At 49.7% G+C, this 63643-nt stretch overlaps 3 protein-coding genes across 8 annotated transcripts; 1 reads left to right on the plus strand and 2 right to left on the minus strand.

Moving 5' to 3' along the window:
* Positions 1-6555: 6555 nt before the first annotated feature.
* On the minus strand, positions 6556-8988 carry LOC123164431 (glucan endo-1,3-beta-glucosidase 11). Of its 2 annotated transcripts, XM_044581914.1 has the most exons (3): positions 7675-8988; positions 7491-7497; positions 6556-7022 (listed from the first exon to the last, which is right to left on the minus strand). In XM_044581914.1, the coding sequence occupies exons 1-3, from the start codon at positions 8842-8844 to the stop codon at positions 6868-6870; spliced, it is 1332 nt and encodes a 443-aa protein (XP_044437849.1). In that variant the 5' UTR covers positions 8845-8988; the 3' UTR covers positions 6556-6867. The 2 variants fall into 2 exon arrangements, with proteins under 2 accessions (XP_044437849.1, XP_044437843.1); XM_044581908.1 differs by lacking the exon at positions 7491-7497 and having other exon boundaries at positions 6577-7022; positions 7675-8985.
* Positions 8989-12482: 3494 nt separating this feature from the next.
* Positions 12483-19113, plus strand: LOC123157519 (protein Rf1, mitochondrial). Its single transcript, XM_044575813.1, has 4 exons — positions 12483-13334; positions 15720-15730; positions 16567-18416; positions 18568-19113. The coding sequence occupies exons 1-4, from the start codon at positions 12732-12734 to the stop codon at positions 18933-18935; spliced, it is 2832 nt and encodes a 943-aa protein (XP_044431748.1). The 5' UTR covers positions 12483-12731; the 3' UTR covers positions 18936-19113.
* Positions 19114-28029: 8916 nt separating this feature from the next.
* LOC123164437 (putative protein ABIL2) lies at positions 28030-30225 on the minus strand. Of its 5 annotated transcripts, none has more exons than XM_044581962.1 (9): positions 29924-30225; positions 29735-29817; positions 29465-29615; positions 29286-29385; positions 29064-29156; positions 28922-28976; positions 28728-28837; positions 28466-28569; positions 28030-28376 (listed from the first exon to the last, which is right to left on the minus strand). In XM_044581962.1, the coding sequence occupies exons 1-9, from the start codon at positions 30014-30016 to the stop codon at positions 28206-28208; spliced, it is 960 nt and encodes a 319-aa protein (XP_044437897.1). In that variant the 5' UTR covers positions 30017-30225; the 3' UTR covers positions 28030-28205. The 5 variants fall into 5 exon arrangements, with proteins under 5 accessions (XP_044437897.1, XP_044437879.1, XP_044437860.1 ...); XM_044581944.1 differs by having other exon boundaries at positions 28030-28382; positions 28922-28973; positions 29924-30224; XM_044581925.1 differs by having other exon boundaries at positions 28030-28382; positions 29924-30222.
* Between the last annotated feature and the right edge of the window lie 33418 nt (positions 30226-63643).

Genomic DNA, 63643 nt, shown 5'->3' on the forward strand with positions numbered 1-63643 from the left:
ACATGGTGGCATCCACGTCCAGCCTCCCAAACCTAGCTTCCCGATATGAAGCTTTGCTCCACCTGCCTTGTGCTGAAGTGGCGTGACATGCGTCGTATCCCAGTGTCATCCGGCCTTCCCGCATAACTATGTGATGTTTCATGTCCGACAACAAGCTAGGGGTTGCAAAATAGGTGAGCAACCGTGCAATGGATTGACGATGTGCTCAGGAATAGAAGGGAAAGAAAAAACAGAAAAAGAAAACAATGAGCTAGTGACTTATGGGTACCATGTGTCGATGCAAAGGCAAAGAGAAATATGGCTATAAATAGGGTCCATTGATAAAGTTGGAAACACTGTTTTAGGCTAAAAAAATAGGGCGCTCGTATGTCTCGCTTATAGCGAAACCTAGGGAATCCTCACGTAAAGGGGAGCCCCAGATGGGCGGCCCAGGCCACGCGGGGCCACAGCCTCGTTTTATTTTTCATGTTTTCTGTTTTCATTTTTGCTTTAGTTTTTTACGTTCACCTCGCCATCGCCCTCTTCAACCGCGTGTGTCGAGAGCAATCCGGCCCGCGGGTGGTGCCTCTCACAGTCCACACGTACAACATCCTCATGGACTGCTGCTGCCGCGCGTCTCGCCCGGACCTAGGTCTTGCCTTCTTCGCTCGCCTCCTCAGGACAGGCCTGAAGACAAACGAGATCACCGCCAACACCTTCCTCAAGTGCCTCTGCTACGCAAGACGGACGGATGAGGCTCTGAACGTGCTGCTTCATAGGATGTCCGAGCTCGGCTGTGTGCCTGATGCCATCTCATACAACATTGTTCTGAAGAGCTTATGTGAAGATAGCATGAGTCAGCGGGCGCTCGACCTCCTCCAGATGATGGCGAAAGAAGGAGGTGGCTGCTCCCCCAACGTGGTGGCGTATAGCACGGTCATCCATGGCTTTTTTAAGGAAGGTGAAACAGGCAAGGCATGCAATCTGTTCCATGAAATGATGCACCAAGGTGTTGAACCCAGTGTGTGGACATATAGCTCAATCATTGATGCACTGTGCAAGGCCAGAGCAATGGACAAGGCAGAGCTAGTGCTTCAGCAGATGGTTAACAAAGGTGTTCTACCCAATAATGTGACATATAATTGCATGATCCATGGATATTCCACATCTGGGCAGTGGAAAGAGGCTGCTAAATTGCTTAGAGAAATGAAAAGCCAGGACCTTATACCAGATATTGTCACTCGCAACTCGTTCCTGGCCTCCCTTTGCAAGCATGGGAGAAGCAAGGAAGCTGCAGAATTTCTTGATTCCATGACTGCCAAGGGCCACAAACCAGATATCGTATCATACCGTATTTTGTTTCATGGGTATGCCAGTGAAGGATGCTTCGCTGATATGATTGATCTCTTTAATTCAATGGAAAGCAACGGTATTGCAGCTGACTGCCATGTTTTCAACATATTAATTAGTGGATATGCAAAACGTGGAATGACAGAAGAAGCTATGCTGATATTTACTGAAATGCGGGGACAAGGAGTGAGTCCAGATGTAGTCACCTATTCCATTGTAATAGCCGCACTTTCCAGAATGGGTAGGCTGACCGATGCTATTGAGAAATTCGATGAGATGACTGCCTTGGAAGTACATCCGGACACAACTGTTTATCACTCACTGATTCAGGGTTGTTGCATAGACGGTGATTTGGTTAAAGCTAAGGAGCTGATGCTTGAAATGATGAACGGTGGTATTCTTCGGCCTACCATTGTGTTCTTCAATTCAGTAATAAACAGTCTGTGCAAAGAAGGAAGGGTTATGGATGCACATGATGTCTTAGACTTGGTTATAGGCATAGGTGAGAGGCCTGATACCATTACATTTAGTTCACTGATTGACGGATATTGCTTAGTCGGGAAGACGGATAAAGCATTCAAAATACTTGATGCCATGGAATCAGTTGGTGTTGAGCCTGATATTGTTACTTACAATACACTGCTTGATGGCTATTTTAAAAACAGAAGGATTGATGATGCTTTGACTTTGTTTAGAGAAATGCCGCGTAAGAGAATTAAACCTGGCACTGTTACATATGGCATCATGTTGGATGGGTTGTTTCGTGCTGGGAGAACTGTTGCCGCAAAGAAAATGTTCCATGAGATGAACGAGAGTGGAACAACGGTGGACATTTCCACATACGCTATAATACTTGGAGGTTTTTGTAGAAATAATTGTGCAGACGAAGCTATCACCCTGTTCCACAAATTAGGTGCAATGAATGTGAAGTTCAATATTGCAATAGTCAATACCATGATCAATGCAATGTACAAGGTTGGGAGAAGAGAAGAAGCTAAGGAACTATTTGCTGGAATATTAGCCCGTGGGTTGGTGCCTAATGAATCTACTTACGGAGTAATGATAAAAAATCTTCTAAAAGATGGAGCAGTGGAAGATGCTAACAATGTGTTTTCATCAATGGACAAGAGTGGTATAGTCCCCAGCTCCCGTCTCATCAATGACATCATCAAATTGTTGTTGGAAAAAGGCAACGAAAAAAATAGCGCGCTACAAAATATAGCGAGGCCCTTCTCCAAATGCTACACAAGTTATAGCGCGCTAATAGCATGCTATATTTCGAAATAGGGTTTGCAAAAAAAAATCAAATATATCTAGAAATAAAGTATTTAAGTAACTAAATTTTTCCTAGGAGCAAGCAATATATGCATAAGGGCCAAATCTAGGACATAAAAATTGTAAGTCTCAAACAGTTTCAAGATAAAAAGAGTGAGAAAGGTAGTGGTCGTGGGTTGGTTTTGGCCTGCTGGGCCGGCTGGGCTGTGGTTGTTTTAGTTTTGCATGGCCTGCACGTTAAAACGTATAACGCTACAACGTTATAGCGTGTGTAGCGCGCTAATTATGTGATTAGCGCCGTAGCGGCCGATTTTGCCAAAACGTAACGTCTCCCTTCCGAATATGCTATAACCGCGTTATAATGGCGAAATAGGGTGCTATTTTTTTCGTTGGAAAAAGGTGAGATCGCCAAGGCCGGATATTATTTGTCTAAAGTTGATGGGAAGAGCATATCACTTGAAGCTTCAACTACTTCATTGATGTTTTCTCTCTTCTCAAGGAAAGGCAAATATAAGGAGAACATGAAATTGCTCCCTGCCAAGTATCAATTTTTCGATGTGTTGGTTGACTAGTTGATACATTGCATATGAGACTAATTTCTCAGAAAGCACAGTTTTATTGCTTGTGTAAAGCCCTCCTGCCTGCTTAAGATATCCAATCTTATGCATGACGCTGCACTCTCTATAGGGAAAAGGTATGTGCTGTAGGAACCAAATCAGATTGACTTCGAAATACCTGTCGAAGCTAAGTCTTCTGGAAACAATTTCAGTGATTCTGAAAACCAACAACTATTTTGAAACAAGCAAATAATTTTATGAGATAGTTATATGGAAATTCCATTGCAGCATTTGTCAAAGTACACCTCTTTGCGAGCATTACAGTTCCGTAAGTGGAGCAGCTCATTCCCATTGAAATCAAAGCATTTGCATCACCTGAGGGACAACCTTTCTAACATGGATGGTTGTGCCGCTTTTCGGCTGTGGAAAACGACAATGGTTGTTGACCCACCTGTGACTTTGTAATCTATGTAAAACAGTCCCATTCCTTTATTTGAATGCATTTTTAGCAATGCCACCCTCAGTGGTCTGGTATGTATGGAATGCTGGATTTACTTTTAGTTCTCAGTGCTCATGCCGAAGTCTCCTATATTCTATGCTGCTTCAGTTGTACTGGTGGAGCTTGTTGCGTAATGATGAGAAAAGTTTTTCCAGTATGATTTCTTTCTACTTTACTTCATTTAAGATTCAACTATTTTTCCTCATGATTTAAGTAAAGTTATGGCCAAGAATTTACTGGTGTGAACTTTCACTTTAGTCAACGATTCCCAACTTTCTGTTCTTTATTTTCCTTCACGTGAGTAGTTGCTCTTTATTTTCCCTCCGCATGATTCTATTCTACGAAAATTACTAATTTAATTTGGCAAAGAGGAACTGTAGGAGCAAAACAAGTTATCCTAACATACCGACAAATGTATAAGCTATTTCATGATCACCATGAAACTGGATAACCAACACTCATCATTAATCCAGCATATAATATAGGTTCATTTATGTTTTTCATACTATTGTATTTATAGTTTAGAATTAACTATTCTTGGGGACCTCTCTTAGTTTCCTTTTCACTTGAGTCCTCATTTTCACTTTCACATCCCCCCTGCACTTTCTATTCATTTCTTTGTTTCTTTTCTTCATCAAAATTCAGAATATACTGTATATATTTCTTGCGTGCATTTTCTGGTCAGTTCAGTAAACTTTGCTGAAGCCTGCAAAACACTTAAAAAAACATGTGGCCGTCAACACCCAATATTGCAAAAAAAAAAACTGAATAATGTAGATGTAAGTAAAGTGAAACTATGGCTACTCACTCTTGAATTTAGATAATTCAGCGAACTTGTGAGTATCCTTCCCCCAACACTTTGTCCAGTTAGTATTTTTGCCTCAGCAGGGAAAGATTCAACCCACACAGTCTCCGACCCCCTTTTATAAGGTCCAGTTAGTATTTTTGCCTCCACATAGTGGAGCTCTTCAAAGCACTGTGCGAACGAAGTTACATTGTTATGCATATATAAAATATTGCACAACCTGTGACTTATCTATCCCTTTGCATCTGTACTTAGTTGGCATGGACAGGAGTGCCTTGCACACCGGACTTCTCTCCATTTCATTGTCCTCCATTTTCCCATTTTTGCTCTGATTTCCCATCAGGTTTTGTCATGCAGTACTTATACCTATAGGTTTCTTTGTTATTTCTTTGTTGTTGGAGGTGCCAGCTTTGCAGAGTGAGAGCTTGCCTGCCTGTTGATGTTGATGTTAATCTTGTCAGTAATCTGAAACGTTTTTCGCTGATGTTGATGTGAATGTTTCTGCTAATCTGAAATATTTTCCTCTCATCTTGCATTATGATGCTTATTTCCGCTAATCTGAAATATTTTACTCTGATCTTGCATAAGATGTTCGAGGTCAGGCTGTCGTAAGGATATGAGTGGGTCCATGGAGGGTCCTTTTTGTGGGCAGATATGCTAAGGTATCATCTGAATAATGCTTTCCTGTCTATTTCTTCTTAATCTGTGTAGCTATTTGAAATTGTAGTCATAGTCGTGTTCGATTCCTGCTAAGTGGCTTTTCGAAGTAATGTTGAGTGTAGACACAAAGAGACAATATAAGTCATTGGATTATTATGTCCTCTATTTCCTTACTCTGCTGCTCTGTAAGATGAGCAGACTGAGGTTCATAAAGTAGCATGCTTGGGAGTATCCCGACCCACTATTTCTACACCCTAAAACGTCTTATATTAGTTTACAGTGGTAGTATTTGGCAGTCTTTCCTTTCATTGAAGCATCAAAACTAAACCAACTTTGCCATACTAGAGCCATATCCGCCAAATTAGTTCTAGGTCGTCTTGTGTATCATACAGATACAGTTATGCTTTTCTCTACCCACTAGGCCTACAGGTGTTCTAGGTCGTCTTGTGGCATGATCACGTGTGGTTTTGAGCACCTGTAGTATTCGATTATGCTAAATCCTTGCGTTGATTTCTTGCAAAGAAAAAGTAATACCCTTTGGAGATATAAGGTTTTTTAGCCCAACTGTGGTACGAGTCTATAGCACACAATGCACACGTGCTCATCGATATGGGACTAAAACACACATGATCCAGAGACAGCGCTGGTGATCAGACATCTCATCCCAAAGGTTCACCGGGAACCATTCCTCTTTCCGCTGCAATTTACACCCGGCTGGATTATTCTTGCAGCAGATGACCGTTGCCTGGACCAAAGGCCCCAAAGACACAAAGGCTCCTATTTACAGAGTAAAGCGCACACACCATTGCAATGAGCCTTTTCCCTTGCAGGGGAGAAAGTTCTGCCTTGATGGACGAAACAAGCAGAGCATATATTCCTCCGGTCCACTTCAGTCCATCTCTATGCTTTCCATATAATAAGATCATTTTGGATGCAGTACCTATGCTCTGTGTGGTGTGTGCCCAATCTTTCATTACTTAATAAACGGATGTTAATTAGATTTGTTATGTGGGACTATATAAATGCATCTGTCACTGGAATTTTCAGTACTACCAGGTGTACCTTAACGCGGAGTATTGTTGCGGAAGTGTGGAATATATAAGACCACCTATGTAGTGGATATGTACTACTCTTTAGTTAGGTATCATACATATACAAAAAAGTAAATTATGTACTCATTTATATGTGCAAATACAAACCCATATTTGAAAATTGAGATATATGCTACCACATATTAGTGTACGAGGCATGAATGTATCTACACCCCGGTTGTACGATGTAGTTTTACTTTGTCACTAAAATTTATTTTTTATCTTTATATTTACAAAGTAGATTTGTTTACATAGAACTGGGAAAAGGAGCATATTGTCAAAACAGATCTTTCAACGAACATATGTACTACCTTTGTACCAAAATATAAGACGTTTTTAGGCTAAACTAGACTACAAAAACGTCTTGTATTTTGATACGGAGGGAGTATTTTACTAGGTTTGTCTCAACTATTGCTTCTAAAATTTGAAGTGCTCTCTGTATTGGAGCCAGCGAGTAACTTGACAATCAATATATGCAACTGACCTTGCATTGCATGATTACTAGGAACCAAAAAGAAGTGTCTGGTTTAATGACACTGACTAACCCATTAGCTCACCACCAATTACAAGACCACATCAACCGAACAACATGGCAGATTGGAGAGAAAGGAGTATACACCTAAGGACAAAATAGTTTTTCCAAGGCAGGCTTCAAGAAACCAGGGGCACCCCCTGACTCCATTTGAGACACCAGAGGCTTCCTTCTTTCCATCCACACATATCCTTCCATGTAAGCACCACTTGGAAGTTGCTCAGAATTAGAATGCTATCATCATCAACAGGACAGCCGCACATGTCCACCAACCCTACCAAGCACAAGAACAAGCACAAACACAAGGAGACACATCAGCAGGTGACCAAAATGGTGCAAAGCCAACATGAAGACAGGTCACTGAGAATTTGTTCTTCTTCGTTTATGATTACAGGTCACTTGACACTGTTCTCCTCCTTTACGGTTTCATAGTTTTGTATTGTATGGCTACCAGAACAAGCAAGTTGTGTGTATCGACGGTCTACGTGTCGGTCCAGTGGCATGTTCTTATAATGTATCATCTCTGTTTCGAATTATGAGAAGTTTTAGATATTTCAATGTGAACTACATACGAACTGAAATGAGTGAACACACTAAAACGCGTCTATGTACATCCGATTCAGAAAAAGTTAGAACATCTTATATACTTTCAAATTACCATGGTTATGATGACTTACTACATCACATAAACAGAGTTTTGGATCAAGCAATGGCATGCTCCTTTATGCCATGATATTATTACCTTGGGGCTATCAAAAGACATCAGCAAGCATGCATGATGCAACCTTTTCAACTTGCCTACACTTTTACCATGAAAACTTTGCAAAGTAGTTCAAAATGGAGCTTTTTCAGTTCAGAAAGGAATAGATGCAAAGCGCGGACAAAGCTTATACTACTGCTAAAAGAGCAAAAAGCGGAGCTCTCACCACGTTTGCCTTTGCGGATGATGCCGAGATGCTGTAGTAGCCGTTGTTCTGCGGCCCGCCGCCGCTGCCGGCAATGCTTCCCGTGCCGCCGGCGCCAGACGAGGTGGTGGCGTTGTCCTTGGGCAGGCGGTAGGAGAGCTCGTACACCGGCGTGCCGTCGGGCTTGAAGAGGCCGTAGTTGCGCTCCGACAAGGGGCCGGGCTTCATGTTCTCGTTGAAGAGCGCGAACATGTAGACGCGCAGCGCCCCGTCCGGCCGCAGCGGCGTGCCCTTGCCCTCGCCCACCAGCCGCATCACGTTGCCGTTGTACCTCGCGGCGTTCCGCGGCGTCGCTCCGGTCTCGTTGCCGTCGCCGGCCGACGGCCACCCGGTCTCCGACACGCGCACCTCCACCGCGCGCGCCGCCGCGCGGTTGGCCGCCGCGATCGCGTGGTACACGGCGTCCACCTGGGCCACCAGCATGTTGGGGTAGCGCAGCCCGGACGACGGGTCGGGGACGCCGCCGTGGCCGGGCTCGAGCAGGGCGTACTCGAGCTCCACACCGGCGGGGTCCTCGGCGTAGGCGAAGTAGGGGTAGGCGTTGACGAGGAACGGCGAGCCGGTGCGGGCGTGGAAGTTGAGGATCGGGCAGAGCACCGGGAGGAGGTCCTTGCGGAAGTAGGCCGACGAGGGCGGGTAGGAGGTGGCGAGCACGCCGAGGTTGTGCGCGGTGGTGACCGCGACCTGCTTGTCGAGGCCGAGCTGCACGAGCGCGTCGTGGATGCACTGCATGGCCGGGAGCAGCGAGGGCGTGAGCGCGGAGCTGTTGGCGCCCGTGAGCACCTCGTTGCCGACGGTGAGGACGGCGATCTTGGTGGCCGGGAGCGCCGGCTGGATGACGGAGCGGACCCAGGAGGAGGCGCCGGAGGGGGTGGAGACGGCGGCGAGGCACTCGTCGGGGACGCCGACGACGAGCTCCACGCCCGTGTTGGCGAAGGAGCGGAGGGTGGCCGGGTCGGCGTCGTAGAGGCGGACGCGGCCGACGCCCAGGCCGGCGAGGAGCTGCAGGGCCGAGGTCGTCGGCGGGAGGTTGTTCCCCACCCGGCCGTAGTTGATGCCAAGCAGCGCCGACGGGGTCGCCTCGGGCGCGGCCGGCAGAAGGAGCGCGAGCAGGAGGAGCAGGAGCGGCATTGTCTTGTCACGGCAATGTGTGCTGCGCGCGAGACGTGGATAAACGATACAGTAGAGCTGGAGTGAGTGAGATTGTGTGCAGTGGCTGTGATGAGTGACTGCTACCGGAGTGAGCTGGAGTCAGGGGTTTTCTCTTGGCTTGGAGTGGGCTCGCCTGGTGAGTGCTCTGTTCGTACCGTTGTACAAAGGCGGCTGCTAGAAATCAAACCGGATGATTTCTCGTGTCTAGCCAGCCGTCTGATCTGGCGCTGGTGGCCATTCGATCGCAGCAAATTGTTGTCTATTTTTTTCTCAGGCCTTTCATCCACCACGCGCACCATCGACCATCTACATCGTGGCATCTGCACGCAACAATATTTTTAATTTGTCACTCCAGTGGTCCACGTGTTTGACAAAGAGCACTTGAGAGAGCGAAATGTCGTGGGCATAACCAAGCTTTTGCCACTTGAAGAAGTAAGAGGGCTTCTCAATATGCTTGATCCCATCGATTGCATGCACTAGGAATTGCAAAACTGTTGGTAGGTTTGCAAGGGCAATACTAAGATCATACAGGAGAGCCAACAATCATGCTAGAAGCAGTGCCATCACATGACCTATGAATTTGACACTCTTTCTTTGGCATTCCCAGGGTCTCACAATGATATTTACGTGCTTCACCGATCTCCATTATTTGCAAAACTTTGTCATGTGTAGCCTTCAAAGTGCAACTATACCGTCAATGGACACAACTACCGATACTGTCTATCCTCATTGGCCGATCACTGACTATCTCCGAGCCAAAAGGTAACATAAATAGTCTCTTTGTCCAAATACAAGAAGATTCTAGGAAGGCTGCGGAGAGGGCATTTGGAGTGGTCAAATCTCGTCGGGCTATTGTTCGTGGACCCGCAAATATGTGGGATCCCGATACATTTGTGGGAGGTGATAACTTGTTGTGTGATCATGAAAAATATAATTGTGAAGGATGAGGGTGGTGGTGTCCGTAATGCTGATTTGGAAAACCATGGCCCACATGTCCACCTCCTAGAACAAGAGGCAAACCAGGGTGCGCATTTTCTTGAGATGCATCGGCGACTTCCAGAGTGAGAAGTGCATCAACAACACCTAAATGATCTTGTGGAGCATTTGTGGATACAACATGGAAACCAATAGATTGGTTGTATCCTTTGATTTTTTTTCTTATGTTTGAACTATGTCCCGTAAATAGTATTTAGTAGAAGTGTTGAGCGTGCTTTGATACGCCGTTGGTGTTGTTGAGATTCTTAAAAAAAGTACTCGTTTTGTTTTAAAATATAAGGTGTATTATTTTTCTTGAAAAGTCCAACCTCTTTAAGTTTGATCAAATTTATGAAGAAATATATCAAAATTTATAGTATCAAATTGGTGTTATTAGACTCATCATGAAATGAATTTTCATATTTTTTGGCTTAATATTGTGGATGTCGATTTTTTTTGGCTCTAAACTTGATCAAAGTTAAAGAAATTTGACTTTTCAAAGAACTAATACCCCTTGTATTTTGGAACCGATGGAATATTTAGTTTGGCGGATGGGGAAGATGATGGAGTGTGTTTTATATTTATTTATAATGTGATTATTTGGTGGGCCTTTCATGGTGTGATTTTGTGTTATGCGCTAATCAACTCATCCTTTTGTGGGTAAATTTCTGCGGCGGTGGCTACATGTACTATATAGGTGTTATAATATCATCACATGGTGGTGCTTCTTTTTTTTCAGGTGATAACAGGGTGCACGGGGGTGATATGTTTTTTCTAGCCGGTTGGTGTTAATTGATTTGAAAAATCCTTGGCTCGATCAAAATCGTAAACCAAATTCAAAATTGAATATCTTAATCGAATATAAGAGCTTCAAAATTAAGTTTTTATGATGAATTAAAATAAGTAAATGGGAGAGCTCCTTGAGAAATTATTGACCCGATCAAAATCAGTGACCAAGTGTAAACTGAAAACCTCAATTAATTGTGAGGACTTAAAAATTAGGAAGCATAGTGTATAGTATAAAAGAATAGAATCAGAGCTTTGAGAAATTGTTGACTTGGTCAAAATTGGGTGATCCAATTCCAATTGGACACCTCAATTGATTGTGAGGCCTTTTACCCCTAGGGAGCTTAGTGATATAGTAGATGTTTTAAGTATGTATGGCTTTCTAAATTTGTACCATGTATTTACATGTTTAAACTATGTCTTTCAAGTGTTCAAGTTTGGTTGAAGAAAAAAGGGCAAAAATGCAAACCAGGCAAATGGGGTAGGCTGAATAGGGGATGTCATTGGGCGTTGGTTTTTCACGGACATATGAGCCATGTTCGCGGACATGAAATATGGGAAGCTCATTTGATGTTTGGCCTTGGAGATGCCTTTACGTCTTAAACTCGTACCCCACCCATTCTAAAATACAATGTGTATTGTCTTTTATTCTTTCTTTCAGAAGTTAAACTTATTTAAATTTGACCAAGTTTACTAAGAAAAATATCGATCACATCTACAATATCAAATCTAGTATCATTAGATAAAATCATTAAATGGGATTTCAGATTTTATTGGTGTTATAGATGTTGATATATTTCTTAATAAACTGCGCAAATGGAGAAATATTTAACTTTAAAAAAGTTGATACACCTTATATTTAGTAAAAGAGGGGGGGGGGGGGGTACTAGGGCTTAGCTAGATGGTTTAAAATACACGGAATATCTAAATGGGCATGTTCCCTCATTAGTCTTTCCACTCCTTACCTTCAATTGTGATTTTTTCGCTGCTAAATCTAAAAAGTCAAGATAACTTATTTCTTAAAATTGATGAATCTTTGTTGTTTTTAGATAGCTTATCAGGAGGAGCTTGGTTAAAAATGGATGAATCAATCAATAATCCATCTATCTTTCTTTTTTGTGGTGTGATCAGTAATCCATCTTAACCATTAGGTTTTTAAGGGATCTTAACAATTAGTTTCATCTCTATGAGGGCTGCAAAATAAGACCCTTTTTATTGTGTCTCGGTGATTTTCTTTTTTTCATAGTCATCCTTTACTGTGTTGTAATATGACGACTCTCCAACGCATTATCCTTCCCGCTTTCCAGTTGGCTCCCCCCGCCCTCCCCCCTCTACTTTAGTCCTTTTTTTGTTTATTCAAAAAGTAAATAAAAATGAGATTTTAGAAACTTAAGGAAAGTCAAACTTAAAAATAATAATTGATGAATGATCTTTCGTATATATTACAAATGAAATTTCAAAAATCATGGACCAATTTCAGAAAATCCAGAGAGAAGCTTTAAGAAAAATAAGGAAACAACCTTTGGAGAAAGAAGTCCATTTTTCATCCTATTTGTTTTCTCAACAAAAGACGAAACTTTGTGAATCATTCGAATACCCGGTTTGCTGATTTTGTCACGTATTAGGAAAACCATGCCGCTCTGGTTTGGATTCGACCAGGTATAAATCTGGGTTTATTTTTTGCACCCGTGGGTTTTCGGATACGTGAGAAAATCAACCAAAAATGGATGTTTGGACGATTCACGAAGTATATATATTTTTTTGAGACAAATTCACGAAGCATATTTTGCAACACACCTTTTTTATGGGCCTATTCAGCGAACACAGTCAAGGACAGAAGCTTTTGATTGTGAAGAAGAGAGCATAGAAATTCACGCCGACTGAAAGAAACCAGCAAAACACAAGAGAGTACACCACTGCGTACCAACTCGACGGCCGCCGCTCCCCCTGCACCTCGTCGACGGTCCGCCGGTGTCCGGTCTCCGCTACCCCTCCTCCTTTACCTCGCCGATTTCCCGCCTCCGCCTCCGCCTCCGGTCCTCCTCCTCCTGCACTGCACCTAGCCGAAGTCTGCTCTCCGCCACCGCTCCTCCTTTACCTCGCCGATGTCACGCCGCTATACCATCACACTGATCTCCCGCCTCCGAGTCCCCCGCCGCTGCTCCTCCTCCACCTCCATCTCGCCGCCCTCACGCTCCTGGTCTCCCCGCGACGCCTTTGCCGCGGCCACAGAGCGCGTGCGCGCCGGCACGCTCAGCCCGGAAGATGCACACAACCTGTTCGATGAATTGCTGCGGCAGGGCACTCCGGTCCCCGAGCGCTCCCTGAACGGCTTCCTTGCCGCCCTCACCCGTGCTACGTCCTCCAATGCCTGCATCAAAGATGGCCCCGCCCTCGCCCTTGCTCTCTTCACCCGAGGGTGCAGAGAAGAAGCCGGCCCGCAGGTGGCGGTGCCCACCGTTTGGACCTACAACATCCTCATGGACTGCTGCTGCCGCGCGCGTCGCCCAGACCTAGGGCTCGCCTTATTCGGGTGTATCCTCAGGACGGGGTTGAAGATAGACCAAATCACCGCCAACACCCTCCTCAAGTGCCTCTGCTATGCGAAACGGACAGAAGAGGCTGTGTACGTGCTGCTTCATAGTATGTCCAAGCTCGGATGTGTGCCTGATGCCTTCGCATACAACATAGTTCTTAAGAGCTTATGTGTGTTAGGAAAACTTGTATTCCCATGGCCATAGGCTGATATATATACATGTACTGGTGTGGAACATATGAAGGAAACCCCTTATACAACGGGATAAATATAAAGGGGTACATGACTTATATTATAACTCTAACAACCTCCTCAAACTCATGGTGGATGAACAACACTGAGTTTGGAGAGATAAAAGCCATGTTGTGCTCTAGTCTGGGCCTTCGTCAGGAAATCCGCCAACTGTAACTCGGAAGGCACATACTGAAGAGCAATAACCTGATCCTGGACACCAGCGCGCACATAGAAAGCATCAACACCAATATGCTTGATGAGCTCATGCTTCACAGGATCGCGCGCAATGCTAATAGCACCTGTACTGTTAGATAAGAGCAGAGTCGGTGTAGTGACAGAAACACCAAAATCCTGAAGTAACCACCGTAACCAAGTCACCTCTGCCGTCAAAAGAGCCATGGCTCGTAACTCAGCCTCAGCACTCGAACGGGAAACTGCAATCTGTTTCTTCGTCTTCCAGGCAATGAGAGAACCGCCAAGAAAAACACAGTAAGCAGAAAGTGAACGGCGATTAGAAGGATCACTAGCCCACGTAGCATCCGAATAGGCCTGAAGCTGTAAAGAACTGGAGCTAGGAAAGAATAGACGGTGAGAGATCGTGCCCCGAAGATATCGGAGAACACGAAGGAGATGACTATAGTGAACCGAGGTGGGAGCAGAGACAAACTGACTCAGAATATGAACCGGATAAGAGATGTCCGGACGAGTGACTGCTAGATAGACAAGACTGCCAACGAGATGACGATAACGCGTCGGGTCAGGGAGAGGATCACCATCAGTAGCACGGAGGTGAACATTGAGCTCCATAGGAGTCTCAACAATGCGCTCGTCAGTAAGAGCAGCACGAGCAAGAAGATCCTGGATATACTTTTTCTGGGATATAAAAAAGCCATCAGAGGTAGAAGAGACTTCAATCCCAAGAAAGTAGCGAAGAGGTTCAAGATCAGACATAAGAAACTGCTCACTAAGACAGGCGTACCCTGCTCAGCAAGGACTCCACGCAACATCTTGGAGATATACTCTCCAGCAGAGTCAGCACGGAAAACACGAATAGGAGTAGAGAACTGAGTGTGAACCATGGCAGCAAAACGCTTATAGATAGATAACACCTCACTACGAGAAGACATAAAATATATCCAGGTGTATCGAGAGAAATCATCTATAAAAATAATATAGTAGTGATGGCCTCCTTTCGAGGCAAATGGAGCTGGACCCCAGACATCGGAGTGAACAAGGTCAAAAGGACGTTGAGACATAGTGTCGCTATGAGGATAAGGTAATTGGACCTGTTTACCAAGCCGACAACCTTGACAGTCTAAAGACACACCACCGGAGACAGATCCAAGAAGACCACGTCAAACTAAGGATGAGAGACGAGAGCCACACAAGTGACCAAGGAGATGATGCCACTGCTGAAAAGAGCTGGTAGACAAGGCAACAGAGGGGGAAAGACTGGCGGCGGTGGCAGCGGAGGGAAGGTGAAGCCAGTCAAGCTCCCAGAGACCCTGAGAGTCACGGTGTCGGGGGCCAGCACCAAGGAGAGCACCAGTGTGACGGTCCAGAACAGAACAAGAGTCAAAGTCTAGAATCACCCGACAACCGGAGTCAACAATCTGACCACCAGAAAGGAGCTGCATGGTAAGTCGAGGAACATGAGCAACATCAGGAACATGAAAAGATGAGGTGCTAAGAATGCCTCGACCATTAACCGGGAGGGAAGTACCATCAGCAGTAAGAACATGAATAGGAGAATCAAGAGCACGAATAGAAGACAAGGTGGATGAATCATGAGTCATATGAAAAGATGCTCCAGTATCAAGAATCCATGAAGATGTACCTGACTGTGTTGAAGGTGATCTCACAATGCCAGAGGAGTCAGTAGCAGAACCAGCAGAACCCGTTGGTGAAGAACCAGAGCATGCAGCGAGCAAGCACCGAAGGCGCGTAATCTCCTGCTCAGTCAGGAGCTCAACTGAAGAGGTCGACGTAGATGCACCCGGCAATGAAGAGCCGGAGGCGGTCAGCAGACCACGGAGTCCCACAATCTCCTGCTCAGTGAAGTACATAGCTGAAGTAGACGACGCAGTAGCACTAGGAGAGGAGCGGCCGCCAGGCCCACCACCACCTGTGGAAGCCGCCAGAGGAGGCGACATAGCATAACCAACATCATCCGTAGAGGCTGGTGAAGGAGACGAGGGCACATGCCGACAAGCCCCAAGCGCCAAAGGAAGACGCGGGTCAATAGAGTCATATGCATCAACGCATCCGATGGGGGCCGTGAGAGGAGCCGGTGTAGAACGATAATCACCGATGAAAGTCGCAGGAGGAGTCGATGTAGAGCGACAATCACCACGTACGAGAGTCGCCACAGGGGACGATAGTACAGACGGACGAGCACCAAGCACCGAGGAAAGGCACATGTGTGAGACGGGATCAGTGTAGGGAACACCGAGAACACCGTCAAAAATCTCCGGAGAGCAGGCAAGAGACACCATGGCAGATGATTTTTTTTAACAATCAGCCGAATCAGTGGAAACCTGAACACGGATCAGATTAGGCAACACAAAGGCTCCCGATGCAGCGGCAGCAACTAGCAACCGGAGAAAGAGTGGGCTACCGATGCAGACGGCAGCAGCCAACGCGCTGGGAACAAATCCAGCCGGAGGTGGCAGGATCCGGCGAGGGGCGGCCGGATCCAGCGAGGACCGGCGAAGACAGACGGCTGGCGCCCGGATCCAGCGAGAGGCAGCGAAAAAACCAGCGGCCGGCGGCGCGATGGGGCCGGTGGATGAGCAGGCGGCAACCTCCAGGGTTGGAACCAGCGGCGTTGACCAGGGCAGCCGCAACCAGCCGATCGATCTGGAGCGGGACACCTCACGAGCGGGAAGAGCTCCTGTGGCTGGGGAGATGAGGCGGGCAGGTGGATGAGAAGCAGCAACAGCGGCGGCGTTGCCAGAGATTGGATCGGTGAGAGCACGAATTGCACGTGCGAAAAAAAACCTAAAGCTCTAATACCATGTTAGGAAAGCAACTTGTATTTCCATGAGGCCATAGGCCGATATATATACATGTACAGGTGTGGAACATATGCAGGAAATCACTTATACAATAGGATAAATACAAAGGGGTACATGACTTATATTATAACTCTAACAATGTGAAGGTAGCAGGAGCCAGCAGGCACTCGACCTGCTCTGGACGATGGCAAAAGATAGAGGTGGCTGCTTCCCTGATGTGGTGGCATATAACACGGTCATCCATGGCTTTTTCAAGGAGGGTGAAACAGGCAAGGCATGCAATCTATTTCATGAAATGATCCATCAAGGGGTTGAGCCCGATGTGGTGACGTACAACTCGGTCGTTGATGCGTTGTGCAAGGCCAGGGCAATGGACAAAGCAGAGCTAGTCCTTCGTCAGATGGTTGCTGATGGTGCTCAACCCAATGCAGTGACATATAATTGCATGATTAATGGATATGCCACATCTGGGCGGTTGAAAGAGGCTGCTAAAATGTTCAGAGAAATGAAAAGCCGGGGCCTTATACCAGATATTTTTACTTGCAACTCCTTAATGACTTACCTTTGCAAGCATGGAAGAAGCAAAGAAGCTGCAGAATTTTTTTATTCGATGACAGCAAAGGGCCACAAACCGGATATCGTCTCATACTGTATTTTGCTTCATGGGTATGCTACTGAAGGATGCTTTCCTGATATGATTGATGTCTTTAATTCAATGGAAAACAATGGTATTGCAGCCGACTTCCATGTTTTCAACATATTAATTGATGCATATGCTAAACGTGGAATGATGGATGAAGCTATGCTGATATCAAGTAAAATGCAGGAACGCAGAGTGAATCCTGATATAGTCACCTATTCCAGCATAATAGCTGGACTTTCCAGATTGGGTAGGCTGACTGAGGCCATGGAAAAATTCAATCAGATGATTGCCTTGGGAGTACAACCGAACAAAGTTGTTTATCACGCGCTGATTCAGGGTTTTTGCATAGATGGTGATTTGGCTAAAGCTAAGCAGTTGGTTTCTGAAATGATGAACAGAGGTATTCCTCGTCCTAACATTTCGTTCTTTAGTTCACTAATAAAGAGTCTCTGCCAAGAAGGAAGGGTTATGGATGCCCATGATATCTTTGACTTGGTTATAGACATGGGTGAGAGGCCTGATGACATTTTATTTAATTCACTGATTGACGGATACTGCTTAGTCAGGAAGATGGATAAAGCATTAAAAGTACTTGATGTCATGGAATCAGTTGGTGTTGAGCCTGATGTTATTACATACAATACACTTGTTAATGGCTATTGTAGAAATGGAAGGATCGGTGATGGTTTGACTCTGTTCAGAGAGATGCCGCGTAAGAGAATTAAACCTGACACTAATTCATATTGCGTCATAATGGATGGGTTGTTTCGTTCTGGGAGAACTGTTTCTGGAAGGGAAATGTTCCATGAGATGATCGAAAGTGGAACAACAGTCAGCATTTCCACATACAACGTAATACTAGGAGGTCTTTGTGGAAATAATTGTGCAGACGAAGCGATTGCCCTGTTCCAGAAATTAGGTTCAATGAATGTGAAGTTCAGTATTGCAATAGTCAATACCATGATCGATGCAATGTACAGGGTTGGGAGAAGAGAAGAAGCTAAGGAACTTTTTGCTGGAATATCAGCCAGTGGGTTGGTGCCTAATGAATCTACTTATGGAGTAATGATTATGAATCTTCTAAAAGATGGAGCAGTGGAAGATGCTAACAATGTGTTTTCATCAATGGACAAGAGTGGTATAGTCCCCAGCTCTCGTCTGTTAAATGATATTATCAGAATGTTGTTGGAAAAAGGTGAGATCGCCAAGGCCGGAAATTATTTGTCTAAAGTTGATGGGAAGAGCATCTCCCTAGAAGCTTCAACAACTTCATTAATGTTGTCTCTCTTTTCAAGAGAAGGGAAATATCGGGAGGACATGAAATTGCTTCCTGCAAAGTACCAATTTTTCGATGGATTTTGTTGATTTTGCACAAGACTCTGCTCAGGAAGCTTGAGTTTTTGCTTGCATAAACCCTCCTGCCAGTATGACCGTATAAGAAATCCAAACTGCATGCTTGTAGCATTGGGGTCATTTAGCGGTGTGTCAAAAATCACAAGAGTGAAATGCAATATCAGCCAGTGGGTTGATGCCTGATGCTTATACTTACAACGTAATGATAAACAATCTTCTAAAAGAAGGATCAGTGGAAGAAGTTGACAATATGTTTTCATTGATGGAGAAGAGTGGTTGTGCTCCCAGCTCTCATCTTGTAAATGATATCATCAGAAGGTTGTTGGAAAAAGGTGAGATTGCCAAGGCTGGAAATTATTTGTCTAAAGTTGATGGGAAGATCATCTCACTTGAAGATTCAACCACTTCATTGTTGTCGTCTCTTTTTTCAAGCAAAGGGAAATATCGGGAGAACATCAAGTTACTTCCTGCAAATTATCACTTTTTAGATGGATTTAGTCGCATTGCACATGAGACTAACTCCTAAGAAAGCACGGTTCAACTCTTTTCTTGCCATAAGGCCCTCCTGCTAGTACAAGATATCTTAGTGGCCTGCTTTGTACCTTCAATATTTCATTGAGTTCATTTTGTGATGTGTCAAAGTCACAAGAATGTGTAATGTCTATGAATCTTTTGATCTTCGATGGGCAAGGAAAGGTAGACCAAGTAGTCTAATTCCATTGGTGGTATGAGGTAATGACTTCGTAAGAATTTTTGGGGTAATGACTTCTGATGCGATTTGGGAAGGTATACAATCTTTTCTACCAGACACCTGAGGTTTTATCCCTTTGAAACAGTCACTTTCCTTCGTAAGAATGCATTTTTAGTAATGTCATTCTCAGTGGTCTGCTGTGCATGCGAGGGTGGATTTACTCTTAATTTGAAAATTATATTTTCTATGTCAGGACAAACGGGTTCTTGAAGGATGTATGTCTGACATTGCTGATGCTATGTTGAGTTAGCAGATATACGAGCTCATGCCAGAGTCTCATGTATTCTATCCTGTCAGTTCCATTGGTGGAGCTTGTGTATTCTATCCAGGTAAAGGTATGGCCAAGAATTCACCGGTGTGTGCTTCTGATTCAATCTGCAGGATGCCAACACCACCTCAGGTCCTGCACTTTCATGGGGATGAGGTGCCACTGCCAGCCTTGCATTGATGCACTGCACTTACTTCCCCTTTTCAGGTACGCACTCACAGCAAGTTCTACCTCCAGTTCCTCCACCATACCCATCCTTCTTCAGGCCCCTCCTCTTCTTTGGATCTCAGTTTTTTTTTTACCTTGTGCTACCGGAAAATGGTTGGAGGCGAACCGTTCTTATGTTCTTGCCCAATCTTGGATGAACATCGTCACTTAGATGTAAACTGAGTTTGCATGGAATTGTGGTGGATTAGAGGGCCCTGGAAAAGGCTTCATTCTTGCATGTTACTCAAAGTTTGGTTGCACAGACAACTGGGTTCAGTCGCATAGTTGTATGCAGCCTATACAAGTTTGGATTCAGCCATTATGTAGCAGAATTTTAGTTTATCAATCATTTAGTTCTGCCCATGGTTATGCAAGAAACGTTTTTATGCTGTTATCTGTTGCTACCATTCATAGTGTTCAGCTTTAAGCTGCATTAAAACAGTAGTAATCCCACAATGCTCAGAAATAGCTGCTGAAGAAATACGATAACAGCCAGGTTTCTGTTGCTAACTAACTCGTATTTAGCAACTAATTGTACATCTGCCATGTTTGCCAGTTTTAGAGGTGTACATAGTAGTAATTCAAATTGTCGAGTGCAATGAGGTAGCTAACTGAATGCTTGGATTCACTTCATGGCGCCAATGGAGTGGGGAGAGAGGTGAGGGTGGAAGAAAAGGAGCAAGGTTGGCAAGGAAGACATTTTGAAATGGGTATATATTCGTTGAGAACATAAACCTCTCAGGGTATTTATATGAACTGTAATCAAAGATATTTTGCATGCACTTCAAGTTATTTCTTACACTTTCTGAGCTAAATACTAACTGTGGAATATTGCCAGCAGGAATTGCCAGGATGAGACCTTCCCTAGCCACCAGAACGTTTGTAGAAGACATGTTTTTAGCTGTAGTTGAACAGCAGCTGAATCACCAAAGCTTGGCGCATTAGAGATGTGAACGCGAGGAAGAGTGTTGCAGTGGGTGGCTAGACATATGGCTTTGTTGACCAGTCTGAAACTGTACAACCTTGAAGAGGGTACATGCAAACAGCCTCGTGTTGGAATGCGAGTGAAGTGGTGGACATCATGAATTCACGCTACCAGACTGGTATCGAGCTATATGGCCCAAGGTGGGCTATGTGCATGTTTTGCACAGCTTGTTTAACTGGATATCGTAAGATGAGATGCGCTCGTCCACTGGCCATAGAAAAGATTCCCCAAGCTTGGTATGGCTTTTTCCATGGACTTGTTTCTCTGCACTAAATTGCAAAACTTCTTTGTTTTCTCATTCTTAATAAGCTTGAACTTCAGAAATAGTTAGGCAACAATAGTATCTACCTTCTGTAGTATGAGATATCCGCGGTGTTGTATGCATAGCTAAATGAAAAAGATAGGCAAAGAACAGTATGCACCTTCAGGCCTCATTTGGCAGGCAAATATTGACGTGCTTTGCAGAGTATTTTGTCGCCAGGGCTCAGTTTCCCCAAAAATTCCGTGTAGGACCATTTGGTGTGCTGGTATTGAACCGAGCAAACTCCAGAATTACTCGCCAAACCCTCGTATCCCCGTGTAAACTGACATGCAAGCAGCCCTTCGTGTAATCTCTCTTCCCCTGTCTGAGAGGACGTCTGCCTCTGTGACGATGCCTGCCTCCTCCGCCCATTCAGCCTCCACCACATTGCCTTGTTTGTCGACGCTGTCCCAGCAGAGCCTAGCGACTGCCATTGACACCTTCCTGACATTACTAGACATTGCAATTGTCCTTTTTTCCAGTGTTGTCCTTTTTGTCAGATGATGATCCAATGCCAGACATATGAACTGTTAGTTGATGGGGCTGTTGTTTCTGAAGTGCAGTATATGGTAGAGATAACTAGTTGTTAGACCACTTGAACATAAAATGATTTGTTGTTGCTGAACTCAGACTTTCAGCTTACTGGTGAAGGTCCAATGTTGCGAGCGTATTCTTGCAAGCTATTAGATAGCCTAGGACATGCCTTTTGACTATATCATTTACTAGATTGATGTATTCAGTATGGCAATGGGTGGCGCAGATACATTAAATTCAGCGAGCCATGGATGGGAAAGGCAACTGTTTAAACAAAAACCAGGAACACAAGAATAATACCTAGCTGCAGGGGAGGGAAAATCAAAAGGCAGCGTAGGCCATAGTCCAGGCAACGGCATCGAGGGAAAAAACATAGGGATAGAGGATGATATGTACTGAATAAGTATATAGATGATAGGAGCTAGGGTTCTCCCCGGTCTCGGTTGTAGCCTGTAGGGGAAGGAGGGAGGAGGGCGTGGGCTGGAGCGCGGCGGCCGGCGACGAGGCGCCGTCCTTGCGATGGTTGCGGCGGCGGCGAAGGCAAGAGGCGGCTAGGGTTTAGGGTTTCCGGCTCCTCTGGGAGTCGGGCAATAGAATAGTCTTGTTGCTTAAATCTGAAAATAGTCTTACAACTTGTTTATATAACCATAACGTGAAATAAAACTAAGATAACTTGTGGGCTAAGCTTGCCCGGTGGGCCTCCTACGGCCGTAGGTCCGGCCGGTCATAACATCTCTCCCCGCCTGCGCAAACAGCTCGTCCTCGAGCTGGAAGTCTGGATAGTGTTGGCGGACCTCCTCGCGCTGCTCCCAAGTAGCGTCCTCCTCTGAAAGTCCAGCCCACTGAATCAACACGTACCAGGAGCCGCGACGCAGCTGAGCCTTCAATGCCGTTTCCGGTTCAGGAAGTAGACGCCCGTCGGTGATCGGTGGCAGTGCAGGAGGAACTGCGGGTGGCTCCCCACGGAAAGGCTTGAGCAGCCCCACATGGAAGACATCGTGGATGCGCGCCCCCGCCGGAAGCTGAAGGCGGTAAGCCACCTTCCCAATGCGCTCCAGGACAGCAAAGGGGCCGGCATAACGAGGTCCTAGCTTCCGCTTCGCGTGTGGGTCCAGTGACTGCGTAGAGCGATGAAGAAGACGCAGCCACACCCAATCACCCATCGCGAACTCCGCCTCGTGATGGTTGCCATCGTAGTAGTGTTTGGCCAACTGTTGGGCCTGAAGGAGACGTTGCCGGACCTCTGCCAGCATCTCGTCACGGTTCCGCAAAAGAGCACCGGCCGCCTTGGTCCTCGCCAGGGCCGGATCAACGGGAAGAATCGGTGGGGGCGGCCGGCCATAGACCACCTCAAAGGGCGTGGCACGGAGGGCGGAGTGGTAAGAGGTGTTGTAGCAGTACTCCGCCCACGAGAGCCAGTCCACCCATGTGCGAGGGCGATCACCTGTGACACAACGTAAATACATGGCAATCACCTTGTTAACGACCTCGGACTGGCCGTCCGTCTCAGGGTGGAAGGCCGTGCTCAGGCGGAGCTTAACGCCCGCCAGCCGGAAGAGGTCGCGCCACACGTGCCCCGTGAACATGGGGTCCCGATCACTGACGATCGAAGAGGGAAACCCGTGGAGACGGACAATACCGTCGAAGAAGGCCCGAGCGACGAACGCCGCTGTGTAGGGATGCCCGAGCGCGATGAAGTGAGCATACTTGGAGAAGCGATCGACCACCGTGAGAATGACGGACTTGCCGCCCACCTTGGGCAGACCCTCGATGAAGTCCATGGAAATGTCCGCCCAGACCTGAGACGGCACCTCCAAAGGTTGGAGCAAGCCAGCCGGCCTCAGAGTCTCCATCTTGTTGCGTTGGCACGTCACACAAGACCGCACCCAGTCACGGACCAGGGCACGATCACCTGGAATGTAGAAGTCGGCGCGGAGACGATGGAGCGTCTTCTGCACACCCTCATGGCCCGCCGAGTGGGCGAGCAGTAGCACCTGATGACGGAGATCGTCGTGCGCGGGAACAAAGACCCGGCGCCCATGGAGGAGCAAGCCGTCGGTGAGGCGCCACGGCTCATCCAACTCCCCCGCAGCCAGCTGCTGCTGAAGGAGGAGCGCGTCTGGCGCAGCCGCAGTCGCCCGACGGATGTCGGTGAAGAGGGCGAAGGAGGGCCCCGAGCAGATGTAGAATGCCGCCCCCTCAGAAGCACCGTCGATGGTGTCGGCGTCACGTCGAGACAGGGCGTCGGCGACGGTGTTAAGGCGGCCCGGACGATACTCGACTGTGAAGTCAAAACCGAAGAGCTTACTGATCCACTGGTGCTGCGGCACGGTCGAGAGCCTCCGATCCAACATGAACTTGAGGCTGTAGTGGTCCGTGCGGATCCGAAAAGACCGAACCCAAAGATAGGGCCGCCAGTGACGCACCGCCTGCACCAAGCCAATGAGCTCACGCTCATAGGCCGCCAGCTTAAGATGGCGTGCGGCAAAGGGTCTGCTGAAGAAGGCGAGGGGTCCATGGCCCTGATGCAGGACCGCACCGAACCCCGCACCGGAGGCGTCGCAGTCGACGGTGAAGGGGTGGTCGAAATCAGGCATCTGCAGGACAGGACCCATCGTGAGGGCCCCCTTGAGGGCCTCGAATGCTGTGGTTGCCTCCTCGTCCCAAGAAAAGGCGTCACGACGAAGCAGGCGCGTGAGCGGGGCCGCGATGAGGCCGAACTCCCGGATAAATTTCCGGTAGTACCCCGCAAGGCCCAGAAATCCACAAAGAGCCCGTGGAGACTGCGGGATCGGCCAGGCGGCGACGGCTGCCACCTTGTCGGCGTCCATGGCCACCCCCTCGGCCGAGATGACGTGGCCGAGGTAAGCGACGGAGGTCGTCCCGAACGAGCACTTCGAGCGCTTAAGATGAAGATGGTGCACCTGAAGCTCGTTGAAGACGATGGCGACGTGCTGGAGGTGCTCTGCCCATGGGGCGCTGTAGATAAGAATATCATCAAAGAAAACGAGCACAAACCGACGTAAGTAGGGTCGTAGGACGTCGTTCATCAGAGCCTGGAAGGTTGCCGAGGCGTTGGAGAGGCCAAAGGGCATCACCAAGAACTCGAAGTGGCCGTGATGGGTCCGAAACGCCGTCTTGGCGATGTCGTCCGGGTGCATGCGGACCTGGTGGTACCCCGACCGAAGATCGAGCTTGGTGAAGAAGCGCGCCCCATGTAATTCATCCAGGAGCTCATCGACCACCCGGATAGGAAACTTGTCCTTCAGTGTGAGAGCATTAAGGGCGTGGTAGTCGATGCAGAAACGCCACGTGTCGTCCGACTAGCGAACGAGGAGGACCGGCGCGGTGAATGGTGATGTGGAGATCCGGATGATGCCCGCGGCGAGCATGAGCGCGCACTGTCGCTCCAGCTCGTCCTTCTGCAGCTGAGGATACCGGTAGGGCCGAACTGCCACCGGTGGCGAGCCCGGCGGAAGGTGAATACGGTGGTCGTAGACTCGGGCCGGTGGAAGGCCCTGCGGCTCCTCGAAGAGGTCCCGGTGCTGCTGCAGGAGGTGGTCCAACAGAGGATGCGCGGCCTTGGTGGTGGCCGCGGCCAGCTGGAGCTGGGGCGGCACGGGGGTGCCTCCGATGCCCTCCCACCGGACGCGGTGGCCGAGATGCCAGAAGGTCATCGTCGGGGCGTCGAAGTCCCAAAGTATGGGGCCGAGAGTACGCAAGAAGTCGACGCCGAGGATGAAGTCGAAGCAGCCCCAAGTCGATGCCGGCGCACGTGATGGTGAAGTGCTCGTCGCCGATAGTGATGGGCACGTCCCGTGCGAGCCCATGGCAGCGGAGGCGGTCGCTGTTAGCCACGGTGGCCCGAAGGTGCTCCCCGCCTGTCGGCTGGAGCGCTAGGCGCCGCATGGTGGTCTCAGGCAGAAAGTTATGCGTGGAGCCTGTATCCAGGAGGGCCACCAGACGCTCGCCGTGGATCGTCATCGGTAAGAGCATCGTCCGCTCATCGCAGATGCCGGCCAGCGCATGGAGCGAGACGACGAGAGCCGTCGCCAGAGCGGGCGCGGGCTCCGCGGCGACGGGGTCGCCGAGTCCGTCATCGGGTGCGTCCTCCTTGGAAGCGTCGGCCGTCTCCAAGTAGAAGAGTCGCGGGCAGACATGGCCCAGTGCGTAGGGCGCGTCACAGTTAAAGCAAAGCCCCAAGCGCCGACGCTCGAGCTGCTCCGCCTGAGAGAGATGCCGAAAAGGCCGCGTCGCGGCCTGGGTGGCATCCGGTGGGGCGGCCGGAGGCGTAGGTGCTGACGAGGATGGTCGGGGGGGGGGGGGGGTTGTCGGCCCCCTCGAGTCGATGGCGTCGGCGGCAAAGCCTGGGCGCGACGCTCGAAGGCCCGAGCATAGTACATGGCCGTCTGGAGGTCCTGGGGCCCCCTCAGCTCGACGTCCATGTGGATGTGGTTCGGGAAGGCCGCCGACGAAGAGCTCGGCCCACTAGAGGGCCGTCACACCCAGCGCGTGGCACGCCAGGGCCTGGAAGCGGTCGGCGAAATCCTGCACCGTGGATGTGAAGGGTAGGCGGCCCAACTCGGCCAGGCGGCTCCCGCGGATCGGCGGCCCAAAACGAAGGAGGCAGAGCTCGCGAAAGCGCTCCCACGGGGGCATGCCGCCCTCGTCCTGCTCGAGGGCGTAGTACCATGTCTAGGCTGCACCGCGGAGGTGGTAGGATGCCAGCCAAGTGCGCTCCGACGCGAGCGTGCGTTGCCCAAGGAAAAACTGCTCGCACTGGTTGAGCTAGTTGAGCGGGTCCTCCGTGCTGTCATACGTGGCGAAGTCGAGCTTGGCAAATCGTGGTGGCGTCTGGGTCGGCGCCCCATGGCCGACCGGCTCGGCAGTGCGGAGCAGGGATGATGACGGCGCTCGGCCCGCGGAGCCGGACGGGTCCCTGGACTACAGCGTGGGTACTGGTGGGTCCCCGGCCTCCGTGTAAACTGGCGGTGGCGACGTCCCGGTGAGCCAGGGCGGGATCGGGGACGGTGACGGCGGAAACCGGACATGCTGGATCGGGAGGCCTCCCGGTGTGGGCTGGCCCAGTCCAGAGCTGGGCGACAGCGGTGGTATCTGGACCGGCGCGGTCGTCGCAGGTGGCGTGGCGGGGGCCGGCGCGGGCCAGTGCGGCCACTGCGGCGCTGGGGCGGGCGCGGAGGGCGCAGGTGGCGCCGCGAGAGCTGGCGCGGGCCACTGCGGCCAGGACGGCGCTGAGGCGGACGGCGGCTGGTGGAACGAGGGCTGGGCCCCGGCGATCGCCGCGGGTACTGAGTACCAGGGCAGGGCAGGCGGTCCGGAGGAGACGGCCGGCGGCGGCCCGTATGTACCGGCCAGGAACAGCCGGATGCCCTGGACAGCGACGACCAAATCGTTGAGGACGCCGGTCATCGCCTCCGGAGGGTAGACGATCGGCGCGGTGGAGGATGATGGCGGCGGACCCGTGGAGGGTGGCGGCGATTGGCCGGTAGATGCGCCGGCGGTGGGACCCAGCGGCGATGAGGGGAGGACCAGCAGCGCTGTGGAGAGGCTCGGCGATGGCGCGGCGACGGTGGTGGTGGCGGTGGGCAGCGGCGGGATTGGTGGTGGTGAAGACATGGTCAAAACCAGGCTAGATGATACCAAGGTGATAGGAGCTAGGGTTCTCCCCGGTCTCGGTCGTAGCATGTAGGGGAAGGAGGGAGGAGGGCGTGGGCTGGAGCGTGGCGGCCGGCGACGAGGCGCCGTCCTTGCGATGGTTGCGGCGGCGGCGAAGGCAAGAGGCGGCTAGGGTTTAGGGTTTCCGGCTCCTCTGGGAGCCGGGCAATAGAATAGTCTTATTGCTTAAATCTGAAAATAGTCTTACAACTTGTTTTTATAACCATAACATGAAATAAAACTAAGATAACTTGTGGGCTAAGCTTGCCCGGTGGGCCTCCTACGGCCGTAGGTCCGGCCGGTCATAACAATAGACATATAGCATTATCCAGAACAGAGAAAAAACCAGGTTTTCCGCATTTCAGGCGATCTATGATAGATGCATAAGCAACTGATTGTTGCATAATTTCTGGTGCATCCATACTTTCTGCACTTTGAAGGATGTTGTCAGACACCATGAGCCAGTTCATCATGAATTGGGTTATTCTCATTTTGCCCACTGTTATAGGTAGATTGTAGAGGTAAACTGTGATCCAAAATATTGCACCCGTTTCTAGAAAATACAAGCCATCCATCAAGTATCAAGTACTCCCTCCGTCCCAAAATAAGTGTCTCAAGCTTAGTACAACTTTGTACTAAAGTTAGTATAAAGTTGAGACACTTATTTTTGGAAGGAGGGAGTATTAGTTTAATAGCAATATGAGAGTCTTAAATCTGCGAATAGACAAACTGCACAGAACACAACAAGCCACAGTTTGCTTAACTTGATGAGTGTACATTGCCTAACTAATGTACTGCTGATGTAACATGAAAACGTGAGTTCTGTTAAAGAGACAGAAAAAGGTTAATGCCTTACCCGATACATGTATCCAACAACGTCATCCAGCACTCCTAGCTCTCGAGCAAAATAATAATAATTCAAGTCATTTCCAGGGCCAGGGCTCACCTTAAGCACCGTCTTTCAAATGATGAACAAACATAAACAATAATTACTATTGAGAGGAATCACACAAAGTTAACTGAGTACTGAGGATAGTAATGGACACTCCTATGAAAGTTTTCATCCTTTACAGCCTAAGGGACACTATCCTGCAGTGGTTCTTCTTTTCCAGACTTGCGCCTACTGAGCAGAGACTTGAGGAACTTCTTGCTCTTCTTCAGAGTCTGATCGCTTTCCTTGGAATCGTCATTGTACCTATCAGCGTATGACCGCAGCGGTACCAATCTCTTGGGATCTGAAGTTGTCTGCATCTTCAGCAACATGAAATATCGTGTCAGCATTGTAAGGCATATCATTCCTGGTAGTCTTGTGTTCACAAGCCAGCTTGATTTACCTGGACCCTGACACTTGATGTCTTGAGCAAGGATGACTTCTTTGAGAGTGACCCAGACCTTGTGAGTGGAGTTGTCGAATACATTGGTGAATCCGATCTTTTATCTGTTAAACAGAAACAATATTGATCACGGAACAGTATTATATTTAATTAATTGATAAATTTTAGCAGATTAGGTAACTCTGTAATCATCATTTCACTGAATTTGAAGTGTCGCGCACTCATATACCACCGTCGGCTATTGAACTTATTGCTACTATACCTCTTTTGGTGGGTATTGCAGTATCAGAAAGTGGCACGAAGCGCGGATGCTGTGCTGGAGAGGATGAACGTGCACTCTGAGAAGGTGCACGGGCAATCGACCGGAGCTTGCTGCAAATGATAATTTTCAGTTTGGCAGCTCAACTGCAAAGTAAGAAACCCAAGCTGATTTGTAGTTTGCAAACTGAAACTGACCGGAATGAAGCTTGCTTGTCTTTGTTTTTTGTTTGAGCTGCAGATGCTGCTGCTGCTGCCAACACGTAGGCATTCCAGGTCAAAATCAAGTTCAAGATATCCAATAAATGTCCGCCATTTTTCATGGATTGCAGATCCTTACCACGGAAGGCCTGATGCATCTGTGTAGTCCTGCTCTTGGCCTTATTCATCTCGCTGAAGTTGGGCACGGCATTGGGAACTGAACCATCTCCTGCTGAAATCACTCAAGCATGGCATCAAGATGTCTCACCCGAGTTGACACTTATCCACTTTTCTTGCTTCTTGAATGTGCCGAGAAAACAGAGTCACAGGAAAGGCACAAAGGTATCTCATGGCCACTTACCTGGTAAGATGTACCTCTTGTGATACTTTGGAGCGGTGATCACCAATGATTGCTGCGTCAGGCCTTCTCTGTTCACGCATGCTTGGATCGTTTGAGCTCTCTGAAACCAACAGCCTCGTTAATTCGAAGACACATTGCAAGGAGATTTACTGCTGAATTTAGGAGGCACCGACTAAAACCTGCTGGATGCAGGAGGCCCGCAGATTGGCTTCGGCCACCTCGTCGAGCTTTTGATCAACAAGGCTGGAGACTTTGAAGGATATGGATCCTAGGTGATCTACAGTGTTGATGAGGGCCTTCACAGCGTACTCCTTGAGGTTACTCATCACCCTGTGTGCATATGCATATACGTGAAAAGAAAATGAGCGAACCAAGAATAAGTTGCAAATGTGTGGAATATTTGCTATCTTGTGGAGCATGCAGGAGGAAGCAATGGGTATATGACATACGCCTGCTTTCCGCCTTCCTGTGTGTAGGCTAGTTCGAAATACTCTGCTGCAGAATACAGCTGCGGTCGCAGAGCCTTGAGGTCCTGCAGAGTGAGAGAGATTGTTATTGATGTGAAAATGCCCAAGCAGAGTCCTGAGATTGTAGGGGAAGATCGATAAGCACGGGCGTAATTTGAAGGGTAAACCGACCTTGATGGTTTGAGAGAAGATGAATGCCTCCTCCATCTGCACCTCCTCCATGGTGCCGCCCCTTCTCCGGAAAGGCCCCGCTGCTTCCACCATTCAAACTAACCCTCTGTTTCTCTCCTCTCTCAGGTCTTCTTTGATCAGGAAGCTCGATGATATTATATGGCGATGTTGGTGCAGAAGAGGAGAAGCACTCATGGTGATGAACCCAGCCAGCTGGGAGGAAGAAGGCCGCATGGGTTAAGGAGGAGGAGGAGGAGGAGGAGGCGTGTCATTAGCACGACAGGTATTTGACTGGTACTGGAAGCTTAGTTTATGGTGATGGCCTGGCAATGGCAGAAACAGCTATATATAATAATGCCATTCATGGCAACTTGGCAAGGCAAGGCAACAAACAGGAGACCCTTTTTTCTTTCTTATAGGCAATTAAGGCAACATGAGACCCCTTTTTTAGGTAATTAGGGTGACAACAACTCCTCTACTCACTCTGCTGGATGTTGACTGCATATGCAGCACATTGACAGCAGATGGTCCTGCGTACTTACCTAGTTATATTATCAACAAGTCTACATGTACCCATGAGGCTCTGATCCATTCCTCTACAGCAAGGAGCAGTCAACAATGGGTTGATAGGACAGGCACTGCAGTCTGCAGAGTGGAGTGAATTTGGCAGGGCTCGCCACTGATTTAATCACACCAGTGTCGAGGTGGTTAGGCCAACTCCACCGCGCGACCCATTCTGTCCGGCCCCGTCTGTTTGGGGTAAAACGAACAAACAGGTCGGCCCAGCGCGCGACGGCCCGCACCCATCTGGTCCGTTTTGTGCGTTTTGTGTCCAGGTCAACCCATTTCGAGCGCAAACTTGCGTCGGGTTTGGGTCGCCGCGGACACCGAACAGACGCGCCGCTCGTCCGCGTCTGGGCGCGTGACGGGGCGGCCACCTACCTCCCACCCGCCAACATCAATGCGCATGGGCGGCCGGCCCCACCTGTCATCGGCCCAGTGGAAGGTCACCGTCCTTCTTAAATGGGGAACCCGTGGACCGGTCGTCGTCCACACTGCCCCACTCCATCCCGCGGCCTCCTCGAAACCCGACAGCGCGAAACCCTAGCCCTTCCCCGTCCTCGAGCTCGCCGGCCAGCCACCTCGAAGCCATGGGCTTCTGGAACCCGGGCCGCAAGGGGAAGCACGACCGCGAGGCCGGCTCCTCGTCGGGGCGCCGCACCGGCTCCGTGAAGAAGGAGCCCGCGTCACCACCACGCCGGGCCCCCGCGTCGCCGCGTTCTCCATTGCCCCCACGTCCGCCGGCGAGCGCGACCGGCACTACATCCGCGCGGATGTGTGCCGCCGTTATTGGGAGACGAGGACGCCGCTCCCCTGGAGTGACGTCCACCTCCCCAACAACTGGCACTTGTCCGCCGACCGTGTGCCGATCCCGCCGGTCCCGGCGAGCGGCCGTGCGCGCCGTGAAGAGATCGAGCGCCGCCGCCGCCTCCTCCCCGACGACCTGTACTACGACGACAGGTACGCCCTGGACTCACTCCTCTGGGATACCTGGCTCAGGGACGAGCACGACGTGCGGCGCGCCTCCTTCGCCGGCACGACGTCTGGGCCGCGGCGGCCACGTCGGGAGCGCGCAGCGCCTGCTCCCCAGGAGCGCGGGCGTAGGCGGGTGCGCGGCCTCACGCCCACGTCGTCGCCTTCGCCATCTCCATCTCCACCACCACCTCCTCACATGACAGCGGAGGAGGAGGCCCGTCTCATGGCGCGTGTCATGGAGGACTCCATGTACACGCACGATGAGCGCCAATGGAAGGGCCTCGAGGAGATGATGGCCCGCTCCGCCGCCGGCGAGGTAGCCATCCCCGAGCTGGAGATGGTGGCCGCGGAGGAGGCGATGGAGGAGGAGCCGGTGGTCGCGTTCCACCCGGGCCTGGTGGGCCAGGGGTGGGCTGGTCATGCACTGCTCCGGAGATGGCCCACGCAGTTGGGCGTGAACTGGTGCGTCACTCTGCCGCGGTCACCGGAGCGGGAGGCGTCGCCACGGGAGGAGGTGGTGCAGGCACCTCCCGCCGTCCAGCCCGCCCCCGTCTACCACGCACCGCCGGCCCACCTCTGGACGCCGTCGGCCTACGTCGACCTCGTCAGCGACGACGACGACACCGGCGACCACTGAAGACGGCGATGGCGACGGCATCGACGGGCACGGGCAGGAGCGCGCGGGCAGCGGCCATTTTTATTTTCTTTTTTATGTTTAATTATGGCACTAAGTTGGACGTGAAACTGGGCCGTTTTGTGGCCATGACCGTAAACTTAAGTTTTAAGTTTTTTAACGGTGTTTATTTACTTTTTTAAGTCATTTTATTTAAGTTTTTATGTTTTTTAATCATGTCCAACACGGACAAGATTTGGGGTGCGGCCGCGCACTGGGCGCACCCACGACCCATCGGACATACGCGGACATGGATGAAGCCATTGCCGTCCCAAAGGGACAAAATCCGGCCAAACCGGATGTCCGTTTGGGGTCGTGCGGTGGAGTTGGCCTTAGCCAGTCAGTCAAGATGCTTTTGGCTCACACTGTCCATGTAGGGCAACCAAAAGGTGCAACCAAAAGAGAGAAGGAAGGGTGGGGGTTGTTTGGGGTCAAGATGCTTTTGGCTCACACTGTCCATGTAGGGCAACCAAAAGGCGCAAGCAAAAGAGAGAAGGCAGGGTGGGGGTTGTTTGGGATGCTGGACCGGAGGCTTGTTACCCTTCTTTTCTTTCTGCTAGATGATATCCCGCACGGTGTTATGGAAATGTTTCGCAATATATTTCAATGAGACTTTGTTGTATGGAATATGAATATTTGAAATAATAATATGAGAACTAAAACTGAAAAGACATATGATTTATTGCGTTTGATATTGTACGGTTGTAAAAATATATTTCCTCATTTCTTAAATACAAATAACATAATAATAGAATGGAAATTCTCATGCATGTTTGCATGTTGAGAGAAATAAGTTAGTGCGAGCTACGTAGCTATTTGATATATACGATATGTTGTGCATGCATGTTCGTCATTTCTACCTCATGAGTCACCACACGACGCTGTTGGTCGCGTCATAATCACAATGTCGGGGAAACGACACCTATGGGATCCCGGGAGGATCCCTTCTATGGTTGGCAGGGCGTGGGGCTGCGTAAAGAGCAGGTCTAGACGTCAACGCGAGGGAATTTTTACCCAAGTTTGGGCCGCAAATGATGTGTAAAACCCTAGTCCTGCTTGTCTGTGTTTACTTCGTGTTCTTGAGCTCTTGAACTAGCTGTCGTGCATGCCCAGTCCAAAAAGCCTGAATCCTTCCTCGGTACATCTCGGGCCTTCTTTTATATGTCAAAGGGGTCACCACAGTGGCACACAGGAGGTGGAAAGTATCTACAGTGTACAAGTTTATCGCCTGACACCATAGGACAAACACATTTAATGCGCCGCCTACGTGTCCTCTTGCTTTATCGGGGACGGCAATAAAGCTCGTCCCGTCCGTCGCCGCCTCGCCTTGCTTCGACGCGCGTCCAAGCTGACGAGGCATGTAGTGCCACGCTGGCTGGTTGGCTGCTGCGCTGGTGCGGTGACAGGGTCTTCACGAAGATCTGCATACCACCACGCAGGTGCTTGACTGGTTGGCCTAGGAGCCGCATGCTGCCACACAGGCGCTCGTCCAGTTGGCGGGCTGGTTGCCGCGTCGGGGCGGCCGCGGGGCAGCGAAGCTTCAGTAGGTGCGAGCCTGGCTGCGGCCCTGCTGATGCCCTCAGCAAGGGTCTTGCCGGGGTCTCGGCAAGGGTCTTGCCGGGCGTCTTCGGCCGTCCCCGGCAAGGATCTTGTCGGCGGGCCTTCGTCTATCCCGGCAAGGATCTTGCCGGGGGTCTTCGTCTTCTGGCCCTTATCTAGACTTGCAGGCCTTTGGTCTCCACAAAGATCTGCATGCCACCACACAGGCGCCCCTGAGCCCTGGTCCTGATGTTGTCGATGGTGTCAGAACTCTCAAGCTCAAGGGTGGCGGCCTTGCTGGTGTTGGGCAAGTCACCCCGGCAAGGCTCTTGCCGAGGCCACGCAGGCCGCCCCGGCAAGGGTGCTTGCCGGGGGAAGTCCATCCTGCCCCTTCGCTCTTCATGCTTTGTCTTGAGTGCTGCCTTGGCAGTCTTGTACCTTCCCTTCCTCTGCCATGCCCTCCGCCAAGCATGGCCGCAGGTGCGGCTACAACTGCCCATGCACAAGTAAAGGGGTACAGAAAGGTCCCTACTTTTCTACACCAACAGGAGCCCCCGGGCCTGGGCCACACATAAGCGCGGAGCGTTGTTGGGCTAGGCCCGGAACGGTGCGCGGGCACGCGTGGCAGAGTTTTAATCCATAGTAATCCCTTCGCCACTTGCGCTTCCCCACGATTCGCATTGAGTGCGTGACGTGTGGGTCGTGCGTGGGACGGTTGCAGCATGCTCACGTCACCTCGCGGTAAATAGTAAAGAGGCGGCCCGCGTCTTCCTCATAAAAGAGGAAACTGCAGGGGCGCTGCTCATTTACCCTCCGCGCCTTTTCCAATCTTGGAACCGTCGTTCCCTCCTTCTTTAACCAAAAATCGGAGCTCTCGCCTCTGCTCGCCGCCGCCGCGCTCCCATTGCCCTCGATCCCTCGCCCCCTCTCAGCCGCCATGGCGCCCAAGGCAGGCAAGGCCGAGGGAGCGGCCAAGGACGACGGTGGGAAGGAGGCGCCAGAAAGCGAGTTGGTGGAGCTATGAACGCAACGCGCCCTCTTCACCAAGACGGTTGATGCGCTCACCCTCAGGGATATGTTTAGGCCCCTGTGGGGAAGGGAGACGTCGGGGCATCCCGCCACGCGCATCGTCCCTGCCTCTTTCGCCAAGGCCTGTCCAAATCGTTACCCTTTCTTTGTCGACTACTTCTCCTGCGGGCTCTGCCCCCCTTCCTCAGATTTCTTCAACGACATTATGCACACCTATGGCTTCCACCTTCTAGATTTCACGCCGAATGCTGTGGCGTGCATGGCCTTCTTCGCCCATCTTTGCGAGGGCTTCGCCGGGGTGTACCCCAGCACGGCGCTCTTCCGCCATTACTTTACCCCCTGCATCCAGCCAGGGGGCGCCATCTCTGGCTGCATTACTTGGATCTCGAGGATCCAGAGCAGGGGCACGTACCCGGAGGGTGCCTAGAAGGAGAGGTGGGACGAGTGGCGGGGCCGGTGGTGCTGGATCGAGGAGACAGATCCGCTGGAGTTCTGCCGGGTCCGTCGGAGGCCGTCGGTCTGCAGCAAGGACTGGGGAGAGCTCGACGCCGACGAAAAGAAGCTCATGGTCACCATCACCAGGATCCATCGCCTTACCTCAGCCGGGCTCACTCTCGAGATGATCCGTGCCGACTTCATCCGCCGCCGGATTGCCCCACTGCACAATAAGGGGAGGCCGGCCTGGGACTTCAGGAATGCGGCCGACATCATGAGGCTTTACCCCGGCCTGAAACACAACTTCACGGTGCTGCAGCATGCTCATCTTTGCCAGAGGCTTTTTCAGCTCAGGGTGGACGAGGCCGGCGGGGTTGAGAGAACCGGCAAGGCCGAGAAGACCGGCAAGGCTGCCAAGGTCGGCAAGTCCCTGTTTGGGTTGCCGGTGGGAGTGGTCCCGTTGAGCAACAACTCTTGCCAGACTGCCATCATCGCCATGATGCCAGTCTTCAACACGCACGACCTTGATCCGACCTGGGCCGAGCCAAAAGTGGGGCTGGTGTAGGAATTCTTCGACAACTTGTTGGAGAAGTATGTTTGTGACGAGCCACTGCTCATCCGCGACACCACCGAGGAAGAGCTGGCATACATTGCCGCCAGGGCGGAGGAGGCGGCACTTGCCGAGGAGGCCGGCAGCCTCGGCACTGTGGAGGACGAGGCTGACACGGTCGCAGAAGAGAAGGAGTTTGCCGAGTGGATGGGGTCCGCCAGGGAAGCCAGCGGCGCCGGCGCTGGGGCTCCCCTCGTCGAAGAAGTGGCCGAGGAGTCGGCCGAAGAGGAGACCAATGCAGACGACTCCTCGACCCTAGGGAGGAAACGCGTCCTGCAGCGGGCTGGCTCCGGCGAGCCGGTCTGGCCCGGCAGGACCGCGCAGTGGCAGCAGGCCCAGGCGCAGCCCGTGCGCCAGACGAGGGCTGCGGCAGCGAAGAAGGCCGCGGCTGCCGCCTCCTCCTCGTCCAAGCGGCGCAAGACCCCATCCCCCTCCCCTTGCGGACGCCGCCCCGGAGGCCGACTTTGACCTTGGGTCTTTCAGCCTGAAGAGGAAGAGGAGGCCAGAGGAGAAGGAGGATGAGTAAGCACTCTGCCCCTCATCATCTCCTGGCTCCCCATCGCCGGTGCGATCTTTCCCTAACTTGATCTTATCTTCACAATGACATGGAGATGTTGGCCCAGAGGGTGGCGAAGGGAGCCAAGGCTTCAACGGGCGACGAGCCCCCGGCGAGCACTTTGCGCACGCCAACGTTGGTGGTGATCAGCCCAGACAGTAGCCCTCAGCGCAGCCCCCGCTCTAGCCCCCAGCGTGAGTCCGTTGTACACTCCTCATCGACAAGCGTTGGGGCGTGTATTCTTGGTGCTGACCTTGCCCGGTTCGCAGGAGGAGAGCGGCAACAGGAGGAGCCGCTGAGGGCGGCCCCTAACACGCCGCCCGTGTCTACCACGCCACCCAGAGGGGCGTCTCCGGCAAGGGCATCTACCGCTGAGCCCACGCGCATGGAGGAAGAGGGGGCAGGCATGGGCATTGGTGACTCCGTCCCGGCAACGAACGTTGGTGGGGAGGGAACCACTTCTCCTCAGCACGGCACGGGTAAGCTGCCTGTCTCCCGTCCCTTGCTATCTTTGTTGTGCGATGTCCTCGTTTTTTTTCCTTTGTTCCGAACTTTGGTTTTGGCCTCGCTTCACTCTCCTTTCTGGTTCCCAGACCCTCCCCCGACGGACCAGGAGGACGTCGACGCTGTCATCGAGGAGGTCGCCAAGGATGCCGAAGTCGAGGCCACCAGGATCGCTGCCGGGGAGGCCGCCAAGGAGGCCGCCAAGGGGCCTGCCGGGAAGGCCGGTAGGGCTGCTGCGGAGGAGGCCGCCAAGGGGCTTGCCGGGGAGGCCGGCAAGGCTGCTGCCGGGGAGGAGGTGGCCGATGACCAACCTTCCTCCCCAACAGCCCCCGCCCTGGGAAAGTACTTGAAGGTGGGCGACGATCTGTTCGTCAGCCTCCCGGGGACGGCAAGCACTAGAGCGCCAGCCGAAGGGGAAGTTTTTGACGATGAGGCGCTCGCCGCCGCCGGGCTCCAGGTCGTTGATGAACCGAGCGCCAGCAGCGGTGGTTCCCAAGAGGAGCAGCTCCTCCGGGCCATGAGCGCCAATTTCAAGACGCTTCAGGCGCTCCACCGCGCCTACCAGGGCAAGGTAAACTCCAGGATGGCAACCTTGGACAAGGCCGAAGCAGACTTTCAGGAGCGCGTCACTCAAATGTAAGTCTGGTTTGGCGAGGCCCGGCAGGAACTGAAGGACGCCCAGGATCAGCTGGACGAGCGCAAGCGAGAGCTCCTCCTGAAGCAGGCTGGCATCAAGAAGGCCCAGAAGGCGGCGGACGAACAGGCCGCCAAGGACGCAGCTGATCGGCGGCGGCAGCAAGCCCTGCTGGACTCCCAGGAGGAAGACATCGCTGCTCGTGAGTAGGTGCTCGCCGCCACGCTTCGCGGCAAGGACGAGGAGATCGAGAGGTTCGCCACAACGACAAGGTGGAGAAACTAGAACTGGAGCGGGAGGAGCTGAAGGAGGAGATCTCGAAGCTGACAAAGGATAGGGACATGACTGCCCACACTCTGGCGGAGTTGCAGGTCACCATCTCCGACAAAACCCAACTGCTCTCCAAGGCCAAAGACTCCATCGATGATCTGAAGCTGAAGCTGGACACCTTGGAAGGGGCGCTTTCCGAGAGCAGGGCCCGTGAGAAGACCCTGAACAAGGCTCTTGAGGACGAGAGGCGGCTGAAGAAGGATGACGCCGCTGCCCACAAGGACTACGTGGATAGCATAAATCTCTGGATCAGCCGCCTCATTGACGTTGCAAAGAGGCTCACCATGCAGATAGCCGTCATGGGCATGCCGGATATCAGGTACTCCCAGGAGGCGACCATAAGCCCCAACGCCAGGCTGACCTTGTTCTTCGAGCGCGTCCTCGACGCCCTGGAGCAGCTCCGATCTAGTCAAGCGACTTATCTGGCCAATGAGGCCCGGAAGCTTTGCCGGGGCGCCCTGGCCAAGGTGCTCACCAAGGTGGCGTTCTAGAATCCCAGTGCCGACTTCGCCAACGCGCTTGAGAGCTTGCCGGAGGACGCTGACCTCACGACGCTTGAAGAGCGTATCGAGCCCATCATCAGCTGCGTCGACGGAGTCAAGAGGCTGGAAGGCCAGCGCCGGCACTAGCCACCCCGTTTCTCACTGCCGCTGCGAGTTCACGCCCAAGACAATTTTATCTTAAGTTAGAACCGCGGCAACCACTGATATAATATAACTTTGCAGTATTCTGAAATAGTGTGTGCTATCTTCATGTTCGATCTTTCTTTGTATGTACGCATCCTATGCTTAGTTGGATAGGTTTGCCGGCGCGTAAACCCGTGCTGTGGCACTTTGAGGAACGGATCCTTAGCAGCCTGCCGGGGGGCGCTTGCTGCCGGGCAAACCACCTTGCCATTCTCGGCGCAGCCGCTTGAACTGTTAAGCGGACTCGAAACAGAGCAAGGGCATTGCCGATAGCGGAAGGGTTCCTTTGCGTGTAGGTTCTCCATACAAAGAGTAAGATCTTACCCCAATAAAAAGGAAATTGCTCAAGGTTTTGCGCGACTTAACTTTTCGGTGCCACGCGGATGGCTATCGCGGCTGCAGACGACACCGCTCGCCTGGCTGATGGCACCAGAGTGATGGAGATGGCTTTGACCTCCTCCGCTGCCAGCGTCCGCCTTGCCGCTTGCCCACACTGGTGCGGACAAACCGGCTCCAGACGAGCTGACCGCTGGGGTCGCCTTCTCCTTCGGAGCCATGGCGATGAAGAAGTCGATGTGCTAACTTCTAGAACAGATTTTCACAGCCTAGCGCCCGCTACCTGGCGCGCCAAAGATGTCGCGGAAATGACACCTATGGGATCCCGGGAGGATCCCTTGTACGGTTGGCGGGGCGTGGGGCTGCGCAAAGAGCAGGTCTAGACGTCAACGCGAGGGAATTTTTACCTAGGTTCGGGCCGCAGATGATGCGTAAAACCCTAGTCCTACTTGTCTGTGTTTACTTGGTGTTCTCGAGCTCTTGAACTAGCTGCCGTGCATGCCCAGTCCAAAAAGTCCGAATCCTTCCTCAGTACCCCTCGGGCTTCCTTTTATATGTCAAAGGGGTCGCCACAGTGGCACACAGGAGGTGAAAAGTATCTACAGTGTACAAGTTTATCGCTTGACACCATAGGACAAACACATTTAATGCGCCACCTACGTGTCCTCTTGCTTTATCGGGGACGGCAACAAAGCTCGTCCCGTCCGTCCCCCCTTGCCTTGCTTCGACGCGCGTCCAAGCTGACAAGGCATGTAGTGCCACGCTGGCTGGCCGGCTTCTGCGCTGGTGCGGTGACAGGGTCTTCACGAAGATCTGCATGCCACCACGTAGGTGCTTGACTGGTTGGCCTAGAAGCCGCATGCTGCCACACTCGCGCTCGTCCAGTCGGCGAGCTAGTTGTCGCGTCGCGGCGGTCGCGGGGCAGCAAAGCTTCGGTAGGTGCGAGCCTGGCTGCGGCCCTGCAGATGCCCCCGACAAGGGTCTTGTCGGGCGTCTTCGGCCGTCCCCGGCAAGGATCTTGCCGGGCGTCTTCGGCCTCCTGGCAAGGATCTTGCCGGGGGGCCTTCGTCTGTCCCGGGCAAGGATCTTGCTAGGGGTCTTCGTCTTCTGGCCCTTATCTAGACTTGCACTCCTTTGGTCTCCACAAAGATCTGCATGCTACCACGCAGGCACCCCTGAGCCTTGGTCCTGATGTTGTCGATGGTGTCAGAACTCTCAAGCTCAAGGGTGGCGGCCTTGCTGGTGTTGGGCAATTCGCCCCGGCAAGGCTCTTGCCGGGGCCACGCACCCTTGCCGGGGGAAGTCCATCCTGCCCCTTCGCTCTTCATGCTTCTGTCTTGAGTGCTGCCTTGGCAGTATTGTACCTTCCCTTCCTCTGCCATGCCCTCCGCCAAGCATGGCCGTAGGTGCGGCTACAACTGCCCGTGCACAAGTAAAGAGGTATAGAAAGGTCCCTACTTTTATACACCGACACACAAACTTTAAAATACTCTTCTCAACAACAACCTCCGATCCCATACCTGTTTTGTATGTGCAGCTTGCTAATATTAATCTTTCATTAAAAATGTGTGCAGGTACCCGCAAGTTCCGGAAGAAGTGCTTTCCCGTACCAAGCATATAGATAGGCTCAACTCCAAGCAAGAAGGGCGGTGAATCATTACACATGGATTAACTACTATTTCCTCTGTTTGGGACATCATTGGTTTGGTTGGTTTTTGCCTTGATCAAGCAAACTCAAAAGTGCTCTGTCCTCTTTTTCTTTCCCCCATGGCCATGGATACAACTAGCTTGAATTATTGGATACCGGAAGATGAGATGCACTCGTCCACCGGCCATAGGAAAGAGTTCCAAGGCTTGGTATGGCCTTTTCCCCATGGACTTGTTTCTCCGCAACAAATTGCAAAAATTCTTTGGTTTCTCATTCTTAGTAACTTTGAACTTCAGAAATAGTCAGCCAAGAATAGTATGTACCCTCTACAGTACTCCAACCGTACAAAAATAAGCGACACTTATTTTGGGACCAAAAAGATATATAGGCAAGAACAGTATGCGCCTTGAGTATCTTGTTCTTGTTTCTACTGTCCACTGCGGCGGGGGTGCCGCAGCATGTTTGGTAGCGTTCTGTCCTTTTCTTTCCAAATGTTGCATGTGACAGAGACGACGAGAGATGGCCGGTTGTCGTGGGAACGATTCCGACAAAACTCTCTACGGCATGTTCGATCTGTCGACTGGCTCCGTCGAGACCGCATCCGAGTGCGATAGCAGCGATCCTGCGGCTGAAGTCTTGATGGTCGACGGGACACGTAATCCGCCTGGCTTCCGCCGCGACGGTGGCGGCGATGGTGGCGGCGATCCGTCACGCGTTCACGAGGAGTACCACCCCGAAACCCTTTCTTCGCAGCAGAGGGAAGAGCTTCGCCGCCGCAACATGGATGCGCTCCACACGCCCATCGTTGGGGAAACCTCTGAGGCTCGGGCCTTGGAGGAGGCGCGCCTGGCCAATTTGGCTGAGCGCACTTGACTGGAGAACCTTCGGCATGCACTCGACGAGCGTGCTCGGCAGCGGATCCCTGAGTCCAGTCGACGACAACTTTTTCCGCCTCAACCTCAGGTATACCACACTCCGATTCAAAATCTCACAGCTGTGGCCCGTATAGCGGAGTCAATTCAGCCTTCCCAGTCGGAGGCTGGTAGGGGTTTGATGCAGATTCAGGCCTTACTCCGAGCAGCAGGAGAGCAGAACACGGCGGTGTCTCAGTCGCGGAACAGGATTCATAGCAGATCCGTGATGGCAGATACAGTTCAGTCGGCCCACAGCCCAAGATCGCTCCCGCGGCGTGAGGGACGTGGGCACCGGCAAGACCAGTACATGGGACGGAACCATGAGCAGTATGATCACCGACTCGGCCGCGATGACCGTCGTCGAGTACCCACACCTCCTCCGAGGAGTGGATCATATGTGCCCCGGCAATATGATGATAGACGCCCGCACAGTGGCGAGCGAAGAATTCCAGTCGACCCAAGGGAGCCAGGCTTTGATGCAAGATCTATTCTCGTTCAAGGTCTGGTCGACAGGAACAGGGCACACAGAGAGGGCCTTGACAGAGATCGCCCAACTGGCAACAGAGTACATGTTTCAGGTCCAGAGTGTTTCAGCAGAGCCATCAAGGCTGCAGAGATTCCTCCCAACTTCAGGTTGGCGACTGGAGTCAGCAAGTTCACTGGTGAGTCCAAGCCCGACACTTGGCTTGAGGACTACCGAGTGGCTGTGTAGATTGGTGGCGGCAATGATGAAGTGGCCATGAAGCATCTTCCTCTGATGCTGGAAGGTTTGGCCAGAGCATGGCTGAATTAGTTAACCCCAGGCAGTATATTCAGTTGGGAAGAACTTGCCCGAGTGTTTGTTAGGACTTTTGAGGGTACTTGCAAACGGCCAGCAGGATTGACGGAATTGCAACATTGTGTGCAAAAACCGAATGTAACTCTGAGGGATTACATTCAGAGGTGGACCACGTTACATCACACAGTGGAAAATGTGTCCCGGCATCAAGCAGTTTGTGCCTTCAAGGAAGGCGTTCGGTATCGAGAGCTGGTCCTAAAATTCGGCCGGACGGGAGATATGTCTCTGACTCGGATGATGGAAATAGCCACTCGGTACGCTAATGGAGAAGTGGATCGACTCCGCAGTGGAAAGAGTAAACCAGCCGGTCAGGACACCGGTGGAGGCAATTCCAATCGCAAACAGAAATGTAAAGCTGAGCCTGTAGGACCTGGTGAAACTGCGGCAGTGATTCAAGGAAAGTTTAAAGGGAAACCTAAGGGGCCCTGGACCCCCAAGAAGGTAAAAGATCAAGCAGGAAATGATGTGTTGGATTTGCCATGTCACATTCACACCAAGAAGGATGAAGAGGGTAATCTGATTTATCCTAAGCACACCACTCGAGAGTGTCGACTCCTGATCCAGCAATTTCGAGAGAAACAACCCAGTGAAAAGGAAAAGGAGTCGGACAAGGATGAGGACAAGGAAGAAGGTGATGATGGTTTCCCCAACGTCAGTTCCACTCTGTTGATTTTTGCTGATGTCGAGAGCAAAAGTCGGCTGAAAGTGATAAACAGAGAAGTGATATGGTTGCTCCGGCAACAACAACATACCTGAAGTGGTCACAGACAGCTATCACATTCGACCAATCTGATAATCCTGCACACGTTGCCACTCCAGGGAGGCAAGCGTTGGTAGTCGACCCAGTTGTTGGAGGCAATCGACTGACCAAAGTGTTGATGGATGGCGGAAGCGGCCTGAATATTCTTTACGCTGAAACCTTGAAGGGGATGGGCATCCCAATGTCCAAGCTTAGCGAAAGCAACATGAGTTTCCATGGCGTTATCCCTGGAAAGAAGGCCGAATCACTCGGCCAGATCTCTCTCGACGTGGTTTTCGGTGATTCAAAGAATTACCGGAAGGAAAAGTTGACATTTGAAGTAGTGGATTTCCAGAGTGCTTATCATGCTATTTTGGGTAGACCTGCATATGCACGTTTTATGCCTCGACCATGTTACGTGTACCTCAAATTGAAAATGCCTGGTCCCAGAGGAGTGATCACGGTCACTGGCAATCGGCAGAAGGCAGAGGAATGCCTCCAGAAGGGTTCTAAAATTGCCGATGCACAAATGGCAGCAGTTGAAATGCAAGAGTATCAGAAAAATGCAGATCCGAGTGATTTGTTGCGAGCCAAGAAGCCTGCCACAGATTCTGCATTTCAGTCGTCCGGTGAAACAAAGCCGATTCATATTCACCCGACCGATCCTAATGTTGCTCCTACTCATATCTCAACATCACTCAACAGCAAATAGGAAGAAGCGCTCATCCAGTTCCTCGTGAGAACTGGGACATCTTTGCATGGAAACCTTCTAACATGCCGGGTGTGCCCTGAAGGAAATATGTCCTAGAGGCAATCATAAAGTTATTATTTATTTCCTTATTTCATGATAAATGTTTATTATTCATGCTAGAATTGTATTAACCGGAAACATAATACATGTGTGAATACATAGACAAACAGAGTGTCACTAGTATGCCTCTACTTGACTTGCTCGTTGATCAAAGATGGTTATGTTTCCTAACCATAGACATGAGTTGTCATTTGATTAACGGGATCACATCATTAGAGAATAATGTGATTGACTTGACCCATTCCATTAGCTTAACATTTGATCGTTTAGTATATTGATATTGCTTTCTTCATGACTTATACATGTTCCTATGACTATGAGATTATGCAACTCCTGAATACCGGAGGAACACTTTCTATGCTACCAAACGTCACAACGTAACTGGGTGATTATAAAGGTGCTCTACAGGTGTCTCCGAAGGTAATTGTTGGGTTGGCATAGATCGAGAGTAGTATTTGTCACTCCGATTGTTGGAGAGGTATCTCTGGGCCCTCTCGGTAATGCACATCACTATAAGCCTTGCAAGCAATGCAACTAATGAGTTAGTTGCGGGATGATGTATTATAGAACGAGTAAAGAGACTTGCCAGTAACGAGATTGAGCTAGGTATTGAGATACCGACGATCGAATCTCGGGCAAGTAACATACCGATGACAAAGGGAACAACGTATGTTGTTATGCGGTTTGACCGATAAAGATCTTCGTAGAATATGTAGGAACCAATATGAGCATCCAGGTTCCGCTATTGGTTATTGACCGGAGACGTGTCTCGGTCATGTCTACATAGTTCTCGAACCCGTAGGGTCCGCACACTTAGCGTTCGGTGACGATCGGTATTATGAGTTTATGTGTTTTGATGTACCGAAGGTAGTTCGGAGTCCCGGATGAGATCGGGGACATGACGAGGAGTCTCGAAATGGTCGAGACATAAAAATCGATATATTGGACGACTATATTCGGACATCGGAAAGGTTCCGAGTGGTTCGGGTATTTATCGGAGTACCGGAGAGTTACAGGAATTCGCCGGGGAGTATATGGGCCTTATTGGGCTTTAGGGGAAAGAGAGAAGGGAGGCTGCGCGCTCCCCCAAGGCATAGTCCGAATTGGACTAGGGGGAGGGGCGGCGCCCCCTCCTTCCTTCTCTTCTCTTTTCCCTTTCCTTCTCTCCTACTCCTACTACATGGAAGGGGGGGAATCCTACTCCCGGTGGGAGTAGGACTCCTCAAGGGCGCGCCATAGCTAGGCCGGCCCTCCCCCTCCTCCACTCCTTTATATACGTGGCCAGGGGGCACCCCATAGACACACAAGTTGATCATTGATCTCTCTTAGCCGTGTGCGGTGCCCCCCTCCACCATAATCCACCTCGATCATATCGTAGCGGTGCTTAGGGGAAGCCCTGCGTCGATAGCATCATCATCACCGTCATCACGCCATCGTGCTGACGGAACTCTCCCTCGAAGCTCTGCTGGATCGGAGTTCGTGAGACGTCATCGAGCTGAACGTGTGCTGAACTCGGAGGTGCCGTGTGTTCGGTACTTGGATCGGTCGGATCGTGAAGACGTACGAATACATCAACCGCGTTGTTCTAACGCTTCCGCTTTTGGTCTACGAGGGTACGTGGACAACACTCTCCCCTCTCATTGCTATGCATCACCATGATCTTGCATGTGCGTAGGGAAATTTTGAAATTACTACGTTCTCCAACAGTGGCATCCGAGCCAGGTTTATGCGTAGATGTTATATGCACGAGTAGAACACAAGTGAGTTGTGGTCGATATAAGTCATACTGCTTACCAGCATGTCATACTTTGGTTCAGCGGTATTGTTGGATGAAGCGGCCCGGACCGACATTACGCGTACGCCTACGCGAGACTGGTTCTACCGACGTGCTTTGCACACAGGTGGCTGGTGGGTGTCTGTTTCTCCAACTTTAGTTGAACCGAGTGTGGCTACGCCCGGTCCTTGTGAAGGTTAAAACAGCACTAACTTGACGAAATATCGTTGTGGTTTTGATGCGTAGGTAAGAACGGTTCTTGCTCAGCCCGTAGCAGCCACGTAAAACTTGGAACAACAAAGTAGAGGACGTCTAACTTGTTTTTGCAGGGCGTGTTGTGATGTGATATTGTCAAGACATGATGCTATATTTTATTGTATGAGATGATCATGTTTTGTAACAGAGTTATCGGCAACTGCCAGGAGCCATATGGTTGTCACTTTATTGTATGCAATGCAATCGCCCTGTAATTGTTTTTACTTTATCACTAAGCGGTAGCGATAGTCGTAGAAACAATAGTTGGCGAGACAACAACGATGCTACGATGGAGATCAAGGTGTCGCGCCGGTGACAATGGTGATCATGACGGTGCTTTGGAGATGGAGATAAAGGCACAAGATGATGATGGCCATATCATATCACTTATATTGATTGCATGTGATGTTTATCTTTTATGCATCTTATTTTGCTTAGATCGACGGTAGCATTATAAGATGATCTCTCACTAAATTTCAAGGTATAAGTGTTCTCCTTGAGTATGCACCGTTGCTACAGTTCTTCGTGCTGAGACAACACGTGATGATCGGGTGTGATAAGCTCTACGTTCACATACAACGGGTGCAAGCCAGTTTTACACACGCTGAATACTCGGGTTAAACTTGACGAGCCTAGCATATGCAGAAATGGCCTCGAAACACTGGAGACCGAAAGGTCGAGCGTGAATCATATAGAAGATATGATCAACATAGTGATGTTCACCATTGAAAACTACTCCATCTCACGAGATGATCGGACATGATTTAGTTGATATGGATCACGTGATCACTTATATGATTAGAGGGATGTCTATCTAGGTGGGAGTTCTTAAGTAATATGATTAATTGAACTTTAATTTATCATGAACTTAGTCCTGGTAGTATTAGCATATCTACGTTGTAGATCAATAGATCGTGTTTAGCTCCCCTTTTTTATTTTTGATATGTTCCTAGAGAAAACTAAAGTTGAAAAATGTTAGTAGCAATGATGCGGACTTGGTCCGTGATCTGAGGATTATCCTCATTGCTACACAGAAGAATTATGGCTTTAATGCACCGCTAGGTGACGGAACTATTGCAGGAGTAGATGCATATGTTATGAACGTTTTGACAAAAGCTCAGTATGATGACTACTTGATAGTTTAGTGCACCATACTTTACGGCTTAGAACCGGGACTTCAAAAATGTTTTGAATGCCACGGAGCATATAAGATGTTCCAAGAGTTGAGATTGGTATTTCATACGCATGTCCGTGTTGTCGGGGATATACCCCGCGGTATGACCCGGCCGGACTTGGCGACTCACCAGAGACCTGGCGGGAGCTTGTCGACTCACTGGCGATCCGCCCGAACATAGCGGTTCACAGAGTAACCCACCTGGACATTGTGACTCACTGGAGACCCGGCGGGCGGATCAGACGGACGACAAGGCCCAAGGCCCAGCAGGCTGGCTTATACTCTGGTGGGCTGGCTTAAGATGAAAGGCGTGAGGATTATTTCCTTTACAAGGAAGCAAGACCCGGACTTGTATTCAACTTGTAAAGAAAGATAGACTAGTCCTAATCCTACTAGGACTCCATATGTAACCCACCCTCTAACTTATATAAGGAGGGGCACCCCAAGAGGAGAAAGGGGACAAGAAACAATCTCTAGGGCTAGACACAAAGAGCCGGCCAAGCCGGCGACTCACTCATGATCATAATGAGACCTAGCCACAAACAGCATGTAGGGTTATTACCGGATGATGTTTCTCGGGGCCCGAAGCTGTCTAAATTCTTGTCTTGTGTGTTGCGTCTCTCGTCCCGATCAACCCCTCTCAAGCTACCGCATAGATGCGTTGGCCTCACGACTAAGTCCTCACACTAGGACATCTGCCGTGACGATTCCACGACAGTTGGCGCCCAGCGTGGGGCACACGCACGGTGGTGTTGAGTTCTTGGAGGGAGCTCTCCCAGGGATCGAGAAGTTTGCAATTTTTCGGATGACCCGGTTTGGAAGGGTTCGCATCAAGTTCAAGTTTATCAGTCCAGGTTTAAGATCTGTGAGGTTTAAAAGTTCAAAGGAAAATTAGGGTTACAACTCGTTCATGGACATCATCGGGCAATCTGCTGAGACAAAACGCCAACAGGAATTTAATCCTCGCGTCACCGTATGATCGGGTGGATGCGATCAACTTTTCTCGGCGGCTATTGTGCGCGGCGTCTAAACAATCCATCAAGCCGTAAAATCACCAAGTCGCTGAGACCGTCGACTTACGTTGAAATCTGATCGATGTTGGGAGCACCGCTTGCGAGAGGCCGAGACTGGCAGGAGTTCCAAACGCATCTAAGGCGTCAGCTGTTCTACCAAGTTGCCGATTGTTCCTCCCGAAAAGATCAGGCATAGCCATTGCTAGTAGTATTTACGAGTTTGATCGCTGCTACTACTGGTCAACCAAAAGCAAAGTCGGCAGCCTGGAAAAGACGCTCAATATAAAAAAGTCAAGGAAGCAGTCAGGAAAAGAAGAGGCAGACGTGCAGTTTCCGAAGACGCCTACGACCCAAAATCAATCGATACGAGGATAAATCGTGGCAGCAAAAGAAAGGCTAGCGGCGCAGGTCAAATCCACCGAGTTGTCACTACCATTGCTTTTTTAGATGTGAGGGCAAGGGAATAAAGAAACAAGCATCATTGCATGTCACGAGTCCCTAGGTTTAATGGAACACTACTCTGGATGGAAGACAAAGAATACCGATACTAGCGCATCAATTGCTAGGAGTAATACCACCAAAGCTGTCAGGCACAGGTGGAGGACGCGTTCACGTTTGCACACATACAGGCTGCATAGCCAGCGCACGCACACGCAACCGCACTTGAAGGGTCTACACTCGTTCGTCCAAACTGACAGGACACGTCAGACACAATTCTGCGTTCACCACTTCCTCTACTCTACGACGAGTCAAAGCTCTGAGCAGCTGCTTCCAAACCGGACAGGCCTCGGTTAAACCGCCGTGGCCCTCCTCGATTGAGGACCGCCGCGCCGAGTCCTCTTACTGCTGCTGTCTGTGCATGCTGAGTCGCCCGCTTGCTTTGCGCTCGCGGCCCTGCCGTCTCCCGCGTCGCTGTGCCCATGTCCTCACCTCGAGGCACCCTTGCTACAACGCTGAGCCGCCCACTTCCCCAGCTACTGTGGGTTCGGGCCGCCACTACGGTGTCGCTTTCAAGTCGCCCCTCCGGCCGCTGTTATATCTGCCGCTTTGTTGGTCCTGTGTACATACTAAAGGCTGCACCAGAATACATCCAACATTATCCAATACTGATATCTGCGTTCATCCGAAAAATAAATCAGGTGATGTTCGTCCAGTCTGTTTTAACAGCACGTATTAATTTGTGAGAACAGTTATTTTGTCGCGTAATATTTTTACACAGGATAGTCATTCAGGACAAAGGTGTTATAAAGCGGATATGGAGCGCGTACCAGCATAACTCTGCACTGGAGTCCGTCCGCGTCATGTTGCTCGATGGATACGCGTGCAAGTCGTGGCCCCCGCTGTTCGGTTTACATCTGTCCGCACCTGCGGCCAAGTCGCCCGTCCGCACCGGCTTACAACGCCGCGGCCGACTCTCTCGTCCGCACCGGTTTACAGTGCTGCGGTTGACTCACCCGTGATTAACTTCATGGCGGATTACTTCCGGCCTAAACACATCAGGTGTTATCCCTCCTATATATTTTATCAGTATATTTTAATTCCTTTGAGCACTATTACACTGCCCTATTGGTGTTTTTATATACAGATAAAATTATTGTTATACTGCGGGTATAGAGCACGAAATGGCAACGTTTTACAATGGCGTTTTCCCCCGTGTCGCATTACCCGATGAACGGATGGACGGTTCACGCGTCCGCACCGGTTTACAATGTGAAGGACAACTTGCTCGTCCACACCGGCTTACAACGTTGCGGCCGACTCTCCCGTCCGCACCGGTTTACAACGACGCGGCCGATTCATCCATCTGTTCGCATGGCCGGCTCGCCCATGATTGATTTCAGCTTCACCGTGGTGATCATTAAACTCTGCGGTGGATATTTTCTGGCTTAACATATCAGGTGAAATCCATCCATTATATTTCCATATTATATATTGCTTTCTTTAAAAGAGCAATTACTCTGGCTCGCAAGTTTTTCAATGTAGGACAAATTATCTACTGTAAAAAGGGATTATTATATCACTGAGCTATTGGGTAACTCATGCCGGTTTATATCACGGTTAAATATGGAGAATCTCAAGCCAACTCCTCGAGTCATCTTGAGACTCGGGGGCTACAGTGACATGACTCGGGAACTCCGGGTCGTTGGAGGGAATGATAACCCGGTTCCGGAGGCTACTACCATATTGATGAAAATTTAAAGGCCGTCAGAAAATTGCCGGCTCAAAATAAAGATTCCAGTTTAAAATCCGGTTCAAGAGATATCTCTCTCTCGCAAAGTTTTGAAGCTCTCAAATCCGGTTCAAACATCCGGCTCAAGTTCGAGTTCTCAGGAAAAATTAAAGGGACCAAAGAGAGTCTATTACAAAGCACAACTCAAATATAGGTACCCTGCTTTAATGACCATTGGGAGCTGATCGTATTTGAATTTAGCTTAACCCTTTGGGTGTGACCCTGATCGTATTCGAATCAGAGTCGTTAAATATTCTCATGATCACTAGGGGGCTTCCTGTTCAAACATAGGTCGTATTCGAACCAAAGAGAACATAGCTGTCGGTACCCTCTTGATCGGCACACTGCCGAGCTCACTAGGGGGCTTCTTGATCGTATTCGAATCATAGCTCAATCCCTTTTGGGAACCGACGTGGATCGTATTCGAATCAGCGTCGTTAAACAACTCTCAAGGTCATTTGAGGGCTTCCTGTTCAAACATAGGTCGTATTCGAACCAAAGAGAACATAGCTGTCGGTACCCTCTTGATCGGCAATGCCAAAGCCACTGGGGGCTATATGATTGTATTCGAATCTTAGCTTAACCCCTTTGGGACGGTTTTCTGATCGTATTCGAATCAGAAGCCTCAAAAATTTTGAAGTCTCTTTTTGCAAACAATTTTTTGGATTTTATTTGAAGTTCTTTTGATCATATCTAAAGTGTATATGAGTGGTTTCTATTTAACCCGGCTTGATTTTCGTTGATAAATCGCCAGCTTATGACAATCATCATCTATGTGGAAGCATTGGCTTCTAAGGATTGGGTTATCGCCCTTACTGCACAGGTCATGTAAACCGGCAGTACAAATTCAATATCACAGTGGTTATATGTGAGATATTATGACCCGCCCTGCGGTAAACCGCCAAGGGATCTTGTGATCTACTTGTGTGCAGGATAAGACTACATTTGGGTGGTTACCCGCCCTGGCTTTTGATATTAAGTCGTCGGGGCCTATGTTGTTTAAACTCTGTGCAGGATTTGCAGAATTGTGACTTATATAAATGCTTAAGTTCAAGCTCATCATTAAAATTGATGCTTCAAAATGATTATCCGTTCTGGATTTTCTCCAAGGCTATAAGCCGCCAGGTTCTAAAAATTCCGGCTTACAATGGAGGCGTATTAAATCGCCAACGGCCAAGAGCCGCCGGGTATTTAAACTCCGGATTTACTTATCAACAGATGAGGTATTCAAAGTCGCTTTGGCGCAATGGCTATTATTTTATCAATGGATATGATTTATTCTACAATGAAAGGAATAGTCCCGAGTCGCTGCAGGCTTACGACCCGGCACTTGGGTGCTACATTATTCAAATTGATATAACAACGAATATGCAAGTCCCATGTTACTGCCAGCATGTACCATGGCACTTGGGGGCTAATGCAAAGTCATTTTTTTCTCAACTTATTGAAGACCTGACTCATCACATTCTAAATGAGCCGGCCCTTGGGGGTTACCAATTGCTCCTGTCGAAAATTCAAGGTACACAAGCCTTAATCCATTATATTGAAAGATCCACTACTTAGTTGGTAGAGTACAAAACTCTTAACCTTGTGGACGTGGGTTCAAGCCCCATGGTGGAGATTACATCATATGTTGTTATTATCAATGAATCATATACAAAGTCCCAGCTCGGTAATATATTATTAAACCCGGCCCTTGGGGGCTACACGTTGCTGGTCAAGTTTACATGATCATATTTACAAAGTCCCTGCTCATTATTGCATAATGACCCGGCCCTTGGGGGCTACACTGGTTGAAGTTTTTATGAGCATAAGGCAATTACAAGTCCCAGGTTGCTGCAAGCATGACAACCCGGCACTTGGGGGCTACATATATGGAATATTCAGTTTATGACTAATGATTGAGATGAATAACCCGGATTTCTTCAAGGTTGCAACACTTATATTGAAGCAAGTCTTAAGTTATCACTATGTTCTCCTCTTAAGACTTGGGGGCTACAGGTGATAGGCATATCAGGGAGAAAAAATATTCAAATTCTCAGTTTGGAGCAGACCAGATTAACCCGGTGTCTGCAACAATCATGACCCGGCATCATTTATTTATAACCCGGCAATTTTGGCAATCATAAATCGGCAAGATCTACATCTTTAAGCCGGCTGAATATCAGTTGAATATTTCAAGACCAATATTTTTGTCAAGTCAGAGCATTGAAGGCCGACTCAAATGGATTATTTCTTATAATATTTCTCTACAAGAGCCAATGTCAGCAAATTGGTTATGAAGCTGGCCTATTGATCCGGATTTTTTAGAAGAAGCGCCTGGATTTTTTGGCATTGGCAAGGTTTGGACATATCTGTTAAAGGAGATTTGCGATAAGATCTTGAGTATGCATCCAGGAGGAAATGATAAGGACTTAAGGATGATCAGGTGCCGGCTTACAATAATATTTAACCCGGAGCACAACCTGTCAAATTTGTTCTTGTGTTTATGTTGCGGGATCAGTTTAACATGGATAAATCCAAATAAAACTGGGGGCTAATGTCGGGGATATACCCCACGGTATGACCCGGCCGGACTTGGCGACTCACCAGAGACCTGGCGGGAGCTTGGCGACTCACTAGCGATCCGCTCGAACATAGCGGTTCACAGAGTAACCCGCCTGGACATTGTGACTTACTGGAGACCCGGCGGGCGGATCAGACGGACGACAAGGCCCAAGGCCCAACAGGCTGGCTTATACTCTGGTGGGCTGGCTTAAGATGAAAGGCGTGAGGATTATTTCCTTTACAAGGAAGCAAGACCCGGACTTGTATTCAACTTGTAAAGAAAGATAGACTAGTACTAATCCTACTAGGACTCCATATGTAACCCACCTCTCTAACTTATATAAGGAGGGGCAGGGCACCCCAAGAGGAGAAAGGGAACAAGAAACAATCTCTAGGGCTAGACACAAAGAGCCGGCCAAGCCGGCGGCTCACTCATGATCATAATGAGACCTAGCCACAAACAGCATGTAGGGTTATTACCGGATGATGTTTCCCGGGGCCTGAAGCTGTCTAAATTCTTGTCTTGCGTGTTGCATCTCTTGTCCCGATCAACCCCTCTCAAGCTACCGCATAGATGCGTTGGCCTCACGACTAAGTCCTCACGCTAGGACATCTGCCGTGACGATTCCACGACACGTGTCGATAGGTATGAGACCTCTGACAGTACTTTGCCTAAAAGATGGAGGAGAATAGCTCAACCGGTGAGCATGTGCTCAGATTGTCTGGGTACTACAATTGCTTGAATCAAGTGGGAGTTAATCTTCCAGATAAGATAGTAATTGGCAAAGTTCTCTAGTCACTATCATGAAGTTACTAGAACTTCGTGATGAACTATAATATGCAAGGGATGACGAAAACAATTCCCAAGCTCTTCGCGATGCTAAAATCCGCGAAGGTAGAAATCAAGAAAAACATCAAGTGTTGATGGTTGACAAGACCACTAGTTTCAAGAAAAAGGACAAAGGGAAGAAGGGGAACTTCAAGAAGAATGGCAAACAAGTTGCTGCTCAAGTGAAGAAGCCCAAATCTGGACCTAAGCCTGAGACTAAGTGCTTCTACTGCAAAGGGACTGGTCACTGGAAGTGGAAGTGGAACTGCCCTAGATACTTGGCGGATAAGAAGGATGGCAAAGTGAACAAAGGTATATTTGATATACATGTTATTGATATGTACTTTAACTAGTGTTTATAGCAACCCCTCGGTATTTGATACTGGTTCAGTTGCTAAGAGTAGTAACTCAAAATGGGAGTTGTAGAATGAACAGAGACTAGTTGGGGGTGAAGTGGCGATGTGTGTTAGAAGTGGTTCCAAGATTGATATGATCATCATCGCACACTCCCTATACTTTCGAGATTAGTGTTGAACCTAAATAAATGTTATTTGGTGTTTGCGTTGAGCATGAATATGATTTGATCATGTTTATTTGTCGGTGTAGTGAAAACCAGGGCTACAGTAACCGCCGGGCATGGGCCATGACTGTATGCAATTACACTAAAAAGGATCCATCTTCGCCGACAAGCGTGACATCGGCAAGCAAGACTCAAGCCACCTTCCCGGCAAGGAGCATCCTACCCTGCCAGGGAGGACAGATGCAAGGCAAAGAGAAGCATCCAAGCCTGAGAACCAGAAGACGAGACGACCGCAAGGCTCCTTGCCGAGGATGCCCACGAGGCCCCGACAAGGCCCCTTGCCGAAGATGGCCGCAAGGCCCCGGCAAGCCTCTCGCCGAGGGCGCCCGCAAGGCCCCAACAAGCCTCTTGCCGAGGGCGCTCACAAGGCCCCGGCAAGACCCTTGCCAGGAAGATACGCAAGACCGCGACAAGCCCTTGCCGAGGACATCGGTGGGGCGGCAGCCCGCCCCGCACCAGCCAAGTCTCCACCGCCACTCGCATGCAGCTGCCAGCCCAACCAGCTGGGCAGGCACCTGCGTGGCAACGAGCGGCTTCTGATCCAACTCAGCGGACGCCTGCGTGGCGGCATGCAGATCTTCGTGAAGGCTCCACCACCGCGCCACCTCAGCTGCTTGCCTGCCTACATGGCACCACCGCCTCGCTGGCCCAGGCGCGTGTCAAGACGAGGCGAAGCGGCGGTAAAGTGGAGGGGACACGTCAGGGGCGCATTTAATGTGTCTTGTCCCATAATGGCTAGCGATAAGCTTAGCCACAGTACCCCCGATGCCACCTCCTGGTGCCACTGTGGCGATCCCTTCGTCTATAAAAGGAGACCCAGGGCATCCAGGAGAAGGATTCGGACTCTTGGACAAGTTACGCCCCCTGTAGCTAGATCGAGCTCCTGAAGAACACAGATATACACATCCAAGCAGGACTAGGGTATTACGCATCTCTGCGGCCCGAATCTGGGTAAACGATCCGCGTGCTTATACTGACTGCTGATCCTGCTCTCCTCACCACCCAGCGCCCCGCAACCGCAGAAGGGATCCTCATGGTCCCATAGGTGTCGTTTCCCACCTACATCTTTGGCGCGCCAGGTAGGGGGCGCAGTAGTGAGCATCCGGTTTTGCAGCCAGTGGCACAGCTCTTCATCGTCGTGGCTTCCGAGGAAGAAGGCAACCAAGCGAGCAGCCCCGCCGGTGAGTGCGGCGAGCGTTCGCACGACGAAAAGAAGAAAAAGAGCTAAGTCATGCGAAACCTTAAGCAATTCCCTTTTTATATATAAGGTTATCGTCCTCGGAGATTCTGCTTATGTATGGGAAACCTGTACGCAGAGGGGCCCTCCCGCAATTGGCAACGCCCTTGTTCTGTTTCGAGTCCGCTCAATAGCTCAAGCGGCCGCGTCAAGAGCGGCAGGGTAGCCTTTCGCAACTAGCAACGCTCTCGACTCTGACTCGAGTCAAGCTCGACAGTTCGAGCGGCCGCGTTAAGGGCGGTAAGGTGGTTCGCCCGGCAGCAAGCGCACCCGGCAGGCCATTGGGGATCCGTCCCCAAGGCGCCGCCCTGGGTTTATGCGCCGGCAAGCCTACCCAGTTAGCGTAGGGTGGACATACAAAGGGAAATCAAACAGGAAGATAGCATGCACTATTTATTTGAGATTTCTGCGTAACCCCGTATGCTGAGGAGCCTTCCCGGGGCTAGTCGCGCTCCTAATTGCCTCGAGTCCGCTCGACAGTATGTGCAAATGCGCTAAAGCTGGGAAGGTAAATCTTTCCGGGAGGCGGCGTTCCCGGCAAGCTGCTAAGGACCCGTTCCTCAAAGCGCTGCCGACTGGAGCGTGCGCACCGGAAGGTGTTCTGGCAAGCAAGGGAATATTTAGCAGAAGTCAGAATTTACAAGCGAGTTGCGTGCACTTCAGATGCTAATCACTTGTCATACTTAAACGCAGTTGTGGCCCGGGTTCTGGAAACGCCCTTAGGACCAATATTCTTGGTGTCAAGAACGACGAAGTTCTTCGCCATAAGCCTTTCCGGCAACGATCTTGCCGAGAGCCGGTGTCAAGAACAACAAAGTTCTTCGCCATAAGCCTTCCCGACGACGATCCTGCCAGGAGCCGGTGTCAAGGACGACGAAGTTCTTCGCCATAAGCCTTCCCGGCAGTGTCGAGAACTCCGGAGTTCTCCACTGAAATTGGGCATCAAGAACGTCAAAGTTCTCTGCTGAAGATAAAAGCCTTCCTGGCAAAGCTTGCCGGAAGCCGGCATCGAGAACGTCAAAGTTCTCTGCTGAAGATAAAAGCCTTCCTGGCGAAGCTTGCCGGAAGCCGGCATCGAGAACATCAAATTTCTCTGCTGAAGATAAAAGCCTTCCTGGCAACAAGCTTGCCGGAAGCCGGCGTCGAGAACGTCAAAAGTCTCCGCTGAAAACACAAGACTTCCCGGCAACAGCCTTGCCAGGAGCAAGAAAGGGAACAAAACCACACTCTGGCATCAAGATCTGTAGAGTTCTCTGCCAGGAAATTTCCATGGAAGTAGCCTCGGGGGCTGGCGGCTCCTTTGACTGCAACTTTCTTGGGAACAATCATTCCGAAAATAGTATTTTTCGGAAGGGTAGACGTAACAACCATGACCCATGCCAAGCTTGGTCCCGTCTCCAGCATCGAATTCATGGAGTTCTCCGCTGAAGCCGGGCCCGGGGGCTACTGTCGGTGTAGTGAAAACCAGGGCTACACTAACCACCGGGCATGGGCCACGACTGTATGCAATTACACTAAAAAGGATCCATCTTCGCTGACAAGCGCGACATCGGCAAGCAAGACTCAAGCCACCTTCCCGGCAAGGAGCATCCTACCCTGCCAGGGAGGACAGATACAAGGCAAAGAGAAGCAGCCAAGCCTGAGAACCAGAAGACGAGACGACCGCAAGGCTCCTTGCCGAGGATGCCCACGAGGCCCCGACAAGGCCCCTTGCCGAAGACGGCCGCAAGGCCCCTTGCCGAAGACGGCCGCAAGGCCCCGTCAAGCCTCTCGCCGAGGGCGCCGGAAGGCCCTGGCAAGCCTCTTGCCGAGGGCGCTCGCAAGGCCCCGGCAAGACCCTTGCCAGGAAGATACGCAAGACCGCGACAAGCCCTTGCCGAGGACATCGGTGGGGCCGTGGCCCTCCCCGCACCAGCCAAGTCTCCACCACCACTCGCATGCAGCTGCTAGCCCAATCAGCTGGGCAGGCACCTGCGTGGCAACGGGCGGCTTCCGATCCAACTTAGCGGACGCCTGCGTGGCAGCATGCAGATCTTCATGAAGGCTCCACCACCGCGCCACCTCAGCTGCTTGCCTGCCTACATGGCACCACCGCCTCGCTGGCCCAGGCGCGTGTCAAGACGAGGCGAAGCGGCGGTAAAGTGGAGGGGACACGTCAGGGACGCATTTAATGCGTCTTGTCTCGTAATGGCTAGCGATAAGCTTAGCCACAGTAGCCAGATGCCACCTCCTGGTGCCACTGTGGCGATCCCTTCGTCTATAAAAGGAGACCCAGAGCATCCAGGAGAAGGATTCGGACTCTTGGACAAGTTACGCCCTGATACGTCTCCAACATATCTACTTTTCCAAACACTTTTGCCCTTGTTTTGGACTCTAACTTGCATGATTTGAATGGAACTAACCCGGACTGATGTTGTTTTCAGCAGAATTGCCATGATGTTATCTTTGTGCAGAAAAAAAAAGTTCTCGGAATGACCTAGAAATCCACGGAGATTATTTTTGGAAAATAAGAAAAATACTCGCGAAAGAATCAAGGCCAGGGGGCCCACACCCTGTCCAGGAGGGTGGGGGCGCGCCCTTCCCCCTTGGGCACGCCCCCTGTCTCCTGGGCCCCCTGGAGCTCCACCGACCTCAACTCCAACGCTATATATTCCGTTTCGCGGAGAAAAAATCAGAGAGAAAGTTTCATTGCGTCTTACGACACGGAGCCACCGCCAAGCCCTAATCTCTCTCGGGAGGGCTGATCTGGAGTCCGTTCGGGGCTCCGGAGAGGGGGATTTGTTGTCGTTGTCATCATCAACCATCCTCCATCACCAATTTCATGATGCTCACTGCCGTGCATGAGTAATTCCATCGTAGGCTTGCTGGACGGTGATGGGTTGGATGAGATTTATCATGTAATCGAGTTAGTTTTGTTAGGGTTTGATCCCTAGTATCCACTATGTACTGAGATTGATGTTGCTATGACTTTGCTATGCTTAATGCTTGTCACTAGGGCCCGAGTGCCATGATTTCAGATCTGAACCTATTATGTTTTCATGAATATATGTGAGTTCTTGATCCTATCTTGCAAGTCTATGGTCACCTATTATGTGTTATGATCCGAGAACCCCGAAGTGACAATAATCGGGATACTTCTCGGTGATGACTGTAGTTTGAGGAGTTCATGTATTCACTAAGTGCTAATGCTTTGGTCCGGTTCTCTATTAAAAGGAGGCCTTAATATCCCTTAGTTTCCACTAGGACCCTGCTGCCACGGGAGGGTAGGACAAAAGATGTCATGCAAGTTCTTTTCCATAAGCACGTATGACTATATTAGGAATACATGCCTACATTACATTGATGAACCGGAGCTAGTTCTGTGTCACCCTAGGTTATAACTATTGCATGAGGAATCGCATCCGACATAATTATCCATCATTGATCCAATGCCTACGAGCTTTTCACATATTGTTCTTTGCTTATTTACTTTTCCATTGCTACTGTTACAATCACTACAAAACCCAAAAATATTACTTTTGCTACCTTTACCGTTACTTCCATATTACTTTGCTACTAAATATTTTGCTGCAGATACTAAGTTATCCAGGTGTGGTTGAATTGACAACTCAACTGCTAATACTTGAGAATATTCTTTGGCTCCCCTTGTGTCGAATCAATAAATTTGGGTTGAATACTCTACCCTCGAAAGTTGTTGCGATCCCCTACACTTGTAGGTTATCACGCCCCCTGTAGCTAGTTCGAGCTCCTCAAGAACACAGATATACACATCCAAGCAGGACTAGGGTATTACGCATCTCTGCGGCCCGAACCTGGGCAAACGATCCGCGTGCTTATACTGACTGCTGATCCTGCTCTCCTCACCACCCAGCGCCCCGCAACCGTAGAAGGGATCCTCGTGGTCCCATAGGTGTCATTTCCCACCAACATTATTGCAATACGTTTATTCATTTAAAGTCATAGAATAATTGTTGTTCTATTTACATGAATAGAACCTTCGATGGTCATACACCCAATGAAAATAGTTTGTTGGATCTCGATCGCAGTGATACACATATTCATAATATTGAAGCCAAAAGATGCAAAGTTAATAATTATAGTGCAACTTATTTGTGGCACTGTCGTTTAGGTCATATTGGTGTAAAGCGCATGAAGAAACTCCATGTTGATGGACTTTTGGAATTACTTGATTATGAATTAATTGATGCTTGCGAACCATGCCTCATGGGCAAGATGATTAAAACTCCGTTCTCCAAAACAAATGGAGCGAGCAACTGACTTATTGGAAATAATACATACTGATGAATGCGATCCGATGAGTGTTGAGGCTCGTGGCGGGTATCGTTATTTTCTGACCTTCACAGATGATTTGAGCAGATATGGGAATATCTACTTGATTAAACATAAGTCTGAAACATTTGAAAAGTTCAAAGAATTTCAGAGTGAAGTAGAGAATCATCGTAACAAGAAAATAAAACTTTCTACGATATGATCGCAGAGGTAAAATATTTGAGTTACGAGTTTGGCCTTCAGTTAAAACAAAGTGAAATAGTTTCACTACTCACGCCACCTGGAACATCACAGTGTAATGGTGTGTCCGAACGTCATAACCGTACTTTATTAGATATGGTGCGATTTATGATGTCTCTTACCGATTTACCACTATCGTTTTGGGGTTATGCATTAGAGACAGCTGCATTCACGTTAAATAGGGCATCATCTAAATCCGTTGAGATGATATAAACTGTGGTTTGGCAAGAAACCAAAGTTGTTGTTTCTTAAAGTTTGGGGTTGCGATGCTTATGTGAAAAAAAAATCATCTTGATAAGCTCAAACCCAAATCGGAGAAATGTGTCTTCATAGGATACCCAAAGGAGACACTTGGGTACACCTTCTATCACAGATCCAAAGGCAAGACATTCATTGCTAAGAATGGATCCTTTCTAGAGAAGAAGTTTCTCTCGAAAGAAGTGAGTGGGAGGAAAGTAGAACTTGATGAGGTTACTGTACCTGCTCCCTTATTGGAAAGTAGTTCATCACAGAAATTTGTTCCTGTGACTCCTACACCAATTAGTGATGAAGCTAATCATGATAATCATGTAACTTCAGATCAAGTTACTATCGAACCTCGTAGGTAAACCAGAGTGAGATCAGCACCAGAGTGGTATGATAATCTTGTTCTGGAGGTCATGTTACTTGACCATGATGAACCTACGAACTATGAGGAAGCGATGATGAGCCCAGATTCCACAAAATGGCTTGAGGCCATGAAATCTGAGATGGGATCCATATATGAGAACAAAGTGTGGACTTTGGTTGAATTGCCCGATGATTGGCAAGCAATAGAAAATAAATGGATCTTCAAGAGGAAGACGGACGCTGATAGTAGTGTTACTATCTACAAAGCTAGACTTATCGGAAAAAAGGTTTTTGACAAGTTCAAGGTAATGACTACAATGAGATTTTCTCACTCGTAGCGATGCTTAAGTCTGTCCGAATCATGTTAGCAATTGCCGCATTTTATGAAATCTGGCAAATGGATAAACAAAATTGCATTCCTTAATGGATTTATTAAAGAAGAGTTGTATATGATGCAACCAGAAGGTTTTGTCAATCCTAAAGGTGCTAACAAAATATGCAAGCTCCAGCGATCCATCTATGGACTGGTGCAAGCATCTCGGAGTTGGAATATACGCTTTGATAAGTTGATCAAAGCATATTTTTTTATACAGACTTGCGGTGAAGCCTGTATTTGCAAGAAAGTGAGTGGAAGCACTACAGCCTTTCTGATAAGTATATGTGAATGACATGTTGTCGATCGGAAATGATGTAGAATTTTCTGGAAAGCATAAAGGAGTATTTGAAGGGAGCTTTTCAAAGAAAGACCTTGGTGAAGCTGCTTACATATTGAGCATCAAGATCTATAGAGATAGATCAAGACGCTTGATAAGTTTTTCAATGAGTACATATCTTGACAAGATTTTGAAGTAGTTCAAAATGGAACAGTCAAAGAAGGAGTTCTTGCCTGTGTTGCTAGGTGTGAAGTTGAGTAAGACTCAAAGCCCGACCACGGCAGAAGATAGAGAGAGAATGAAAGTCATTCCCTATGCCTCAGCCATAGGTTCTATAAAGTATGCCATGCTATGTACCAGACCTATTGTATACCCTGCCCTGAGTTTGGCAAGGGAGTACAATAGTGATATAGGAGTAGATCACTAGACATTGGTCAAATTATCCTTAGAAGACTAAGGAAATATTTCTTGGTTATGGAGGTGATAAAGAGTTCGTCATAAAAATTTATGTCAATGCAAGCTTTGACACTGATCTGGATGACTCTGAGTCTCGATCTGGATACATATTGAAAGTGGGAGAAATTAGCTAGAGTAGCTCCGTGAAGAGTATTGTAGACATAAAATATTTGCAAAATACATACAGCTCTGAATGTGGCAGACCCGTTGACTAAACTTCTCTCACAAGCAAAACATGATCACACCTTAGTACTCTTTGGGTGTTAATCGCATAGCGATGTGAACTAGATTATTGACTCTAGTAAACCCTTTGGGTGTTGGTCACATGACGATGTGAACTATGGGTGTTAATCACATGGTGGTGTGAACTATTGATGTTAAATCACATGGCGATGTTATCTAGATTATTGACTCTAGTGCAAGTAGGAGACTGAAGGAAATATGCCCTAGAGGCAATAATAAAGTTATTATTTATTTTCTTATTTCATGATAAATGTTTATTATTCATGCTAGAATTGTATTAACCGGAAACATAATACATGTGTGAATACATAGACAAACAGAGTGTCACTAGTATGCCTCTACTTGACTAGCTCGCTGATCAAAGATGGTTATGTTTCCTAACCATAGACATGAGTTGTCATTTGATTAACGGGATCACATCATTAGAGAATAATGTGATTGACTTGACCCATTCCGTTAGCTTAACATTTGATCGTTTAGTATATTGCTATTGCTTTCTTCATGACTTATACATGTTCCTATGACTATGAGATTATGCAACTCCCGAATACCGGAGGAACACTTTGTGTGCTACCAAACGTCACAACGTAACTGGGTGATTATAAAGGTGCTCTACAGGTGTCTCCGAAGGTACTTGTTGGGTTGGCATAGATCGAGATTAGGATTTGTCACTCCGATTGTCGGAGAGGTATCTCTGGGCCCTCTCGGTAATGCACATCACTATAAGCCTTGCAAGCAATGCAACTAATGAGTTAGTTGCGGGATGATGTATTATAGAACGAGTAAAGAGACTTGCCGGTAATGAGATTGAGCTAGGTATTGAGATACCGACAATCGAATCTCGGGCAAGTAACATACCGATGACAAAGGGAACAACGTATGTTGTTATGCGGTTTGACCGATAAAGATCTTCGTAGAATATGTAGGAACCAATATGAGCATCCAGGTTCCGCTATTGGTTATTGACCAGAGACGTGTCTTGGTCATGTCTACATAGTTCTCGAACCCGTAGGGTCCGCACGCTTAACGTTCGGTGACGATCGGTATTATGAGTTTATGTGCTTTGATGTACCGAAGGTAGTTCGGAGTCCCGGATGAGATCGGGGACATGACGAGGAGTCTCGAAATGGTCAAGACGTAAAAATCGATATATTGGACGACTATATTCGGACATCAGAAAGGTTCCGAGTGGTTCGGGTATTTATCGGAGTACCGGAGAGTTACGGGAATTCGCCGGGGAGTATATGGGCATTATTGGGCTTTAGAGGAAAGAGAGAAGAGAGGCTGCGCGCGGCATAGTCCGAATTGGACTAGGGGGAGGGGCAGCGCCCCCTCCTTCCTTCTCTTCTCTTTTCCCTTTCCTTCTCTCCTACTCCTACTACATGGAAGGGGGGAAATCCTACTCCCGGTGGGAGTAGGACTCCTCCAGGGCGCGCCATAGCTAGGCCAGCCCTCCCCCCTCCTCCACTCCTTTATATACGTGGCCAGGGGGCACCCCATAGACACACAAGTTGATCATTGATCTCTCTTAGCCGTGTGCGGTGCCCCCCTCCACCATAATCCACCTCGGTCATATCGTAGTGGTGCTTAGGCGAAGCCCTGCATCGGTAGCATCATCATCACCGTCATCATGCCGTCATGCTGACAGAACTCTCCCTCGAAGCTCTGCTGGATCAGAGTTCGTGGGACGTCATTGAGCTGAACGTGTGCTGAACTCGGAGGTGCCGTGCATTCGGTACTTGGATCAGTCGGATCGTGAAGACGTACGACTA

This window comes from Triticum aestivum, chromosome 1D (genome assembly GCF_018294505.1).
Source record: "Triticum aestivum cultivar Chinese Spring chromosome 1D, IWGSC CS RefSeq v2.1, whole genome shotgun sequence".
Lineage (NCBI taxonomy): Eukaryota > Viridiplantae > Streptophyta > Magnoliopsida > Poales > Poaceae > Triticum > Triticum aestivum.

Coding starts and splice junctions, on each gene's coding strand:
- LOC123164431 (XM_044581914.1), bottom strand. CDS start 8,844: ATGCCGCTCCTGCTCCTCCTGCTCGCGCTCCTTCTGCCGGCCGCGCCC.
- LOC123164437 (XM_044581925.1), bottom strand. CDS start 30,016: ATGGTGGAAGCAGCGGGGCCTTTCCGGAGAAGGGGCGGCACCATGGAG. Junction 29,818..29,923: donor TCTTCTCTCAAACCATCAAG/GTCGGTTTACCC, acceptor CTCACTCTGCAG/GACCTCAAGGCTCTGCGACC. Junction 29,157..29,285: donor CAAGAGGTACATCTTACCAG/GTAAGTGGCCAT, acceptor GAGTGATTTCAG/CAGGAGATGGTTCAGTTCCC.
- LOC123157519 (XM_044575813.1), top strand. CDS start 12,732: ATGTCACGCCGCTATACCATCACACTGATCTCCCGCCTCCGAGTCCCC. Junction 18,417..18,567: donor CCAATTTTTCGATGGATTTT/GTTGATTTTGCA, acceptor AGTGAAATGCAA/TATCAGCCAGTGGGTTGATG.